The sequence below is a fragment of the Erinaceus europaeus genome, chromosome 2, assembly GCF_950295315.1.
Source record: "Erinaceus europaeus chromosome 2, mEriEur2.1, whole genome shotgun sequence".
NCBI lineage: Eukaryota > Metazoa > Chordata > Mammalia > Eulipotyphla > Erinaceidae > Erinaceus > Erinaceus europaeus.
In genome coordinates this window covers 7700936-7773024 of record NC_080163.1, presented here as the reverse complement: position 1 = coordinate 7773024, position 72089 = coordinate 7700936, and the positions used below count along the sequence as shown (strand labels likewise).

Here is a 72089-nt window from a genome sequence, read left to right as displayed (position 1 = left end):
TATTCATCCTTCTGTTTCTGACTTATTTCACTTAACATGAATTTTTCAAGGCCCATCCAAGATCAGCTGAAAACAGTGAAGTCAGCAGCTGAGTAGTATTCCATTGTGTATATATACCACAACTTGCTCAGCCACTCATCTGTTGTTGGACACCTGGGGTGCTTCCAGGTTTTGGCTATTACAAATTGTGCTGCCAAGAACATATGTGTACACACATCTTTTTGGATGGATGTGTTGGGTTCCTTAAGTTATATCCCCAGGAGAGGAATTGCAGGATCATAGGGTAGGTCCATTTCTAGCCTTCTGAGAGTTCTCCAGACTGTTCTCCACAGAGGCTGGACCAACTGACATTCCCACCAGAAGTGAAGGAGGGTTCCTTTGACCCCACACCCTCTCCAACATTTGCTGGTGTTTCCTTTTCTGATGTATGACATTCTCACAGGAGTGAAGTGGTATCTCATAGTTGTCTTTATTTGCCTTTCTCTGAGAATCAGAGACTTGGAACATTTTTTCATGTGTTTCTCAGCCTTTTGGATCTCTTCTGTGGTGAATATTCTGTCTATGTCCTCCCCCCATTTTTGGATGGGGTTATTTGTTGTCTTGTTGAGTTTGGTAAGCTCTTTATATATGTTGGTTATTAAACTCTTGTCTGATGTATGGCATGTAAAGGTCTCCCATTCTGTGAAGGGTCTCTTGGTTTGGCTAGTGGTTTCTTTTGCTGTGAAGAAGCTTTTTAATTTGATGTAGTCCCATAGGTTTATACTTGCCTTAGTCGTCTTTGTAATTGGATTCATTTCATTGAAGATGTCTTTAAAATTTATGCGGAAAAGAGTTCTGCCAATATTTTCCTCTATGTATCTGATAGTTAGTGGTCTAACATCCAAGTCCTTGATCCACTTGGAATTTATATTTATATTTGGTGAAATACAGTGGTTCAGTTTCATTCTTCTGCATGTTTCAACCCATTGTTTTCAATACCATTTGTAAAAGAGACTCTGCTTTCCCCATTTAATAGTCTGGGCACCTTTGTCAAAGATTAGATGTCCATAGGTGTGGGGGCTAAGGTTAACTTTTTTTAAAAAAAAATTATATTTATTTATTCCCTTTTATTGCCCTTGTTGTTTTATTGTTGTAGTTATTATTGTTGTTATTGATGTCGTTGTTGGATAGGACAGAGAGAAATGGAGAAAGACGGGGGAGAGAAAGATAGATACCTGTAGACCTGCTTCACTGCTTTTGAAGCAACCCACCTGTAGGTGGGGAAATAAGCTTAGATTTGAAGTGAGTGAGGGAAGTGTAATAGGACGTAGGTGAGGAGGGTATCTAAGTCTAAGTAGAAACTATTTCATTGGGCACTTTATGGTATCTTTTTAGATCTTTCTTTGGCTGTGCAAAAGAATTTCAATTTGATATAGTCTCATTGATTTGTTTTTGTTTTAGTCTTCATTGCAATTGGGTTTCTATCATCAAAAATATCCTTGAGGTTTATGTGGGAAAGTGCTCCACCAATGTTTTCCTCTAAGTATTTTGCCAAGAGCCATTTCTCTGCTTGATAGAAGATAAGCTTTGAAACAGTGGAAGCCCTCGAGACAAGTTTCTATTTCCCCGCAGGTAGGCCATTTACCAGAAAACAAGTGACATACCACATTGTTATAGTTAATAGACATAGTTTTATCAGAAAACAAGTGACACACCACATAGTTATAGTTAATAGACATAGTTTGGGCTATGTATGTTGCAAGGGACATTCCACCCTGATAATTGCTCCCCCTCCTCCTTCTCCTCCTGCACTCCCCCTTCCCCAAAGCCTTATAATGCCTGTAAACACAATAAAATTTGGCAGCTTGATCAGAATCCTGTCTTGCTGTCATTTCTCGTGTCTCCTGTTCCATTCATTCCAGGTTTGTGGGTTCCTAGCCCCTGTTCTTGCCCCTCTGGCTGGGGCATCTGGCGCCCGAACATGGGGCGAAGAAGCCTTCTGGACCTAGGAACACCGCTGATCGAGAGGGTAGGCCTATCCAAATTCATTGAGCTACCGCGGCCTAGGAAGTAATGCACCAGCTCGCATAGATCGTCACGGAGCTGCCCGGCCGTAAGTCGCATCTGGAGGATTGTCACAGCGGCGAGGTAAGCACTACCATGGGACAGGCATTTAGTAAACAAGATGTTTATAAAAGGACTCAGGGAGTCCCTCAAGACACGAGGAGTAAGGGTTAAGAAAAAGGATCTCAAGAAGTTTTTTTTTTATTTTGTGAGTGATGTTCGTCCATGTTTTCCCTTAGAGGGGACTATTGACGAAAAAAGATGGGCTAGAGAAGGAAACTGTTTAAGAGATTTTTATGAGACCTTTTGTCCAGAAAAGATTCCAGTCCAGGCTTTTTCTTATTGGAATTTAGTAAATGATATATTCAAAGTCTATAAACATTGTCCTGATGTACAGTGAGTCATGAGAAAGGGAGAAAAAATCTTACAGGGACACTCCCGGCCACCTTCTGTTTGTGAGTCTGTCTCTATTCCCATGCCTGATTCAGGAGACCCCGCCCCTGAGGCCGCCTGCTAGGTGCCCTCCTGTTAAGATATAACCCTCTTTGACAACCTTAAGACCCCCCGCCAAAGATGGGCCTGATGATAGTCTTTCTTCTGAAGAGGCCTTATCCCTTGATGAAGAGATGGCCAAATATCATAATCCTGACCAGCCACCCCTATGCTATTCCTTGTCCAGACCGCCTCCTTATGCCACCACCACTCTGTTTTGTGCTCCGGTCCTCGACTTGGCCAATATTACCGATTATACCACCAAGGCTAAAACTCAAATAGCACAAAAAACAGCTTCCCTTAGAAAATTAATAGAAGAAAAATGAGAGCATTTACAATTAGTTAAAGAACTGTGGGCTCTTGATTTGGCATTATCTTAAAATTAGCCAGCAAAAAAGATCCAGCTTTTTTCCCTCTACTCTCAGAAAGCGTTAAACCAATTCTGAGTGAGATCTTATCTGGCTAGCAAGCTATTCTTTAAAGAAAGAATGAAATCAATCAAACAAGATGTTCTCTTTAACTTAAAAGCTATTAATCAGAGAACCAGTACACACTTTTGATAGAAATTTAATGATTTGTTTCTTTAAAACACTAAAATGTACCTTAGCCCAGAAAAAGAACTTTCAAAGATTTTTCTCCGTGCTTCTCCATGTGTGGCGGTAAACTAAGCCTGCCTGTTCCGTCCATGCAGTCAATCAAGGCACAGAGCTCCCGCTCCACAGATTGACAAAGACTTCTGTCAATCATCCCCTAAGCCACAAACGCCCCTGGGGGGGGGGTGAAGAGGCTGAGTTAGAAATCCAAAAGGTGCTTTTCAAAGGGAAAATTTTTCTTTTCACCAAGAATGTCTGTTTTAAGTCTATGTGCTAACCTTGTTTTCATTAATGTGTGTTAACCCCTAAGTAACTAAAGTTTGTTTTAAGTTTTAAATAAGATTTAGTTAAGCTAAATGTGGTTTTAAAGATCCCGACTCATAGAGTTGGCACACCTTTACCAAAGTAAAATATAGGACAGTTTCATCCTTCTGATAGCTAATATCGGCATCAATTCATTAGTTAAAAGATTTTCTGAGATCTCTAGGCATGGTAAAATGCCCCTGCAGTCTCTCTCACTCTTGTGAGAATTGTAAAACTTATCAGCACCCCAATACCAACTGCCACTATTCGTAACAAACTCCATGCTTGAATTGGCTTTCTTATAACCCAGTCAGTGTAGAGCAGTGGCCTTGACAGGAAAAACGGGTTAAACATGATATTCCTGGCCTGATAAAATTTTTCTTTTGGCAGATGTGATTCAACAAAATTATTTAGTGTAAAATGGTCATCTAAAAGTAATGTTAACAGTAAAAATTTATTTTGAACATTTCAGCTATAAGGTTTATCTTAGCTTTTTACGTTACCTATCCAAATCAAAGTGAAAGATCAATTAAGTTGTGTACCCACCCTTGCTCATAGCTGCCCTAAGGCTGTGATAGCTTTGTGATAAACAAAGATCCTAACAAACAAAGTTTAACATTTTACTTAAAACTGTTTAAGACTGGCTTGGGTTAGTAAAAGATAACACAATGGTTATGTTAATTATTTACATGCCAGAGGTTTTTGCTCTAGTTTTCCTCTTTATATATTTCTGCTTTTAAAAATTATCTGGTTTGTTTTAAGATGCTGTCAGAGATTTATTCTTGGCAAATGGTGTTTTTGGTCTGATAGAAGATTTGTTTTGGCAAATCCTGATTTAACAAAATTATTATTTTGAACATTTAAGCTATGAGGTTTTATTTTAGCCTTTTAAGTTGGCATATTAGAGTTCTAAAGAGCAAAATCTATTAAGAGTTTTATATCTACGCTTACTCATGATAGCTTTGTGATGAGTAAAGATCTTAGTAAACTAAGTTATAGTAGTGTGCTTAAACAGTCTAATCAGTTTAAAATAATGCTAAAAATGGTAAACATTTTATAATGTCAACACATTAGATATTGACTTTCTATAACATATTGGTATATTTTAATAAAGAGCCTTCTAAAACCATATAAAAGAACACAAGCCAATTCTAACCATTATATCATCAATTAAATTGGTACAAGTTCTCTCCCTAAGTAAATAATTATAGGTACATCTGCACATGAAGAACTGACTGCTCGTATGGTAAGATTTGAAACTAAATATTTTTCATTTTTTATTTATGGGTGTATGATGACTCCTAAAGTCACTCATATCCTAAAATTTTTCTCATTTCTTTACAAGCCTCTTAAAATTTTAATGCTTGACCTGACATAGTGAGAACACTTTACTGCCTCCTGCATTGTTTAATTAAGATCCTGCTATGCAGACTTTTAAGATTAATCTCTATTGATAAAAGCCAATGCTCTCTGACATTGATGTAATTCACCTGCCCATGTTTAGTAAACAAAAACATTTTTTTCTCTCAATTGGTACTTTTTCTAAATTTATGTGGGCTACAGCTCAAACAAGAAAAACTAAAACCCTTAAGCTCAATTAATAAAAAAGAAGGGGAATACACCCCCCAGTATTCAGTTGGCTGAAGTGTCAATGAAGTAACTATACTAAGCCTTTTTAATATTTACAAAAATTCAAATTGTCCATTTATTATATCTCATTGACAAAGCCACCCACTTTTCCAGCCATAAAGACATATTTCTTCTTTTTCTATTTTTCAACACTGGATGTCCATGTTTGTTTTCCTTTTATTATGGTGGATGACATTATTGCTCTTGCAAAATCCACAGTCCCTGTTGGCAAGTCCTTACCACAAAGGATGCCAATGGCAGTATATACTCTAGGTAACCTCACCAGCCTATCCAAGTCTTCTCTTTCTGCTGACCTACCACTGCTGACTTCATCTTTGCATGTTTATTGACTGCTCACTTTTCTCAAAATATTCCTCATGTTCAAGGAACCTCACCTAATCTGTATGCACCTCCTCTGTGTTTTGGTACAACGCCATCCTATATTTTCATGTCAATTCTTCTCTACCTGGTCCTTGCCTCCTAGTTTTGCTTGTTCCACAGCTGACCCTCTATGAAGAAGAAAAATTTCATCAGTTGGCACTGACAACCACCAGAGGACCAGATGTGCTGTGTTTCTTCCCCTGGACATCACATCCACTGACTGCTTCCCTTAGACTTGCTGGTGGCACACTAGGACACTCTATATATTCCTCCCGTGAATTTTCTGACAAATTACAACAGGATATAGACTCCACCACAAATAGTCTTGAGTCATTACAGAGCCCCTAATGGGACCCTTGATTAGTCTTTTGTTAATGATTACCTTAGGACCCTTTATTTTCAATAAGATTACTGATTTTATAAAACAGCAAATTGACTCCTTGGCATCAAAACCCTTACAAATACATTATCATAGACTTGATTTGGCTGACAGAGGCCTGGATGAACCTGAGGGTGACAGACCTCCTTTACGGATGGCATAAAACTCAGATTTATGCATTGAGGCATCCAACCTTGGCAGGGCAAGGACACCAGTAAGGGGTGTGAGGCTAAGCACTGCAGGGGGAGGACCCTATATAGTCCGCCTCTGAGTCCCCCGTGATGCAAACCTGATTTGCATGGAGGTTGGTGTCAGCAACAAAAATTGTTTGACTTGAAGTTCTCTTCACCCTGGAAACCGTGGCTCTTCCTCCCCTCCCCAAAAGACACCAAGAGCCGTGTAAGATGTGGGAAGATTGGTTCTATATTTACCCCACGGGAGGAATCAGGTCAATACTTTCCCCCTCTGGTTAATGCCCACCAAATCTGCTGTTAAGGTCTCTACCCCTCACCCTCAATTTCCTGCCTCAGTTAAATTGTAACAAAGGGAGGAGATGCCAAGCGCCATTTCTCTGCTTGATAGAAGATAAGCTTTGAAACAATGGAAGCCCTCAAGACAAGTTTCTATTCCCCCACAGGTAGGCCATTTACCAGAAAACAAGTGACATACCACATTGTTATAGTTAATAGACATAGTTTTACCAGAAAACAAGTAACACACCACATAGTTATAGTTAATAGACATAGTTTTTGGCTATGTATGTTGCAAGGGACATTCCACCCTGATAATTGCTCCCCCTCCTCCTTCTCCTCCTGCACTTCCCCTTCCCCAAAGCCTTATAATGCCTGTAAACACAATAAAATTTGGCAGCTTGATCAGAATCCTGTCTTGCTGTCATTTCTCGTGTCTCCTGTTCCATTCATTCCAGGTTTGTGGGTTCCTAGCCCCTGTTCACGCCCTGCTGGCCGGAGCAGTATTCGATAGTTTCTGGTCTAACATCCAGGTCCTTGATTCATGTGGAGTTGACTTTTGTTTCTTGTGAGATAAAATGGTTCAGTTTCATTCTTCTGCATGTTTCAACCCAGTTTTCTCAGCACCATTTATTGAAGAGAGCTTCTTTTCTCTGTTTAGTCCTTTGGGCCCCCTTATCAAAGATTAGATGACTAGGGAGTCAGGTGGTAGCTCAGCCAGTTAAGCACAGGTGGCGCAAAGCTCAGGGACTGGTGTAAGGATCCCGGTTGAAGCCCCTGGCTCCCCACCTGCAGGGGAGTGGCTTCACAGGCAGTGGAGCAGGTCTGCAGGTGTCTGTCTTTCTCTCCTCCTCTCTGTCTTCCCCTCCTCTCTCCATTTCTGTTTCTTTTCCTCAAGATTGAAAACACCTAGAATTGCCAAAACAATCTTGAGGAAAAGAAACAGAAATGGTGGCATCACATTCCTAGATCTCAAACTATATTATAAAGCATCATAATCAATACAGCCTGGTACTGGGACAAAAATCGGTACAAAGACGAGTAGAACAGACTTAAAAACCCAGAACTAACCCCCCACACCTACAGACATCTAATTTTTAAAAAATATTTATTTATTCACTTTTGTTCCCTTATTTTATTGTTGTAATTTTTGATCTATTCTCTTTTTTAAAAAATTATTTTATTAATGAGATAGATAGGAGGAGAGAGAGAGAAAGAGCCAGACGTCACTCTGGTACATGTGCTGCTGGAGACTGAACTCAGGACCTCATGCTTGAGAGTCTAGTTCCTTAACCACTGAGCCACCTCTCAGACCACTTGTTCTATTCTCTTAAAGAAACTTGGTGGAACTTCGATGGGTACCATTTTTTGACATCATTTTCCATTTCTTTGACTAGTGACTCATAGTCTTCAGTATACAAGTCTTTCACTTCTTTGGTCAGGTTTAATCCTAGATATTTTACTGATTTTGCTGCAACAGTGAATGGGAGTGAATTCTAGATATCTTTTTCTTTGGATTTGGTGTTTGCATAAAGAAATACAACTACTTTTGTAGTCTGACAACTTGCTGTATTGCCTAATAACTTCCAGTAGCTTTCTGCTGGATTCTTTAGGTTTTTCTATGTATACTATCATATCATCTGCAAATAGTGAGAGCTTGACTTCTCTTCCAATCTGTATTCCTTTGATTTCTTTCTCTTGCCTGATTGCTATGGCAAGAACTTCCAATACTACGTTGAAGAGTCATGGTGATAGTGGAAAACCCTGTCTAGTCCCTGATCTGAGGGAGAATGCTTTCAGCTTTTGTCCATTGAGTATGATGTTTGCTGTAGGTTTGCTATAATATGGACTCCACTATCTTGAGGAATTTCCCATCTATTCTCATTTTTTGTAATGTTTTGAGCATGAAAGGATGTTGGATTTTATCAAGGGATTTCTCTGCATCTATTGAGATAGTCATGTGGTTTTTGGTTTTGTTTTTATTGATGTGGTGAATGACATTGATTGACATATATATTGAACCAACCTTGAATTCCTGGGATAAATCCCACTTGGTCATGATGAACAATCATTTTCATATACTGCTGTGTCCAGTTGCCTAGGATCTTGTTTAATATTTTGGCATCTATGTTCATCAGAGATATTGGTCTGTAGTTTTTCTTTTTTGTTGTGTCTCTATCTGCAAGGTGATGTTGGCTTCATAGAAGGTGGAAGGGAGTGTTCCTGTTTCTTCAATCTTTTGAAAGAGCTTTAGAAGTGTTGGTATTAACTGTTTCCTGAAGGTTTTGTAGAATTTGGTTGTATAGTCATCTGGTCCAGGACTTTTGTTGTTGGGAAGATTCTTGACAATTTTTTGATTTCTTTGTCTGTGATTGGTCCATTTAGATTTTGTAGTTCTCCTTGGTTCAGTTTTGGAAGGGTATATGTTTCTAGGAATTCTTCCATTTCTTCCAGATTCTTTAGCTTGGTGGCATATAGTTGTTCATAAAAGCTTCACTTTTTTTTTTTTTTTTTTTTTTTTGGATTTCTGTGGTGTCTTTTGTGATATCTCCTGCAGGCTCACTCTGGGTCCACCCATCTCCCTGGCTGTTGGGAGACGGAGGTCAAAAGAGGTCCCTGGGAGTCCCGGGGCAGCTCAGCGTATCAGGGCAACATGTGCAGAGAGATAGGACAGTCATTTCTGGGAAAAACCTTGGAGGGCAATTCATTTATTGAGAGAGAAAGCAAGTACATATACCCATTGCCTAGGTAGAAGGTCAAGGTAATCATTAGCCCAAACACAGATCAACACAATGTATAGCTGTATGTTGACCTATAAACTATTTGATCACAAATGAAGAATTACTGTACAAGGTTTAATCACAAGCTTCACAATGCATATTTCCCCTGGGTAAATTACAGGCACCTCAGGGTAAATTACAGGCATTTCAGAGGAAGGGGGAGGAGGAGGGGACAGTTGAACTAGAATGTATGTGATGGCTTTCAAGTTAGGCCAAACACAATGTACTAAGTAATTCATAGCCTTTGTTTTAAGGGGAGAGGAAAGGCATGTGCAGAAAGGTAGACCCCATTCCAGAGAAGCCATCCTTCATTAGTTCAGGAGGTCAGAGGAACCTGCTTTCCTCTCCACCTGAAGGGAAAGTTGGGGGTCAACTCTCTTGTACCTCATGGAAATAATGGCCTGGACTTCCTGGAACAGTGGGCCTCATTCTCCAACAATCTCCTCTATTGTTTACAAGTCTATTTATTTGAGTCTTCTCCCCCTGTTCCCCCCCCCCTTTTTTAAGTGAATTTGGCTAGGGGTTTGTCAATTTTGTTTAATTTTTCAAAGAAACAACATTTGGCTTCATCAATCTTTTGTATGGTTCTCTTATTTTCTTTTTCTTTTTCACCCCCAGGGTTATTGTTGGGGCTCAGTGCCAGCACTATGAATCCACTGCTCGTGGAGGCTTTTTCCCCATATTGTTGTCCTCCATGTGGTTGTTATTGTTGTTATGGATATTGTTGTTGTTGGATAGGACAGATAAAATCAAGAGAGGAGGGGAAGACAGAGAGGAGGAGTGAAAGATAGACACCTGCAGACCTGCTTCATGGCTTGTGAAGCAACCCCCCTTCAGGTGGGGTGCTGGGGGCTTGAACTGGGATCCTTCCACTGGTCTTTGTGCTTTGTGCCATGTGTGCTTAACCCACTGCACTACTGCCCAGACATCCAGTTCTCTTATTTTTGATGTTGTTTATTTCTGCTCCAATTTTAGTGATTTCAGTCCTTCTGGTTGCTTTAGAGTTCTTCTTCTTCTTCTAAGTCCTTAAGGCATGCAACGTAAGTGAGTTTATTTGAGCTTTTTCTTGTTCTCTAATGTGTGCTTGTATGGCTATCAGTTTCCCTCTCAGTACTGCTTTAGTTGTATCTGAAATATTTTGATAGCTGTGTCTTCATTTTCATTTGTTTATAGGAATGTTTGAATTTCTCGCTTGAGTAACTCTTTGACCCAGCAGTTATTAAGTAACCTGTTGTCGAGTTTCCAAATTTTGTGACTTTCAGTAACTTTCTGTTTGTTGTTGAATGTTAGCTTTACTCCACTGTAGTCTGAGAATATGCTTGGGATGATTTCAATGCTCTTAAATTTGTTGATACTGTCTTTGTGGTCTATCCTTGAAGATGTGCTGTGTGGATTTGAAAAGAATGTGTATTCCAATTTCTTGGGGTGAAGAACTCTGAAAATGTCCAGGAGTTCTAGTCTGTCCATCCCTTCGATTAATTCTCTTGTTTCTTTGTTGATTCTCTGCTTAGTTGGTCTGTCTAAGTGTGACAATGGGGTGTTGAAGTCTCCTACTTTTACTGTATTACTATTGATGTATCTTTGTAGTTCTTTCAGTTGGTGTTTGATGTATTTAGATGGGCCCTCATTGGGTGCATAGATGTTAATAATTGTTAAATCTTCTTGGTTGATTGATCCTCTGATCATTATGTAATGGCCTTGCTTATCTTTTTATTGCTTTATTTAATTTAATGTCTATGGTATCAGAGATGAATGGCTTTTCCTGCCTTTTTTGTGGTCCATTAGCCTGTATGACAGTTTTCCATCCTTTCACTTTAAGTCTGTGTTTGTCTTGTTGGGTCAGGTGTGATTTTTGTAGGCAGCATATGATTGGGTTGCATTTTCTGATCCATCCACCCACTCTGCTCCTTTTAGTGGATGAAATTAAGCCATTGACATTTATTGATATTATGGATTTAAGGTATTGAAGTGCCATTATTCAACACTTTTTAATTTGCTCTGAGATATTGCAAGTATTTTGGTGATATTCTTGTTTATAGGAGTCTTTTAGAACCTCTTTCAGGGCAGGCTTTGTGCCTCCTTTAACTGTTGCCTGTCTGAGAAGGTTTTGATCCCTCTATCTAGTCTGAATGAAAGTCAAGCAGGATATATTATCCTTGGTTGAAACCCTTTTTCATTCAGGGCTTGATAGATATCTTGCCATTCTCTTCTGGTTTTCAGAGTTTGAGTGGAGAAGTCTACTGATAATCTTATGGGTTTTCCTCTGTATGTGACTTTTTGTATTTCTCTAGCAGTCTTTAGGATCCTTTCTTTCTCCTTACTTCTTTTCATTATAACTATGATGTGTTTTCTTGTCCTTAGGTCTGTGTTAATTCAGTTTGGGACTCTCTGGACGTCTTGAATATTAATGTCCTTTCTGTTTTTTAGGGCTGAGAAGTTTTCTCCTATTATTTCCTCTAGGATGTTTATTTCCCATTCCTCTCTTTCTTCCTCTGGTAAGCCAGTTATAAAAATGTTACTTCTTTTGAGAGCATCCTATATGTCTCTATTGTTGTTTTCAGTGTCTCTCAAACTCTCTTTTATTATTTTTTTTAGCTCTTTTACCTCTTTCTTAGTTTTCTCTAGCTCATCCTCTGTTTGGCTAATTCTGTTTTTGTTTCTGTTAATGTGTTTTCCCTTCCCTCAGTTTCCTTCTTCAGTTCAGTTATAGTATTAACTTGTTCTGCTAATTGGCCTTTTAGCTCAGCTATTTCAGTTTTCAGTTCTCTTATTACCTCAGGGTAGCTAGTATTTACCTTGATGTTCTCATCTGTTGTTCCCCTACTCTGTTAGCCCTTTCCTCCATAGTTGTCTTCATTTCTGTGATTATTAGGTCTACTATTACTTACATACTTTTCTTATCTATGGTTACTTCTGACTGATTTGGAGTTTCTTTTTCTTTTTTTATTTATTTATAAAAAGGAAACATTGAGAAAACCATATAATAAGAGGGGCAAAACTCCACACAATTCTCACCATCAGATCTCCGTATTCCATCCTCTCCCCTGATAGCCTTCCCATTCTTTTTTCCTCTGGGAGCATGGACCCAGGGTCATTGTGGGATGCAGAAAGTTGAAGGTCTGGCTTCTTTAATTGCTTCCCCACTGAACATGGGCATTGACTGGTTGATCCATACTCCCAGCCTTCCTCTCTCTTTCCCTTGTAGGGTGGGACTTTGGGGAAGCGGAGCTCCAGGACATATTGGTGGCGTCATCTGTTTGGAGAAGTTTGATTGGCATCATGCTAGCATCTGGTGGTTGAAAAGAGAGTTAACATACAAAGTGAAATGAATTGTTGACTAATCATGGACCTAAAGGCTAGAATAGTGCAGATGAATGTTTGGGGGATCCTCCATTTTGTAGATAGCTAGTAGGCATATTTTAGTTATATTCCAAAGGGCCTGTGGCTACACTAGTTCCCCTCCCCCCCAGCCTGAAATCTGCTATGCAAGTGGATCCAAGTTATTGTCTGGGAAGATGATGTCATGGCTAGAAAAAAGACCAGAAAGCTGGATCAGGGAAGAGAGTAGCTCCCTAATATGGGAAAGCAGTATTAATATTGTTGACTGTAAACCCCATCGATTTGATTTGGTCTGGGGCCCATATTCAGCACAGGAGCCTATGTGACCTCTGTGTCCCTGTAGATCTGAGCTCACATTCTGTGCTTATGAGTAGCAACATTCCAAGCTGCCCCAATATAGACCCATCTTCCTCAGGTGTAGCATAGAGTATGTTGTCCATCCTCCCTTCAGAGGATGGAACATTCTCTCTACCATTGTTGATCGAAGTTGAGGGCAAGGTGCTATGGGTGGCCCACAAAGGGGTCTATTTTGTTGTTCCTGATAGCTTTAGAGTTTCTTTTTGGCATGATTCATTGTGGTAGCAGTTTATTTGCTCTTGATTTAACCTTTTTTTGTTGTTGTTGTTGTTTGAATTTTTCTGTTCTGTTGTTCCTCAGTTGTTGTGATTTGAGTATAAGCCACACTAAGCTAAAGTCTTTTCACAAATGCAGCCACAAACCTCAGAAAGTACAATAGCAACTGTAGCAAAGATTGATGCAGTTCAACCAATACCAGTTAGCCACACAACACTTCCAGTCCAAGAACAAAAACAAAGAAAACCAAAAGAAAAAGAGAAAGGAAAAAAGACAAAGAAAGAATAAATAATTATCCAAATCTACTGTCCCCTATAAATTCTAGAGATAGCAAAAGGAGAAAGGAAAGCAGAAAAGAGACACGCATACAGAAAGAGAGAGACCCCTCCAAGTCAGACTTCTTCCACAAGACAATTCACAAGTGAGTGTCAGTAATTTCAGAAAGCAAAAGAAGAAAAGAGGAAGAGCAGTTAAATAAAAGAGGTTTTTTTTTTTTTTTTTAATTAGCTAGGATGAGAGAAAAAAGAGTGTAAAGGGAAGAGAAAGAGAAGCAAGTTCCTCCAACAATGGATAGCACACTTAGTCACCTATCAATGGAAAAAGTAACAACAGTTAATTTTCATTAACCTGAAGAGGAGGGAAAGGGACACGTGTATATAATAATAATGACAATACTACTACTACTAATAATAATAAAATAGTGCAAAAAATCCTAACAGCCATTCTGCAACTTGGACAGCTCCAGGTTGGCTGCACACAGCCTAGTCCCCTTCCTAAACCAAGTAAAGAGAAGCAATTATAAGAAGTATCAAAAAAAAACAAAAGCAACAACAACAACAAAAAACTCCAGAAAGGGTGGGAGTATAGCATAATGGTTATGCAAAGAGACTTTCATGCCTGAGGCTCTCAAGTTCCAGGTTCAATCCCCCACACGGCCATAAGCCAGAGCTGAGCAGTGCTCTGGTTAAAAAACAAAACAAAACAAAACAAAACCTCCAAAGGTAAATAGCTAAGGCCCTGATTGGTCAGGTATCCTGTCACTCAGCTAGAGCTCCACCCCCTTGAAAAAGAAAAGAAAGGCTTGGAGTGACACCCCTGCTGAGCCAGGAATCTTGGTAAAGAAAATAGCTCTACAAGAAGCCTGCTAGGAACACCTGGCCAGCTGGTGGGGGCTTGTTTTGTGGTGGGGGGAGGGTAAATTCAGAAATAGTCAAGTCGATGATTCTCCTTTCCTTTGTCCTTTATGGCTTCTGTTTGCCAGCTCAAGGGTGGGTTATGGGACCCCTCTTTGTTGTCACCCTGACCAGCCCTTGCTCTCCCCCTCCACTGATGGCCCAGAAGTCCTTCCCTCTCCCAAGAATCTCAGGTTGAAAGCTGCTTCTTTTTGGAGCTCACACCAGGTATTGTCTCCAAGTCACCATCTTGGATCAGCACCCCCTCCCCCAAGATTGTTTTCCTTTTTCTTTCTTTTTAAATTTTTATTTATTGGGCCTAGGCAGTGACATACTGGGTTAAGCACACACAGTGCAAGTGCAAAAACCAGCACAAGGGTCCTGGTTCGAGCCCCCCGGCTCTCCACTTTTTTGGGGGGAGTTGATTCACAAATTGTGAAGCAGGTCTGCAGGTATCTATCTCTCTCCCTCTGCCTTCCCCTCCTCTCTCAATTTCTCTCTGTCATATCCAACAATAGTAGCAGCAGCGACATTAACAGCAATAACAGCCACAACAACAATGGAAAACATTATTCATTTATTATTGGATAAGTACCTTGAGAAACTAAGAGAAGAGGGGGAGACAGAGAAGGAAAGAGGTGGTTTGGGAGGTGGTACAGTGGACAGTGTTGCAGAAATGATCCCGAAGCACAGGACTTGAGCCAGTCCTTGGTGAGAGAGAGGAGTTTAATATACAGGTGTTTAGGAGCCTCCAGATCTCTCCAGGAAGTTCTCCCGCACCTCCAAAAAGCACACAGTTTTACTGAGGTCGCCCTCCCCAAAGGGGTGGAGGGAGCAGGTTAGTTTCACTATTACAAAGTAGGCAGAAACAGACAAAGGCAATCTTTCACGTAATTGCTATACATTTTCCTTATCTGGCCTAGGTAAAGAAAGGGGGAGAGCTAGTGCCTGGTATGTATCAGCCTTGAGACAGCTAAATTTACTCCCTAGTCATCAGTTTACCTGTGCACTGTTGTCTCGGCCCATTAACTTAGGAATGTGGAGGGGAGAAACTACAGCCACTGGTTTAATTGCCTGAAGAACAAACACAAAGGAAATGCAGTCTTAGGCTTTGTGTCTCCATATGGGAGAGGAAAGGCATTTCTCCACCAGGCACATAGATTTCCACAGAGGGTAAATCAGAAGAGTATACACTCTGTTCATCTATTTCCCATAATAATAAGGTATTGGACTCTCAAGTGTGAGGTCCCTAGTTCAATCCTTAGCAGCACATGTACCAGAATAATGTCTGGTTCTTTCTCTCTGTTGTATCATTTCTCATGAATAAATAAATAAAGTCTTAAAAGAAAGAAAGAGCAAGAAAGAAAGATCAAGGGGCTGGGTGGTGTACCTCGTTGAGCGCACATTATACAGTGCACAAGGATCCAGGTTCAAGCCCCCATCCCCACCTGCAGGGGGAAAGCTTTGCCAGTGGTAAAGCAGTATTGCAGGTGTCTCTCTATCTCTCTTCCTCTCTTTTATCCCCTCCCTTCTTGATTTTTGGCTGTCTCAAATCAATAAATAAATAGATAATTTTAAAAAAATTTTAAAAAAGAAAGAAAGAGGCAGAGACAGAGAAACATCTGCAGTCCTGCATCACCACTCAGGAAGCTTCCTCCCTGCAGGTGGGGACCAGAGGCTTGAAGCCAAGTCCACATCCATGGTAACTGGTACTTAACCAGGTGTGCCACCACCCAGCTCCCTTTCCTTTGTTTTTGAAAGTGTTGTGTCTTCAAAGTCCCAGGCTCAATCCCTCATGCCACCATAAGCCAAAACTGAGCAGTGTTCTGTTAAAATAAAATTAATATATATATAAATATAGTTTATTGTTTTGCTTTTTATCAGAGAACTGCTCAGCTCCGGTTTATAGTGGTGCTGGGGATTGAGTTTGGGACTTGGGAGCCTCAGGCAAGAGTCTTTTTGCATAGCCATTATGTTGTCTCCCCCACCCAACTCCTTCCTTTTGAAACAATTTTACTGGGTCTAGGGAAATGGTTGTGGGGGAAAGCATGGGACTTGGAAACTTGAGGTCCTGAGAGTTCAGTTCTCCCCACCAAATAAATCAGAGTGGTGCTTCAATCTCTTCGATTATCTGCCTCTTTGCATTCATAAGTATTTAAAATATGGGTGGGGGTAGATAGCATAATGGTTATGCAAAGAGACTCTCATGCCTGAGGCTCTATAGTCCCAGATTCAATCCTCCACACTACCATAAACCAGAGCTGAGCAGTGCTCTGGTAAAGATAAATAAATAAATAGATAAATTAAAAAAAAAATTAAAAATATTTAAAAACTTTTTGCATATATTGTCAAGGGAGGTAACATCATGGTTCTGCAAAAGACTTTCATGCCTGAGGCTTTAAATCTCAGATTCAACCTCCACATCATCATCAGCGAGAGCAGAGCAGGGCTCTGGTAAATAATAATAATGGTGATAATAATAATAGTAATAATAATATAGTACTGCTTAGCTCTGATTTATGATGATGCAGGGGACTGAACCTGCAACTTCAAGCACGAAAGTCTTTTGCCTGATTGTGCTATAAATTTTATTTATTTCTGGTTTTCTTTCTGGATACTCGACTGTCCATCTGAAGTATTATACCTTCCTAGATAGTCTAATTCTCACAGACTGCACTCCAAGATATTTTTTAATATATACATTTTATTTATTTAAATTTATTTCTTTATTGGGGAATTAATGTTTTACATTCAACAGTAATATATATATTGCCAGTGCACTGTTCAGCTCTGGTTTATGGTGGTGCCGGGAACAGAACCTGGGACTTTGGAGCCTCAGGCATGAAAGTCTGTTTGCATAACCATTATGCTATTTACCCTCTACCCAAGATATATTTTTTTAGATATTTATTTATGTATTTTAATGAGAGAGAGACCAGAGCTCTGTTCAGCTGTGGCCGATGATGGTGCTGGGGATTGAGCCTAGGATCTCAAATCCTCAGGCAGGAGTCTTTTGCAAAACCGTGATGCTGTCTCCCCAGCCCCCAAGACCTTCCTAGGAGTCTTTGGGGCAGGGGTAGATAGCATAATGGTTATGCAAACAGACACTCATGCCTGAGGCTCCAAAGTCCCAGGTTCAATCCCCTGCATTTTACCTGAGCAGTGCTCTGGTAAAAAAATAAATAAATAAATAAAAAGGAGTCTTTGGGTGGTCCAGGAGGTGGTACAGTGGATAAAACATTGGACTTTCAAGCACAAGGAGTCTTTGGTTGCTGTAAGGGGTGCCAGTTTGGTGGACCACAGTGCGACACATGTACCCCCAATCTCAGCGGCCCTAAGCAGGGATTTGGTTGCACATTACAATGCTGAGGCAGGAACCCCAGCCTGCACCCACATGGCTGTGAGGGGGAGCCCTGTGGGATCAGGATGGGGGTGGGGGACTCCAGTACCTGGGCTCAGGCCCTGCAACGGACTGGAGAGTTGGGGCTCAGGCATGAGAGGGTCTCTCCCAGGGCCTCTCCACCTTTACCCTCACAGAGTCCCCAAAGGGCAGTCTGTTCTGCCTCATGGTACACTCCAGGAGGAGCCTCTGAGCTGGTCTCAGGGCCCTGCAGCTTCAGCCTCAGTCTCTCCTGGGATGAAGAGGGAGACCCACCTGCCCCTGGGTGGGGGTGCTGTGGGAGACTGGCACACATGGGGGTGTGGGAAGGATGCCTTGGTTTTGAAAGTGTTTTGTCTTCAAAGTCCCAGGCTCTTTGCATTCATAAGTATTTAAAATCTGGGTGGGGGTAGATAGCATAATGGTTATGCACTGCTCAGCTCTGGTTTATGGTTCTTCTTCTTCTAGCGTTTGCCCTTCTTCCTTAGCCAGTCAACAGCTTCAGGTTGAGCCTGATGTAAAGTTTCGAGACCTCCTTTGAATCTGGAGAGGGGGCAGTCGTTGACTATGTGGGTCATAGTCTGTCTGGAGCCGCAGGGTCGTCTCTGGCTCCCTAGCGATGGAACATAGCGGCGCACCAGCCATGGCCTATTCATAGCGATTGAGGAGGGCCCAATCATAACGTGCTAGGTCAAAGCCAAAGCCGGGTTGACGCTTGCAGGGGTCTGTGATGAGGTGTTTGTTCTTTACCTCAGCTGACTGCCAACTCTGTTTCCAAGAGTCTGGAACAGAGAAGTTCAGTGTAGGCGTAGGAGACCAGATTGGATGACGAGAAGTCAAGCGTTAAGACAGGGTGGGCGAAGATATGGTAGTATGGAGGATTGAATCTGGGACTATAGAGCCTCAGGCATGAGAGTCTCTTTGCATAACCATTATGCTATCCCATCCTTAATGGGATAAATAAATAAGTAAATAGTTTGTTGCCATGGGGAGTTTAAGCACTTCAGGTCAACTTTTTTCGGATACTGGGAGACACAGAAAGGGACTGGTGAAATAGCTCATTTAGACAGTGTTGCTTTGCCACATGCAAGACCCAGGCTTAAGCCTGGCCCCCAGAACATATAAGGAAGCTTTGGTGCTGTGGTCTCTTTCATAGTCTCCCTTACTCTCTACCTACACACACACACACACACACACACACACACACACACACACACTAAATAAATAAATAAACACAGGCTGGGGGTATATGGATTCACCTGCCAAAATCCATGTTTAGTTTAGAAGCAATTACAGAAGCCAGACCTTCCATATTGTGACCCCATAAAGAATTTTGGTCCATACTTCCAGAAGGGGAGAAATGTTAGGGGAAGATGACCAGAGGGCTCTGAACTCCAATTCCAACAGGACCCAGAGAGAGAAGAGGAAAAAAGGAAGGATATACCAGGTGTAGGTGTGACTTAGAAAGGAAGGGAAGGCAGGAACATGAAAAAAAGGGGGCATACATAAATATAGATAGGTAGTTATAGAAATAATAGTCAACCATACCTGTGATCTTGGGAGAACCACTGCAGTTTCCAGTGGAGGGGATGGGGACACAGAATTCTAGTGCTGGGAATACTGTGGAATTATAGTCTTGTTATCTTATAATTATGTAAATCAGTATTAAACCATTAATAAAACTAAAAATAAATAAATATTGTAAAAGAGAGAGAAGATGAATCAAAAAGACTGAAATATATGGATCTGAATTCCCATACGACTGGCCAGTAAGACAGCAAAGCATCACTTGGATGGTGCATTGGCCCCAACACATTGAAGGAAACCATGGTGTCTTTCCTTTGGTCTCTTTCTTTCAGTCCTTCCTTCCTTCCTTCTTTCCTTTCTTCTAGCTTGCAGTGGTGATGGGAATTGAACCTGGGTCCTCAGAACCTCAGCATGCAGAACAATTATGCTGCCTTCTCAGCTCTGTTTTGGCCTCTCTCTCTCTTTTTAGTTTTAATATTTTATTTATTCATTAATGAGAAAGAAAGGAAGAGAGAGAAAGAACCAGACACCACTCTTGTGGTGCATTGAACTCAGGACCTCATGCTTGAGAGCCCAATACTTTATTCTCTGCGCCACCTCCTGGACCACTCTTTTGGTCTCTCTTGGAGCTCAGACATTTTTAATTAATTAATTAATTTAAAAAGGAGACATTAACAAAACTATAGGATAGGAGGGGTACAATTCCGACCACCAGATCTCTATATCTCATCTCCTCCCCTGGTAGCTTCCCCATTCTCTATCCCTCTGGGAGTATGGACCCAAGGTCATTGTGGGTTGCAGAAGGTGGAAGGTCTGGCTTCTGTAATTGCTTCTCCGCTGAACATGGGTGTCGACTGGTTGATCCATACTCCCAGCCTGCCTCTCTCTTTCCCTAGTAGAGTGGGGCTTTGGGGAAGCAGAGCTCCAGGACACATTGGTGAGGTTGTCTGTCCAGGCAAGTCTGGTCGGCATCATGCTGGCATCTGGAACCTGGTGGCTGAAAAGAGAGTTAACATACAAAGCCAAACAAATTGTTGAACCATTATGGACCTGAAGGCTGGGTTAGTGCAGATGAAGTGTTAGGGGGGTACTCACTGCAGACTATTGTGTACTTCTGCTTTCAGGTATATATTTTGCCCTAGTTTATGGATACCTGTGAACATATGCTCTATCTCAGGGGACCTGGTCTATATCTAGGTTTTGGGACTTTGTTGGGGAGTGGACCACCTGGAATGGAATTAGAGAATTCCATGAAAGGAAAGGTCTCACTTGAGTAATGAAGCTAAAGGGTTGTCATTCCACACCTGAAGTCTCTGGACAAAGTCTGAAGTGAAGCATGCTGGGGTGGCACTCGTTGCTTTGATTAAGTTGAGATCGTCAGATGCAATATTATTAGATATGAATTGAGGGAAACATGCAGGAAAGTGGGCCCCACTCTAAGGTTCCAGGACTGGGGGAAATATAGGCTCTATAGTGAAAATGTGAGGTTCCTGCTGTCTTAGGGTTCAAGAAGACAATGGATAGTTATTGTTATCATCATATTATTTGGTAATTGGGTTAACTTTGAAAAGTCCCTTTGTCAGGATTTGCTGTATAATACCCAGCATCTTGTATATAGCTGTGCCACCAGTTGCTTCTGTTCTACCTGGTCTAGGCTTTTGAGAGAGTCAACATATCAAAGACTCAGCCTATGTATTAAAAAGACTCAGTCTGTGTTTTAAAAGGTTAGAGACATACAATCAATTTTTCCCCTCTCATATTAACTAGTGATGTATATGACTGTAATTTTATAGGAGTGTACATAAACACCATTCCCACCACCAAAAGACTATTCCAACCCCCCCCCCCCCCCGCCTTCCCCGGGAAGCTGAATGTCCACCTTGCTCCTCACCACAAGGGTTTTTACTTTGGTGTCCTACTCTCAATTTAGTCAGATCCTGGCTTCTGTTTCTCTTTCTGTTCTTCTTTCTCAACTTCTATGGATCATCCCATACTCATCTTTATCTTTCTGACTTAACTCGCTTAACATAATTCCTTCTAGCTCAGTCCAAGATGGGTCAAAGAAGGTGGGTTCATTGTTCTTAATAGCTGCATAGTACAGACATTTTTTAAAATATTTATTTTTATTTATTTCCCCTTTTGTTGTAGTTATTATTATTGTTGTTATTGATGCCGTCATTGTTAGATAGGACAGAGCGATATGGAGAGAGGAGGGGAAGACAGAGAGGGGAAGAGAAAGACAGACACCTGCAGACTGTGAATCAATTCCCCTGCAAGTGGGGAGCTAGGGGGCCCCGATCCTTATGCCAGTTTGTTTGCTTTGTGCCACCTGTGGTTAACCCGCTACTGCCTGACTCTTTTTTTTTTTTTGGTGTTTGGGATTGAATCCAGGTCTTCGGAGCCTCAGGGCATGAGAATCTCTGCATGGTCATTATGCTATCTATCTTCCTTGCCCTTTTTTTTTTTTGAAAAAAAAAGAATTTATTTATTTATTCATGTGAAAGCTAGGCAGAGAGAGAGAGAGAGAGAGAGAGAGAGAGAGAAGCAGACATCACTCTGGTACATGTGATGCCAGGGATTGAACTCAGGACCTCATGGCTGAGAGTCCAGTGCTTTATCCACTGTACCACCTCCCGGACCACTGGCTTTTTTTTTTTTTTTTTTTTTAAACCAGAGCACTGTTCAGCTCTGGTTTATGCAAGGGATTGAACCTGAGACTTTGAAGCTGCAGGTATGAGAATCTGTTTGTATAACCATTATACTATCTATCCTCTGCCCTATCCTCTTCCTCTTTGGTCTCTGTCTATCTGAAGTCATCTCAGAAAGGTGAAGACCCCAGAGATGACAAAATAAATAAATAAATAAATAAATAAACAAATAAATAGACAATAAATAAATAAAATAAGTCAATTCCTTGACATCTTATAACACTTCAGACTCAGGATCAATAATCCACTTGGGGATGGGGGAGAGAGAACAGTGGTTATGCAGAGACTCTCATGCCTAAGGCTCCAAAGTCCCAGATCCAGTCCTCAGCACCAACATAAATCAGAGTCAGCAGGGTTCTGGTAAAAAAAAAAAAAAAAAAAAAAAAAAATCCACTGAGCCAGGCAGCAGCACTGATTCATTGTAGGTGACAGAAATGGTTTCCTCTGGGCGGGAATGGGAGGGTTTAGGAGGTGGGTCCTGGAGGTGGGTCTGGCTGGAGGAGACAGGAAGTGAGGCATGGGTCTTTATAAGCGCTGCTGTACCTAGGTGAGAGGAGCTGGAGACAGGCCACATGACCAGGTAGAGACTTGTGGAGACCAGGCGGCAGGGCCCTGGGAGACAAGGTGAGCCGGGTGTCCTGGGGGGCCAGGCGGGCTGCTGGCTTCTGGGAACTCTCTTGGGCTCAGGCTGCAGCGATGGGGTTCTTGCACCCTGACACCTATCCCTCTTCCAGCTCAGCTAAATGAGAATATTGGGGGTGGGAGGGGAGTGGTGGAATGTGTCTGCTGAGCCAGGGTTCTGAGTGAAAACCATGGGCATTTGCATTCCTCTTTTCCTTCCTCTCCCCTCCCCCCTCTCTCTTCTCCCTCTCCCTCTCTCCTCTCCCTCTTCTCTCCCTCTCTCCTCTCCCTCTTCTCTCCCTCTCTCCTCTCCCTCTCTCCTCTCCCTCTTCTCTCCCTCTCTCCTCTCCCTCTCCCTCTCCTTCTCTTCTCTCTCTCTTCTCCCTCTCCTCTCCCTTTCCTCTCCTCTCCTCCTCTCTTCTTTCCTTTATTTCTCCCAGACCACTGCTTAGCTCTGGCTTATGGTGGCGCTTTCATTGAACCTGGGACCTTGGGTGCCTCGGGCTAGAAGGATTTACATAACCATTAAGCCGCCCTTGTATTTTGTAAGGGAGGCAATCCTTAGCCCTGGGCTCTGGAGGTGCTGGGAGCAAGTCACCCTGAACTGAATCCACTTGTGAGCCTGCTTCCGGGGTGGTCTGAACAGAGGTGATGGGGAATTGCCCTTGCACAAACCGGATTCCTAGGCTCCCGCAAGGGGAAACCAGAGGTCAGGCAGCCCTTTCCCCTCCCCCCTCCTGTCTCCACCCCCTCCCCACCCCTCTGCCTGCTGTTCCACATCTCTCCCAGCTCTAGAGCCGGGGTGGGGGCCTACCAAAGCTAGGAAGCCCTTCCCAGCTTTTGTCTTGGAACAAAGCAGCTTTAAGAGCACGGTTGGACTGCAGCCTTTGGCAGCTACTGTAGAGTTTCTTCTTTCTTTCTTTTTTTTCTTCTAAGATTGTAATTATTAATGTGAAAGATAGATGAGAGAAAGAGAGAGAGAAAGAGACTGACAGACACCACTCTGGTACATGTGCTGCCTGGGATTGAATCCAGGACCCAATGCCTTATCCACTATGCCATCTCCCTGAACTTTTTTTTTTTTTTTTGCCTTCAGCGTTATCTCAAGGTGCCTGCACCATGAATCCACTGCTCCTGGAGGGTTTTTTTTTTTTTTTTTTTTCCCACTTTTGTTGCCCTTGTTTACTGTTGTTATTGCTGTCATCCTTTTTTTTTTTTTTTCCTCCAGGGTTATTGCTGGGGTTCCATGCTTGCACCATGAATCCACTGCTCCTGGAGGCCATTTTTATTTTTACCCTTTTGTTGCCCTTGTAGCCTTGTTGTGGTTATTATTGTTGTTGATGTCCTTTGTTGTTGGATAGGACAGAGAGAAATGGAGAGAGGAGGGCAAGGCAGAGGGGGAGAGAAAGACACCTGCAGACCTGCTTCACAGCCTGTGAAGCGACCCCCTTGCAGGTAGGGAGCTGGGGGCTTGAACTGGCATCCTTACGCTGGTCCTTGCGCTTTGTGCCACCTGCACTTAACCCGAAACAGCTGCGCTACTGCCCGGCTCCCTATTGCTGTCATTCTTGTTGAATAGGACACAGAGAAATCAAGATAGTAGAGGAAGACAGAGAGGGGGAGAGAGAGACTCCTGCAGACCTGCTTCACCGCCTGTGAAGCCGCCCCCTCAGCAGGCGGGGAGTCAGGGACTCCAATCAGGATCCTTACAAACTTTTCTTTTCTTTTTTATTATATTTATTTATTGGATAGAGACAGCCAGATATCAAGAGGGAAGGGGATGATAGAGAGGGAGAGAGACACCTGCAGCCCTGCTTCACCATTCATAAAGCTTTCCCCCTACAGGTAGGGACCGGGGGCTCCAACCTGTGTCTTTGTGCATTGTAATACATGCGCTTAACCAGGTGTGCCACCTGGCCCCTGAACTTTTCTTTTTAAGATGTATTTATTTCTGAAAGAGACAGAATGCAGTGGAGAGAGAGGGAGGATCATACATAGCTCTTCTCTGCTCAGCTCTGGCTTAAGATGCAGGGGACTGATCCTGGGACTTCTGGCATAAAGGCTGATTCTGTAATAGGTTGAGCTACTTTTTCGTGCTTTTGAAAACTTCTTCTTTTTCTCCTCCTCCTCTTCTTTCACCTCTTCCTTCTTCCTCCTCCTCCTCCTATTTTTTTTTAAATATATATTTTTTGATTTTTCTCCAGAGTATTGCTCAGCTCTGGTTTATGCTGGTGCTGGGGCATTGAACCTGGGACTTTGGAGCCTTAGGCATGAGAGTCTTTCTTTAGTTTTTTTTTTTTTTTTTAATTTCTTTATTGGGGAATTAATGTTTTACTTTCAACAGTAAATACAATAGTTTGTACATGCATAACATTGCCCAGTTTTCCATATAACAGTACAACCCCCACTAGGTCTTCTGTCATCCTTCTTGGACCTGTATTCTCTCTACCCACCCACCCCAGAGTCTTTACTTTGGTGCAATATGCCAATTCCAGTTCAGGTTCTACTTGTGCTTTCCTTTCTGATCTTGTTCTTCTTTCTTTAAAAAAATTTTTTTTATATTATCTTTAATTATTGGATAGAGATAGCTAGAAATCAACAGGGGAGGGGAAGATAGAGAGGGAGATAGAGAGAGAGACACCTGCAGCCCTGCTTCACCACTCATGAAGCTTTCCCCCTGCAGGTGGGGACCAGGGGCAAACCTGGATCCTTTCGCACTGTGACATGTGCACTCAACCAGGTGCGCCACCACCTGGTCCCTCTGATCTTGTTTTTCAACTTCTGCCTGAGAGTGAGATCATCCCATATTCATCCTTCCGTTTCTGACTTATTTCACTTAACATGAATTTTTCAAGGCCCATCCAAGATCAGCTGAAAACAGTGAAGTCACTTTTTTATAGCTGAGTTCATTGTATAACTTGCTCAGCCACTCATCTGTTGTTGGACACCTGGGTTGCTTCCAGGTTTTGGCTATTACATATTGTGCTGCCAAGAACATATGTGTACACACATCTTTTTGGATGGATGTGTTGGGTTCCTTAGAATATATCCCCAGGAGAGGAATTGCAGGATCATAGGGTAGGTCCATTTCTAGCCTTCTGAGAGTTCTCCAGACTGTTCTCCACAGAGGTTGGACCCATTGACATTCCCACCAGCAGTGCAGGAGGGTTCCTTTGACCCCACACCCTCTCCAGCATTTGCTGCTGTTCCCTTTTCTGATTTATGACATTCTCACAGGAGTGAAGTGGTATCTATCTCACTGTTGTCTTGATTTGCATTTCTCTGACAATCAGAGACTTGGAGCATTTTTTCATGTGTTTCTCGGCCTTTTGGATCTCTTCTGTGGTGAGTATTCTGTCCATGTCCTCCCCCCCATTTTTGGATGGGGTTATTTGTTGTCTTGTTGAGATTTGCAAGTTCTTTATATATTCTGGTTATTAGCCTCTTATCTGATATATGGCATGTAAAGGTCTTCTCTCTGTGAAGGGTCTCTTGGTTTGGGTAATAGTTTATTTAGCTGTGCAGAAGCTTTTTAATTTGATGTCGTCCCATAGGTTTATGCTTGTCTTAGTCTTCTTTGTAATTGGATTCGTTTCATTGAAGATGTCTTTAAAATTAATGTGGAAAAGAGTCCTGCCAATATTTACTTCTAAGTATCTGATAGTTTGTGGTTTAACCTCCACGTCCTTGATCCAATTGGAATTTACCTTTGTATTTGGTGAAATATAGTGGTTCAGTTTCATTCTTCTGCCTGTTTCAACCCATTTTTTTTCCAACACCATTTGTTGAAGAGACTCCGCTTTCCCATTTAATAGTCTGGGCACCTTTGTCAAAGATTAGATGTCCATAGGTGTGGGGGCAGCATGAAAGTCTTTCTTTTTGCCCCTTCCCCCTTTTTCTATGTTTTTAAAATATTTATTTTGCTAGAACAGAGAGAAATTGAAAGAGTGGGGGGGTGTGTTTGCTGCCCTGCTTTATCACTTGTGAAGCTTCCCCTTGCAGGTGGGGGCCAGGGGCTTGAACCTGGGTCCTTGTACATGGTAACATGTGCTCTCAACCAGAGGTGTGCACCATCTGGCCCTCAACTTCTTCCTTTTCTTTTACTTTTTTTTTCCCCTTTGCCACCAGAGTTATTGCTGGGGCTTGGTACAATGAACCCACTGTTCCAAGTGGCTATATTTTTTCCTCTTAAAATTGTATTTATTTACTATTATTTTATTTGTGATTATAGTGGGTTGCAAGATTTTAGGATTATAGGGATTAATTTCACATCACACCCACCATCAAAATTGTGTTGTCTCCTCCCCATCTCACAAAGATAACAATCATAGTTCTCACAAAACTTAGAAACAGTTTGCTTGCTTTTTTTTAAAACCCTTAACCCAAATTCATGTGTAACAGTTCTCTAGATTTCAAATATGAGTGAAATCATATGATAGTTGTTTTTTCATTTCTTTCATTTTTATTGATAGGACCATGTGGCTTTTGGTCTTGCTTTTAATGATGTAGTGTATCATGTTTATTGATTTATGCATATTAAGCCAAACTTGCATCCTTAGGATAAACCCTATTTGGTCATGATGAACAATCTTTTTAATATACTGCTGTATCTGGTTGGCTAGAATTTTGTTAAATTTTGAAAGTTCATAGGTATCTAGGAAATTGTCCATTTCCTCCAGGTTCTCTAGCTTGGTGGTATATAGTTGTTCATAGAAGCCTCACATGATATATTGAATTTCTGCAGTGTCTGTTGTGATAGCTCCTCTTTCATTTACAGTATGATTTATTTAGGTCTTCTCCTTTTTTTATTTTGTGAGTCTGGCTAAAATTTTGTTGATTTTGTTCAGTCTTTTGAGAAGCAACATTTACTTTTGTTGATCTTTTGTATGGTTTTCTTTCTTTCTTTTAAAATTATTTATTTATTATTGAGAAAGATAGGGGAAGAGAGAGAAAGAAACAGACATCACTTGGGTACATGTGTTGCCAGGAACTGAACTTGGGACCTCATGCTTGAGAACCCAGTGCTTTATCCACTGCACCACCTCCCGGACCACTCTTTTTCTTTTTTTTAAAATATTTTATATTATTTTTGAGAGAGATTCAGAAAGAGAAAGACAGAGAGAAACACCAGAGCAGTGCTCAGCTCTGGTTTACGGTGATATAGGGGTTTTAGGAGCCTCAAGCATGAGAGTCTGTTTGCATAACATTATGCTATCTACCCGGCCCTGGTTTTCTTATTCTCAATGCTATTTATTTCTGTCCTATCTTTAGTTATTTCTGTACTTCTGTTTGCTTTAGGATTCCTTTGTTCTTCTAGGTCTTTAAGGTGTGCAATCAGGTTGTTTATTTGTGTCTTTTCTTGTCTCCTAACGTGTGCTTGTATGACTATGAACTTACCTCTCAGCACTGCCTTAGCTGTGTCCCAAATATTTTGATAGCTTGTGTCTTCATTTTCATTGAACTCTCAAAACGTTTTGATTTCTTCCTCTATTTCCTCTTTGACCCAGTAGTTGTTAAAGAGTATACTGTTGAGAGCTTCCACATTTTGAATTATTACTAATCTTTTGTTGATTGTTAAGTGTTATTTTAATTCCACTGTGGTCTGAGAAGATGCTTGGGATGATTTCAATGCTCTTGAATTTGCTGATGCTGTCTTTGTGGCCTAACATATGGTCTGTCCTTGAAAATGACCCATGTGGACTTGAGTAGAGTGTGTATTCCAATTTCTTGGGGTGAATGACTCTGAAAATGTCCAATAGTTTTAGCTTACCTATGTCTTCATTTAGCTTCCTCATTTCTTTATTGATTTTCTGCCTGGGTGATCTGTCAAGTTGAGAGAGTGGGGTGTTGAAGTCCCCTACTATGACTGTGTGGCTGTGAATATATTGCTGTATCTCTTTCAGTAGATACTTGATATGTTTAGATGGCTTCTCATTGGGTGCACTGATGTTAATAATTGCTAAGTGCTTTTGATTGATTCTTTGAGCATTAAGTAATGTCCATTCATATATATATATATATATAATTTTTTTAAAAGATTTTATTTTTTTATTAATGAGAAAGATAGGAGGAGAGAGAAAGAACCAGACATCACTCTGGTACATGTGTTGCCGGAGATTGAACTCAGGACCTCATGCTTGAGAGTCCAAAGCTTTATCACTGCACCACCTCTTGGATCACCATTCTTATATTTTTAAATTTTATTTATTTTAAAATCTATTATGTCAGATATGAGAATAGCTGTTCCTGCCCTTTTTTGTGGGCCATTGGCTTGTATGACAGTTTTTCATCCTTTCACTTCGAGTCTGTGTTTGTCTTGTTGAGTTAGGTGGGTTTCTTGTAGACAGCATATGATTGGGTTGTATTTTCTGATCCATCTTCCTACTCTGTACATTTTATTTTTTAAATATTTATTCCCTTTGGTTGCCCTTGTTTTATTGTAGTTATTATTGCTGTCATTGTTGTTGGATAGGACAAAGAGAAATGGAGAGGGGAGGGGAACACAGAAAGAGGGAGAGAAAGACACATGCAGACCTGCTTCACCGATTGTGAAGCAACTCCCCTGCAGGTGGAGAGCCAGGGGCTGGAACTGGGATCCTTATACTGGTCTTTGTGCCACATGCACTTAACCTGCTGTGCTACCTCCTGCCTCCCTACTCTGTGCCTTTTAATAGGTGGATTCAGGTCATCGATACTTATTTTTATTTATTCCCTTTTGTTGCTCTTATTGTTTCTTTTTTATTGTTGTAGTTACTATTGTTGTAGTTGTTAAATAGGACAGAGAGAAATGGAGAGAGGAGGGGAAGACAGAGGGGGAGAGAAAGATAGATACCTGCAGACCTGCTTCACCACTTATGAAGTGACTCTCCTGCCCTTGGGGAGCTGGGGGCTCAAACCAGGATCCTTATGCCGATCCTTGTGTTTTGTGCCACGTGCACTTAACCCACTAGATGACAATCTAGCAGGATACAGTAGTCTTGGTTGAAAGCCTTTCTCATTGAGCACTTGATAGATATCTTACCATTCTTTTCTGCTCATTCTGTTTTCAGCCTCATTTATTCTATTCTCTCTCCCCTTTACTATTTTCTGTAGTTGATCTTTTTTGTTACCCTGTTCTGATACTGTTTTAGCTTGTTCAGCTAGTTGTGTTCTTAGCTCAACTATTTCAGCTTTCAGCTCTCTAATGGTCTTAAGATAATTAGTGTTTTCTTCCATATTCTCATTTGTTGTTTCTACATTTCTGATGATAATTCTTTCACACTCTTTACTAACTCCTGTGACTATTTCCTTAACTAATGTTTGGATGTTGACCTCATTATTTTGTGCTTCAACCTTTGGTGGGCTTTTAGCTAGACTCTTGTCCTGGTTCATTCCTCCAATATTTCTTCTTGTTGGTTTAACCATTCTATATAATATGTTATGAGGTCCCTCTCTCAGTACTTTTCAAATTACTGATCACTCTTGTCTGGATTGAATTGTGTCTAAGTAAGACACTTAAAGAGTTCACAGTTGTGAAAATTAACAGTTTTTTCCAATATTATTTCAAACCCTGAGTTGGACCACAGTGATTGTTAAAGCCTCTTTTGTTCTTTTTCTTCCCTATAGGCTATGGGAGCCTGAGGGCTTTTAAACTATAAGTAGGCTTCTTGCTTAATCACTCACTCCTCACCAAGAGATAAAGCAGGGTGGGGGAGAGATTGCATAGTGGTTATACAAAGAGACTCTCACACCCCAAGGATCCAAAGCTCCAGGTTCAATTCAGTTTCCCTGCCAAGCCTGGTCGCACTGCTGGGCTCTTTGAGTTTCTAAACAAGTCCTATTTATAGTCTGTAGGTTCTGAGGCAATGAGAACAATGTGGAATGTCTCCCACTATACAGCCCCACTGCTAGGCCACTAAGGTAGTAGCTCTTCTCCTGAGTTTCCTGGTCAGTTCTCTACCCCCAGTGTCAGCACAGGGTCTCTGCCTTGCTGCTTTAGCCTCTGAGGGCAGTAGCAATGGAGACTCACAGTAGCACCTGGTGAGTCTTAAGGCAGTCCTTTTCTCCTTTCCTCCCTTCAGCAGTCTTTTTGTTGGTAAAGCAGACTGGAGGTGGTGTCTCAACTGGTAAACTGTTACCAGCCACTCAGTCTCTCCTTAGGCTCCTCTCTGTCCATGAGCCACATGTGTTTGCACTTACTGGTGATTTGGTGGGTTCCTGAAGTTGTTCTCGTCCTTCCTTGTTGCAGTTCCAAGTGATCTCTTTTGGTTTTCCTAGTTGACCTTGGGAAGGAGATTCCCCCCCCCCTTTTTTTTTTAACAGTCTTTTGTTAAAACTCAGACCTAGAAGTGGTGTGTTACAGCTGGCAAACTCCTGGACTGGCACAAGCCTTTCTTGGGTAAGGACTTTTTGCCCCAAGAATCTCTCCCTCAGCCCTTTTCTGGCCTGGAGCCACATGTGTTTGTACTCAGCTATGGTTTGGTGGGGTTTTGAAGAGCTCTTAGTCATATTTTATTGGATTTTCATGGTATTTTCACTGCTTTTCCTAGCTGATGGGGAGAGTAAGTTATAGGTGCTGCTATTCCATAGCTGTGCCTTATAAAGTTTATTCGTGCTTTAATGGAGTAGTCTCTAAATTACTAGATTTGTGTTTGGAGATTTAGCGTGGATTGTTTGTAGAATAAATTCTCTGAACTGTGACATTTTTTTTTCTTGAAATCTAGATTCTCCTTCATAGCTGCCATTTGGATTCACCTGGATTCACCCATTTGATCATCTCATGGAGCATCATCCAGAGCTCAGGGGCCAGGGTGCCACAGGGCACGAGGTTCAGGGGTTCACCGCCCCCCCAAGTTTCCTGAGAGTAGAGCCCCTCTCCAGCCTGTGCAGGGCCTGGAATGTCTGCTTCCGCAACTTCAGTGCAGAGGGCCTGAACCCCCTGCAGCACCTGAGCACCCTCCAGGGGCTGTGCCGGAACTGGCTGCGCCCTGACCTGCGCTCCAAGGAGCAGATCCTGGACCAGCTGGTGCTGGAGCAGTTCCTCATTTCCAGCACCCCCGAGTTGCAGGCCCTGGTGCTGGAGCGTGGGGTGCAGACATGTGCTGAGCTGGAGCACCTGCTGAGGAACCTGGAAGCACCCCAAGACCAAGACCACAGTGCACCCCAGAAATGGGTGAGTGAGGAGAAGGAGGTGGTGCTGAGGGGGTGGGGTGTTGGGAGGGATCCAGGTCAGTGCAGAATGTCTCAATTCAGGAGAGACTTGGCGTGGGGGTGGGGAGCTGGGAGGCTCAAGAAGCTTCTAAAATATGTAGAACACAGATGCCAATGCAGCATCTTCACGGGGGCTGAGCCAGGGTGAACGTCAGATGGGGGGATGCTGGCTTTGGTAGGTGTGTCCAGATCTGAGTGGGCAACTCCTCAGAATGAGGCTGTGGTGGCCACCTCAGAGCAGGGGGCTGCAGACAGGAAGAATCTGAGCTGGTCTTGATGCTTGACTTCCCAATTCCTATTATTATTATTGTTATTTTACCAAAGCACTTAGCTCTGGCTGGGGATTGAACCTGGGACCTCCAGGCCACAGGCAAGAGAATCTTTTGCAGAGCCACTATGTCTCCCCAGCCCCTGAGTTCTGTTTCACTCCTGATCCTCCCTGTAATTGAGTGGTGCTCTGGGTTTTCTTTTTCTTTTTTTTTTAATATTTATTTTATTTATTTATTCCCTTTTGTTGCCCTTGTTGTTTTATTGTTGTAGTTATTATTATTGTTGTCGTCGTTGTTGGATAGGACAGAGAGAAATGGAGAGAGGAGGGGAAGACAGAGAGGAGGAGAGAAAGATAGACACCTGCAGACCTGCTTCACCACCTGTAAAGCGACTCCTCTGCTAATGGGGAGCCGGGGTTCGAACCAGGATCCTTATGCTGGTCCTTGTGCTTTGCGCCACCTGCGCTTAACCCACTGCGCTACAGCCCGACTCCTCTGGGTTTTCTTTTTAAAGGAAGACTTTCACTTATAAAATAACATTTTAGTACTTATCATTTATTGGGTAGAGACATAGAAATTGAGAGGGATAAGGAAGATAGAATGAATGGGAAAGAGACAGAGAGACACCTGTAGCACTGCTTAACTACTCGCAAATCTTCCCCCCTACAGGTGGGGACAAGGGGCTTGAACCTGAGTCCTTGTGCACTGTAATGTGTGTGCTTAACTAGATGTGCCACTACTGCCCCCCACCCCCAATATAAAATCTTAAAGAGGTGGCTGGGCAGTGGCACACCTGGTTGAGCACACACAGTACTAAACGCAAGGCTCTGGGTTTGAGCCCCCGCTCCCCACCTGCAAGGAGGGAGGCACTGCATGACTTGATGTAGGTCTACAGATTCCTTTCTCTCTCCCTCTCTGTCTTCCCTTCCCCTCTCAATTTCTCTCTGTCCTACCACATAATATAGGGGGAGAAATGGGAAAAAAAAAAAAAAAGGCTGCTAGGTTCCTGGTGCAGGCACTGGGCTGATAGCTCTCATAACTGAATGATAACTCTAGAGACACAGAAGAAAAGCTTAGGGGGTCCCCTGTGCAGTTAGCTGAGTATGGCTATCTGTCCCCCTTCCCCCCCGCCCCCACACACACAGGGCATAGGGCAACTTGAGGACTGGGAGCTAAACTCGGCACACAGTGACTTGAGAGGATGTTAGTCACTTGCAGGAGTTTCTGTTGAGGCCCCTCTCCCCCCACCCCAGGATAGTCCCTATACAAGAACAGAACTTGCTTCTGCAAAAGTCAGATGTAATGGTAGCCCAAGCAGAGGTGTGTGGTATGGGCAGACCTCAACAGGACATCCCCCAGGTCTGTCCAGAGAAAGGGCAGGAGGGTCCCCCAAAGAAGTGAGGTCCTTTCTGGGGAGCTCCTGGAGCTGTGGGGACAGTTCTGATCAGATACCACTCAGCCTCTGTCTTCCTTTATCCAGCATTGGGTGAGGAGGCCTCAGACATTTGCCTCCTGTTAATGGGCTGAAAGTATAATGCTTCCTTCATGAGGGAGCTGGGCGGTGGCACACTCAGTTAAATGCACATTTCACCACCATGTGCGCAGACCCAGGTTTGAGCCCTGGCTCCCCACCTGTAGGGGTGATGCTTCACAGTGGTGAAGCAGGTCTGCAGGTGTCTTTCTCTCTGTCTCATCTCCCCTCCCCTCTCTGTTCTGTCAAATTAAAAAGAAAGAGAGAACAAAAAATGACTGCTGGGAGTCATGGATTTGTAGTGCCAGCACCAAGAGAGAGGTATATGTACATACACACACACACACACACACACACACACATCTTCATGACCGAACAAGTCATTCCATGGAATCCTTTTTTTTTTTTTTTTTTTTTGTAATTAAGGGGCATCTCTGAGGCTCTCAGTAGTGCAGGACCACCACTTGTATAAGGGACTGCAGTTGGGGAACCTGACTCCAAAGCCATCTGGGACACCTGCCATCTGCTGCCATGTCTGCAAATTCATCTGCACTAAACGTGGTGTAGCCTGGGTAGGGAGTAGATAGCATAATGGTTATGCAAAAAGGCTCTCATGCCTGAGGCTCCAAAATCCCAGGTTCAATCCCCCCACACCACCACAAGCTTGATATGAACAGTGCTCTGGTTAAAAACAAAACAACAAAACAAAAATTTGGTGAAGTCCCAAATGGTGCCTGGAGATGTAAATATTCTGGCATCTGGGGAACTTCAGCTTGGCCCTGTGCAGGGCCTCAATCACATGCTTCTTGTTCTACAGCGTGGTGCAAAAGGACATGAAGCCCTGGGGGCTTCCCAAAGGCACATGCATCCCTGCCTGGAGCCCAAGATTAGGGACACAGGGAGTCAGGCCTGAAATACTGAGCAGGAGGGGTGTCTCCAGGGTCCTGTAGGGCTGCATGTACAGGCAGGAGGCTGCAGGCACTACCTAGGAAGCGCCATGATCCATGGAATCCTAACAGACCAAGGACAAATTGCCTTTGAGAAATGTTAGTTAGCTGGTGAGACTGAAGGGCACATTCCCCAAAGGAGATATTTTCTTTCTTCCTTCCTTCCTTCCTTCCTTCCTTCCTTCCTTCCTTCCTTCCTTCCTTCCTTCCTTCCTTTCTTTCTGCCTTTCTTTTTTTTTTAAACTTAATTTTATTTATTTATTAATGAGAAAGATAGGAGAGAGAGAAAGAACCAGGCATCACTCTGGTATATGTGCTGCCAGGGATTGAACTCAGGACCTCATGCTTGAGAGTCCAATGCTTTATCCACTGCGCCACCTCCCGGACCACTCTTTCTTTTTTTTTAATTATAATTTTTATTTATAAAAAGGAAACACAGACAAAAAACAAAGGATAAGAGGGGTACAATTCCCACCACCAGAACTCCATATCCCATCCCCTCCCCTGATAGCTTTCCTATTTTTTTTTTAATATTTTATTTATTTACTAATGAGAAAAGAGGAGAGAGAGAAAGAGCCAGACATCTTTCTGGTACATGTGCTGCCAGGGATCAAACTCAGGACCTCATGCTTGAGAGTCCAATGCTTTATCCACTGAGCCACCTCCTGGACCACACCTATTTTTTTTTTAATTAATTTAATTTATTTTAAAAAGGAGATATTAACAAAACCATAGGACAAGAGGGGTACAACTCCACACAATTCCCACCACCAGAACTCTGTATCCCATCCCCTCCCCTGATAGCTTTCCTATTCTTTATCCCTCTGGAAGTATGGACCCAAAGTCATTGTGGGTTGCAGAAGGTAGAAGGTCTGGCTTCTAGGGGGGAGACAGCATAATGGTTATGCAAACAGACTCTCATGCCTGAGGCTCCTAAGTCCCAGGTTCAATCTCCCCTACCACCATAAGCCTGAGCTGAGCAGTGCTCTGGTGTTTCTCTCTCTCTCTCTCTCTCTCTGCATCTCTCTCAAAAATAAAATTAATACAAAAAAATTAAAAAAAAAAAAAGAAATTTCACTCTAGGTGGGTGAAATTAAAAAAAAAAAAGGTCTGGCTTCTGTAATTGTGTTCCCACTGAACAAGGCCATTGACTGGTCGATCCATACTCCCAGCCTGCCTCTCTCTTTCCTAGGTAAGGTGGGGTTCTGGGGGAAGTGGAGCTCCAGAACACATTGGTGAGGTCGTCTGTCCAGGAATCAACAAAGAAAAAAGAGAATTAAGTGAAGAGATGGACAGACTAGACATCCTGGACATTTTCAGAGTTTTTCACCCCAAAAAACTCAAATACACAATCTTTTCAAATCCACACAGCACATCTTCATGTTAGGGCACATGTTAGGGCACAAAGACAGTATTAACAAATTCGAGAGCAGTGAAATCATCCCAAGTATCTTCTCAGACCACAGTGGAGTAAAGCTAACATTCAACAACAAAAAGAAAATTATTAAAAGCCACAGAATTTGGAAACTCAACAACATACTGCTTAAGAACCGCTGGGTCAGAGAGACACTCAAGCAAGAAATTCAAATGTTCCTGGAAACAAATGAAAACAAAGACACAAGTTATCAAAATATTTGCGACACAGCTAAAGCAGTACTGAGAGGGAAGCTCATAGCCATATAAATAACACATTAAAGAATGAGAAAAAGCTCAAATAAATGACCTTACTGCACACCTTAAGGACTTAGAGGAAGAGGAACAAAGGAACCCTAAAGCAACCAGAAGGACAGAAATCACTAAAATTAGAGCAGAAATAAACAACATTGAAAATAAGAGAACCATACAAAAGATCAATGAAGCCAAATGCTGGTTCTCTGAAAAATTAAACAAGATTGACAAACCCCTAGCCAGACTCACTAAAAAAAAAAAAAAAAGGGGAGAAGACTCAAATTAATAGAATACTAAATGATAGAGGAGATATCACAACTGACACCTCAGAAATCCAGAAAATTATGCAAAACTTCTATGAAGAACTATACGCTACCAAGCTTTGCTGTTCTTTATCCCTCTGGGAGTATGGATCCAGGGTCATTATGGGATACAGAAGGTGGAAGGTCTGGCTTCTGTAATTGCTTCTCAGCTGAACATGGGCATTGACAAGTGGATCCATACTCCCAACCTGTTTCTCTCTTTCCCTAGTAGGGTGGGGTTCTGGGGAATCGGGGCTCCAGGACACATTGGTGAGGTCATCTGCCCAGGGAAGTCCGGCTGGCATCATGGTAGTATCTGGAACCTGGTGGCTGAAGAAGAGTTAACATATAAAGCCAAGCACATTGTTGACTAATCATGAACCTAAAGGCTGGAATAGTGCAGATGAATATTTGTGGGGTCTTTGTTTTGTAGATAGTTAGTAGGCCTTTTTTAGGTATATTCCAAAGGGCCCATGACTATAGTAGTGTTTTGGTTTTTTTTCTTTCCCCTGAGCCTGAAATCTGATATGCAGGATTATTGTCTGGGGAAATGATGTCATGGCTGGAAAAGGAACAGAAAGTTGGAGCAGGGAAGAGAGTAGCTTCCCAATATGCAAAAGGTGTATAAATATTGTTGACTGTAAACCCCATCAACTTGATCTATTCTGGGGCCCATATTCAGCACAGGAGCCTATGTGAGCTCTGCATCCCTGTAGATCTGAGCTCATATTCTGTGGTCATGAATAGGAATGTTCCATGCTGCCCCAATTTCAGGACTCAACTTCCTCAGGTGGAAGATGGAGTATGTTGTCCAGCCTCCCATTGGAGGATGGAACATTGTTTACCATTGTTAATCCATGTTGAGGGCAAGGTTATATGGGGGCCCACACTGGGGTCTCTTGTGTTGTTCCTGATAGAGTTGACGAGTAACAATGGAGAGAGGGATTTATTCTAGGTCTAGGCCCATCATTTCCGTCTGGGAATCTCAGGACTCCCCGACTAGGGCCCCAGCTAATGGGGTGGCCTCATAGTGACTAAAGAGTCATCATTAAAGTATGCCAGTCTCTTGTCCTTATTCAGCTTTTGTAGTCCTTACTTTGATATGGTTAGCTTTGGAGTGACTGAGGGAAGTATAATAGAAAGTAGGTGAGGAGGGTATCTAAGTCTGAGTAGACACTATTTCATTATGAGCTTTATGGTGTCTTTTTAGGTCTTTCTACTTGCTTGCTGCACTATGCTGACTCACTGCAGACTTGTGCATTTTTGCTTTCCGATATATGTTTTGCCCTGATTTAAAATACATGTGAACATATGCTCTATCTCATGAGACCTGGTCTATACCTAGGTTTTGGGACTTTGTTAGGAAAGTAAACCACCTGAAATGGAATTAGGGAATCCTGTGAGAAAGGAAAGGCCTCACCGGAGTAATGAGGCTGAAGGGTTGACATTCCACACCTGATGTTTCTGGACACAGTCTGAAGTGAAGCTTTCTGAGGTGGTACTCATTGTGTTGATTAGGTTGAGATCAGCAGATGCAATATCACTTGGTATAAATTGAGAGAAGCATGCCGGAAAGTGAGCCCCACTCTAGAGGTTCCAGGACTGGGGGAAATATAGGCTTTATAGAGGAATTGGGAGGTTCTTGCTGTCTTAGGGTCGATCCCACTCATGAACAGAAGTTGAAAAAGAACAGAAAGGCAAACTCAAAGCAGGATCTGACTGACTTTTGAGTAGGGTACCAAAGTCAAAATCTCTGGGTTGAGGGTGAAGGGTGGGGAGGATGGTGTTTATGTACACTCCTATTAACTTGTAGTCATATAAATCACACTATTTCATTACTATAAGACAGGAAAAATTGATTGAATATCTGAAACTTTTTAATGCACAGACCATAGGCTGAGCCTTTGAAATGTTGACGACTCTCTTAAAAGCTTAGGCCAGGGAGAACAGATGTAACCCGTGGCATTACTTTTTAAGACACAGCTATATACAAATAATGTCAAAGGACATAAATTACGGTAATGTTGTATATGATACAGTAAATCCTAACAAATGGATTTTCAAAGTTAACCCAATTGCCAAATAATTTGATTACAGCAATAACTTTCTATTGCCTTCTTAATATTTCTTTCTCCCATTTCTTTTCCCTTTTCTTTCTTTATTGGACAGGACAGAGAGCAATTGAGAGGGGAGGGGGATAGAGAGGAGGAGAAACAGAAAGATGGTTGCACACCTGATTCTCTTTTCCTTACCCTGCGGGTGGGAAATGGGGCTCAAAGCCGGGTCCTTGCCCTTGGTAACACACGTGCAGCAGGTACACCCAACCCCTACCCTTATGGGAGATATTTTGACCCAATAGAATGTTAAATATCTAGAAGCATTCCTGCAGGTCCTTCTTCTCTTTTTTCCTTTTTTTAAATTTTATTTATAAAATGGAAATACTGACAAGACTATAAGATAAGAGGGGTGTACATTTCCACACAACTGCTACTACCAGAACTCCATATCCAATCCCCTCCCTTGAAAGCTTTCCTATTCTTTATCCCTCTGGGAGTATGGACCCAGGATCATTATGAGGTGCAGAAGGTGGGAGGTCTAACTGCAATTGCTTCCCCACTGAACATGGGCATTGGCAGGTCGAGCCATACTCTCAGCCTGTCTCTCTCTTTCCCTATTGGGGTAGGGTTCTGGGGAGGTGGGCCTCCAGATCACATTGGTAGGATTGTCTTCCCAGGGAAGTCAGGCTAACATCATGGTAGCATCTGGAACCTGGTGGCTGAAAAAGAGTTATGTTTTAAAGCAGAACAAATTGTTGACTAATCATGAGCCTAAAGGCATGAATATTACAGGTGAAGATTTGGGTTCTCTGTTTTGGAAAAAGCTAGTAGGTCTATTTTAGCTATATTCAAAGGGGCCCATGACTTTACTAGTTTTTTCTTGAGCCTGACATCTAATATGCAGGTGGACCCAGGTTATTGTCTGGGGAGATGATGTCATAGTTGGAAAAAGGACTAGAAAGTTGGATCAGGGAAGGGAGTAGCTCCCAAATATGGGGAAAGTATATAAACATTGTTAACTGTAAACCTCATTGATTTGATCAGTGGCCCATAGTCGCACAGGAGCCTGTTTAACCTCTGCATCCCTGTAGGTCTGCATTCTGTGGTCATGGCTAGGAACATTTCAGTCTGCTCTAATTTGAAGACCCATCTTACCTGGGTAGTAGGTAGAGTCGAGTATGTTGCCCAACCTCTCTTCAGAGAATGGAACCTTCCCTACCCTTGTTGATACACATTGAGGGCCAAGTCCTATAGGAGTCCATTGTGTTGTTCCTGATGGAGATGACCAGTGACAGTGGCCAGAGGCATCTCTTAGAGGTCTAGGCCCATCATGTCTGTGTGGGAATCCCAAGACTCCCTGACTAGGGCCCCAGGTGATGGATGGGGTGGCCTGGTAGTGACTAATGAGTCATCAGTAAAGTATACCAGTCTCTTGCCCTTTTTCAGTTTTTGTAGTCTTTACTTTGTCTGACAAGGTGAGCTTTGGAGAGATTGAGAGATGTGTAATAGGAGGTAGGTGAGGAGGGCATCTAGGTCTTTTTTACTTTTTAAAAATATATGCTTATTTTACTGTGACACATACATGTCAAAGGACAGCTTAGCTTTGACACATGGTGGTGGTAGAGATTGAACCCAGGGCTTTAGGGCCTCAGATGTGAAAGTCTGATATTCAATCACTATGCTATCTCCCCCAACCCCTTTTTCTTCAGGAAAAATATAGGGTTAAAATAGATGGCATACAACACCTGCGGCTTCTCAAGGCTGGTCTCCCCCCTTTTTTTAGATCTTTATTTGATAGAGACAGCTATAAACCGAGAATGGGGAGACATAGATAGACCTGCAGCCCATCTTCACCACTCTTGAAGCTTCCCCCCCTGCAGGGGGGGACTTTGGGCTTGAACCCGTGTCCTTGTGCCTTATAACACGTGCGCTCAACCAGATGCACCACCACCCGGCCCCCTCAAGGCTGATCTTGTTTTCACTTGTTCTTAGACCATCTTGGACAATTCAGAAGCAACCTTTCTTATGCAAAACAGGAATAAGGAGATGACACCAGTGGGGGCCAGTGGCCTGGACAGTCCATTTGAATTGGCCATGAATGTCCAGGCACCCCTGAGCCATGAGCCTCAGGAGAGTAGACCTCAAGCCCTCCCGGAGCATAAGAAACTCATGGAAGATAAGGCTCAGGTAAGAGTGCGCAGCCCTGAGTCTAATGGTGGGGGAGGGGGGCAGGGAAGGCTTCAGAGGATGTGGGAGCTTTCTGGAGAGCACGTGGAGCTGAGGCAGAGTATAGGACTGACCTGGGGAGGCTGGGAAGCCTAGTAGGATAGTTCTGAGGCTCTCAAAGACTGTGACCAGCACCTCTACCATCCTTGTCTTGTGGGGGGAGGAACAGCTGAATGGAATAGCTGGAGCATTCCCATAGGATGACACAATGAAAGTGTCCACAGTGGCACCCCAAAACTGGCCCACTGACCAACCCCCTTCCCAAATGAAGTGAGGGACCCCAGCTGGAGGTATTTGTCCCCCCAAGACACTTCAAATGTCTGCAGGCATCTGAGGCTCCCAGTGGGTGGGAAGGTGCTGTACAAAGGAACTAGGGACAGGGGTCTCTCCCACCCCTGAGACAGACCCCCTTCCCCCAGCTGGCTGCTGGGCTGAGCCAAGGGCTGAGAGGCACAGGGAAGCAGCCCCAGGACAGACTCACCGCTTGTGGAGAGTGGGGTGTTCAGGGATGGTGGGCTCATCAGAACTATGAGGCTGGAGGCTGGTGCTTCAGGTCAGACAGAGAAAGGGAGAGAACATTGTCTGCTTCCTGAATCTACTCACCATGCCTGCTGCTTCCCCTACAGGAACAAGATGTTATCCTGATAGGGGTTACTTCAGAAAACAAGGATGGGAGAGCCCCCCAGAAGCTGGAGCCTGAGTTGAATGGTGATAGACAAGAGCCAGCAGGGGAGGCATCTCTGAAGTCTCAGCCCCCCCAGAGCGGTGAGTGTCCTGGGCAGTGAGGGTGCTGTGTGGCTTTTCCTGCAGAGGCTGGTGTCTGGAGGTGTCCTCCTCTCCTGGTGCCCCTGTTCCCCCCCTGACTCTGGTTCTGCAGAGTTCCTGCATCACTGTTCCTCTTCTGCTCTTACTCTCTTCTCCTCTTACTCTCTTCTCCTTTCTCCTCCTTCTCCTCCTCCTCTTTCTCCTAGTCCATCTCTTCTTCCCCTCCTCTCCCTTTTCTTTCTCTTCTCCTCCTTCTACACTATCCTCTCCTCCTCCTCCTCTTTCACCTTTCTTACTCCTCTTCTTCCTCCTTCTGCACCTCCTTCTCTTCTTTCTTTCCACCAGCTCTCCCCTCTCTTCTTCCTCTTCCCTCCCCTCCTCCAAGGGAGCTGGGGATTCCTCAGCCTCAGTGAGCAGGCTGCTTGGGGCCTGTGTGATGTCTCTCTGTCCTGGGCATTGGTGTAGACGCCCAGCTCTGGGACCTGAAGCCTCGGGCCCCAGTATTGATCCCTGGCATGGGGGGGAGGACAGCTCTGTTTTTCCCCTCTGTCTCTCTTGAGTTTGCCATCTGTCCTCACTGATGCCAGAGTGGTGCTCTTGGCCACTCTCTGCATCTTGAAGGATCAGTTGTGAAAGAAAGAAGGTGCAGAGTCCATCCAATGGTGTACTTGGTTGACAGTACCTGTTACAATGCAAAAGGACCTGCGTTTGAGCCCCTGGATATCCACCTGTAGGGGGAAATTCTTGCAAGTGGTGCAGCAGGGCTGCAGGTGTCTCTCTGTCTCTCTCCCTCCCTATCACCCCCTTCCCTCTCAGTTTCTGGCTGTCTCTATGAAATTAATAAATAAAGATAAAAAATACAAAGTTGTCTTTAAGAAGAGAGAAAGTGCAGAGCTGTCTTGCAGGAAACAGCCTGACTGTGTGTGTCCCAGTTTGGAGCCTTGGCATCACATGGAGGTGTGGTGGTGTCTTCCTGTTCTGCCTTTTTCCCCCCCCCCTCTTTTTAAAATATTTATTTATTTCCTTTTTGTTGCCCTTGTTGTTTTCATGTTTGTTGTAGCTATTGTTGTTATTGATGTCATTGTTGTTGGGTAAGACAGAGAGAGATGGTGAGTGGAGGGGAAGACAGAAAGGAGGAGAGAAAGATACCTCAGACCTGCTTCATCACCTGTGAAGGGACTCCCCTGCAGGGGGGGAGCTGGGGTCTCAAACTGGGATCCTTATGCAGGTCCTTGTGGTTTGCGCCATGTGGGCTTAACCCGCTGCACTACCGCCCAACCCCCTCTTTTTTTTTTTTTTTTTTTACCAGAGCACTGTTCAACTCTGGCTTATGGTGGTGTGGAGGATTGAACCTGGGACTTGATGGAGCCTCAGGCATGAAAGTTTGTTTGCATAGCCATTATTCTATCTACCCCCATCCTGTTCTGCCTTTCTTTATCAGAACAACAACAATAATAATAATAAACCCATGGTCTGGAGGAGGGGTGAAATTGCGCTCTCATGCATGCTTGGCTTTACAAAAAAAGAAAGGAAGGTGAATTCAATATAAATGTATTTCCCTCTCTGCCTTCCTTCCTCCCTCCCTTCCTTCCTTCCTTCCTTCCTTCCTTCCTTCCTTCCTTCCCTCCGTACATCCCTGCTCTGTTCTGGGGACTGAACCTGGGACCTTCAGAGCTTCAAGCTTGAGCCTGTTTGCAGAACCATTATGCTGTCTCCACTGCCTGTGCATGATGTTTCTGCCCCTTCTCTCTGCAGATGCTGTGAAGACAGTGGTCAGGAGTCTCACCCGAGGAGGAGCTGGCAGGAGGCAGAGAACCCACACACCCGCCCCCCAGGACGAAAAGAAAGCCTTCTCTGGTCCGAACAGGGCTGAGGGGCCGCCCCAGGGGCAGCTGCAGCGCTCCCAGCGCAGGCAGGGAAGAACTTCTGCCCGGGGCAGCTCGGCAGATGTGGGTACGGGAGGAACCGCAGGGTCCCCCCGGCCACCTAGTTGTAAGCGCCCCCTCGAAACGGTGGTAGAACCCAGCAGTCACTCCCACCGACAGGAGTCTGACAGCCAGTTGCGGTTCTCCTGCCAGCACTGCGCCAAACAATTCTTCAACAAGTCCCGCTTGGAGCTGCACCTGCGCTCGCACGAGGGGGAGCGACCCCCGGACCCGCAGTGTCCCCCAAGCTCCGACAAGGAGGTGACCACGGAAACGTCCCAACCCTCCAGCGTTCCCAAGAGCGCCCCTGCCCAGGCCCCACGCACCTCCTCGCAGGATTGGCCCTTCCAGTGCCCCACCTGCAACAGGGCCTTCAAGTACATGGGGAGCCTGACCCTGCATCTGCGCACCTACCACGGGTCTGAGAAGAAGGTTCCAGATGCTGGCACAGGCACAGAACCTCCCCGGGACTCCTGAGCCCACAGAGGCTGAGTGTGGGTCAGGCCCTGGAAGCAGGTGGCTCCTTCAAGGTGTCTTCAGATGACCTAGCAGGGCTGGGGACGCAGCATGCTAGTTCTGCAGAGACTCTACAAAGCTGCCAGGTTCATCCTCTGCACCTCCAGAAGCCAGACATGAGCAGCGTTCTAGAAATACCTACAGAGAAGCAAATATGCGATCTATCCTAACCATTCAACCTCCCCACCACCACTAATCATTTATTACTGAGGGCAAGGGGGACTCAGGACCTCTAGCTGCCTCAAGTGTTAATTTGTGTATGTGTGGAATGTTTTTTTTTTTTTTTTTAAGTTTTTCTTTTTTAACATCTTATTTATTATTGAGACGGGTGACAACTGCATCACTGAGGATTGAATTTGCGACTTTTAAGTTTGAGAGTCCAAAGCTTTTATCTACTGAGTCAGCTTCCGGGCAGCTGTGTGTATAGTTTCTATTTGATTCTTGGATAAAGTGAAAACAAAGAAAAAGCAAGAGAGTAGGGCACCAAAGTGAAAACCCTGTGGTGAGGGGGAGGGTGGACATTCAGCGTCCTGGGCTGGGTGGGATGGGACGTAGTCTTTTGGTGGTGGGAATGGTGTTTATGGACACTCCTATTAAAGTGTAGTCATATAAACCACTATTTAATTAATATGAGAGGGGAAAAATTGACCATATGTCTCAAACTTTTTAAAACACAGACTTGAGTCTTTTTAATACATAGGCTGAGTCTTTGATAATTTGACTCTCAAGTCTAGACCAGGTAGAACAGAAGCAACCGGTGGCACAGCTATATACAAGATGCTGGGTATTATACAGCAAACCCTAACAAAGGGACTTTTCAAAGTTAACCCAATTACCAAATAATGTGATGATAACAATAACTATCCATTGTCTTCTTGAACCCTAAGACAGCAGGAACCTCACATTTCCACTACAGAGCCTATATTTCCCCCAGTCCTGGAACCTTAGAGTGGGGTCCACTTTCTTGCATGCTTCTCTCAATTCATATCAAATAATACTTCATCTGCTGATCTCAACCTAATCAATGCAACGAGTGCCACCCCAGCATGCTTCACTTCAGACTGTGTCCAGAGACTTCAGGTGTGGAATGACAACCCTTCAGCTTCATCACTCGGGTGAGACCTTTCCTTTCATAGGATTCTCTAATTCTATTCCAGGTGGTCCACTCCCCAACAAAGTCCCTAAACCTAGATATAGATCAGGTGTGTTCATATGTGTGCATAAACTAGGGAAAAATATATACCTGAAAGCAAAAGTACGCAAGAGTCTGCAGTGAGTACCCCCCAACACTTCATCTGCACTATTCCAGCCTTTAGGTCCATGATTGTTCAACAATTTGTTTTGCTTTGTATGTTAACTCTTTTTTCAGCCACCAGGCTCCAGATGCCAGTATGATGCTGACCAGACTTGCCTGGACAGACAACCTCACCAATGTGTCCTGGAGCTCTGCTTCCCCAGAGCCCCACTCTACTAGGGAAAGAGAGGCAGGCTGGGAGTATGGATCGACCAGTCAACGCCCATGTTCAGCGGAGAAGCAATTACAGAAGCCAGACCTTCCACCTTCTGCATCCCACAGTGACCCTGGGTCCATACTCCCAGAGGGATAGAGAATGGGAACCCTATCAGGGGAGGGGATGCGATGGGATAAGGAGATTGGGTGGTGAGAATTGTGTGGAGTTGTACCCCTCCTATCCTTCAGTTTTTTTAATGTCTCCTTAAATAAAAAAACTAAACAAAGAAAAAGCAAGAGTTAAAAATTCAAAGTTTTTGGTGAGAGCAGAATAGATGGTAAAGCAAAAAGACTTTCAATCATTTATTTTCAACCCTCAAGTTTACCATAGCCAGAACTTTTTAAATAATAATAAACTAAAACTATGTTAAAGATTTAAAAACCATAAACAGAAAGTTTTTATTCCAGATTAAATGTAGCAGGTTGCCATATGCTGTGTGAAATTTAAAATTTACAGGGCCTGTGTGGTGGTGCTCAGGTTATAGTACAGAAGGAGCCAGATTCAAGCCCCCAGTTCCCCCCTGCAGGGGGAAAGCTTCACAAGTAATGAAACAGGGCTGTAAGTATCTCTCTCCCTCTCTCTCACCCCCTTCACCCTTTGAATAAATTTAATCTTATAGTAAAATTAACAGATTTCTTCTCCCCTTCATTTTACTAGTCTATAAAATGCACCCAGTATATAAACCAGAACTGAGTGGTCTCTCACTGTGACAAAGGACATTTTGATCCTGTTGTTTGTAATTCCTATTATTCATTTGCCATGTTAATAGAATAAACTATATAGTTACTGAAAAAATTAATTTTTTATTTTTATAATTCTTATCTATAAAAAATAAACACTGACAAAAACCACAGGATAAGAGGGGTACAACTTCACACACAATTCCCACCACTGGAACTCTGTGTCTCATCCCCTTCCCTGATAGCTTTCCTATTCTTTTTTATTTATTTTCCCTTTTGCTGCCCTTTTTTTTTTAATTGTTGTAGTCATTGTTATTGATGTCACCGTTGTTGGACAGGACAGAAAGAAATGGAGAGAGGAGGGGAAGACAGAGGGGGAGAGAAAGACACCTGCAGACCTGCTTCACCATCTGTGAAGAAACTCCTCTGCATGTGGGGAGCCGGGGGCTTGAACCTAGATCCTTATACCAATCCTTGCGCTTTGCACCATGTGCTTATAACCTGCTGTGCCTGACAGCTGAGATTTCCTGTTCTTTATCCCTTTGGGAGCATGGACCGAGAATCATTATGGGGTTCAGAAGGTGGAAGGTCTGGCTTCTGTAATTGCTTCCCCACTGAACATGGAGGTTGGCAGGTCGATCCATACTCCCAGCCACTCTCTTTCCCTAGTGGGGCAGGGCTCTGGGGAAGTGAGGCTCTAGGACATATTGGCGGGGTCTTCTGTCCAGGGAAGACTGGTTGGCATCACATTAGCATCTAGAACCTGGTGGCTGAGAGAAGAGTTAACATATAGAGTCAAACAAATTGTTGACTAATCATGAACCTAAAGTCCTGAATAGTGCAGATGAAGATTTGGGAGGTCTCCAGTTTATAGATGGTAGGCCTATTTTAGGTAAATATTCCAAAGGGCCAATGACTATACTACTTTTTTTTTCCTTGAGCCTGAAATCTTATATGCAGGTGGATCCAAGTTATTGTCTGGGGAGATGATGTCATGGCTGGAAAAGGAACAGAAAGTTGGAGCAGGAGAGAGTAGCTCCCAAATATTGGAAAGGTGTATAAATATTGTTGACTATAAACCCCATCAATTTGATCTGATCTGGGGCCCATATTCAGCACAGGAGCCTATGTGACCTCTGCATCCCTGTAGATCTTAGCTCACATTCTGTGGATTCTGTGGTCATGAGTAGGAACAGTCCAAGCTGCCCAATTTCAGGGCCCATCTTCTTGAGTGGAAGATGGAGTATGTTGTCCAGCCTCCTTTCAGAGGATAAAATATTATCATTTAAAAAAATTATTTTTATATTTTCCCTTTTGTTGCCCTTATTTTTTTTTATTGTTGTAGTTATTACTGTTGTTATTGATGTCATCTTTGTTGGATAGGACAGAGAAATGGAGAGAGGAGGGGAAGACAGAAGGGGAGAGAAAGATAGACACCTACAGACCTGCTTCACCGCCTGTGAAGGGTGGGGAGCTGGGGGCTTGAACCAGGATCCTTACGCCAGTCCTTGTGCTTTGTGTCACGTACGCTTAACCCGCTGCACTACTGCCTGACTCCCTCTCTATATCTGATCCATGTTGAGGGCGAGCTCCTGTCGGGGCCCACAGAGGGGTCTATCGTGTTGTTTCTGATAGGGATGACCAGTAACAATGGAGAGAAGGATTTATTTGAGTTCTAGGCCCAACATGTCTGTTTGGGATCTCAGTACTCCCCGACTAGGGCTCCAGCTGATGGGGTGGCATGAAAATGACTCGAGTCATATATATATATATATATATATATTCCCTTTTTTTGCTTTTGTTTTATTGTAGTTATTATTGTCACTGATTGATATCATTGGTAGGACAGAGAGAAATGGAGAGAGGAGGAGAAGACAGAGGGGGAGAGAAAGACAGACACCTGCAGACCTGCTTCACCACTGAAGCATCTCCCCTGCAGGTGGGGAGCCAGGGGCTCAAACCGGGATCCTTACGCCGGTCCTTGCATTTTGCGCCATGTGTGCTTAAACCACTACGCTACAGCCCAGCTCACAAGAGTCATTGTTAAAGTATGCCAGTCTCTTGCCCTTATTCAGCTTTTGTAGTCCTTACTTTGATACGGTTGGCTTTGGAGTAACTGAGGGAAGTATAATAGAAAGTAGGTGAGGAGGGTATCTAAGTCTAAGTAGACACTATTTCATTATGAGCTTTATGGTGTCTTTTTAGGTCTTTCTACTTGCTTGCTGCATATACTGACTCACTGCAGACTATTGTGCATTTTTGCTTTCAGGTATATGTTTTGCCCTAATTTAAAATACATGTGAACATATGTCCTATCTCAAGGGACCTGGTCTATATCTAGATTTTGGGACTTTGTTGGGAAGTGAACCACCTGAAATGGAATTAGAGAATCCTTTGAAAGGAAAAGTCTCACCGGAGTAATGAGGCTAAAGGGTTGACATTCCATACTTGATGTTTCTGTACACAGTCTGAAGTGAAGCTTTCTGAGGTGGTACTCATTGTGTTGTCATTGTGTTGATTTGGCTGAAATCAGCAGATGCAATATCATTTGGTATGAATTGAGAGAGGCATGCCAGAAAGTGAGCCCCACTCTAGAGGTTCCAGGTCTGGGGGAAATATAGGCTCTATAGAGGAAATGTGAGGTTCCTGCTGTCTTAGGGTTTAAGAAGGCAATAGATAGTTATTGCTATAACCAAATTATTTGACAATTGGGTTAACTTTGGAAAATCCCTTTGATAGGATTGGCTATATCATACGCAACATCACAATCATTTATGTCCATTGACATTATTGGTATATAGCTATATGTTATAGAGTAATGCCACTGGTTGCATCTGTTCTCCCTGGTCTAAGCTTTTAAGAGTCAACACTTCAAAGCTGGAGGGGCTGTGGGGACAAAGGAACCCTTCTTCACTGCTAGCGGGAATGTAAATTGGTCCAACCTCTGTGGAGAAGAGTCTAGAGAACTCTCACATGGACCAGTAATTCCTCCTAGGGATATACCCCAAGGACTCCATAACACCCAACAAGAAAGATGTGTGTACACCTATGTTCATAGCAGCACAATTCATAATAGCCAAAATCTGGAAGCAACCCAGGTGCCCAACAACAGATGAATGACTGAGAAATCTGTGGTATATCTACAGAATGGAATACTATGCAGTATGAATAACAATGAACCCACCTTCTCTGGCCCATCTTGGATGGAGCTAGAAAGAATTATGTTTAGTGAGCTAAGTCAAAGACAGATGAGTATGGGATGATCCTACTCATAAACATAAGTTGAGAAACAAGAACAGAAAGGGAAGCTCAAAGTAGGGTCTGACTTGAGTTTGCAATAGGGCAACAGAATAAAGATCTTTGGGTGGAGGCTAAATGTACATGGTCAGCTTCACTGGGGGTGTGGGGTATGGAAGGATGGGATGGGCACAGTCTTTTGGTGGTGGGAATGGTGTTTATGTACACTCCTATTAATTTGTAGTCATATAAATCATTTTGTTTAATATGAGGGTGGAAATTGAGTGTCTCAAATTTTTTACTGCACACACTGAAAAGCGATTTAACAGAATTTGGCACCCATCCATGATTAAAAACAAATGTAATTGGACAAAAGGTGGAGATCCACATGACCCAAAGAAGAAATGACACAGGAAGAAATGCCCCACTTCACATATCATTAGAAATGCATCCTGCTGGCATCCAGAACCTGATGGCTGAAAAGAGAGTTAACATACAAAGCCAAACAAATTGTTCAACAATCATGGACCTAAAGTCTGGAATAGTGCAGATGAAGTGTTGGGGGGTACTCACTGCAGACTCTTGTGTACTTCTGCTTTCAGGTATATATTTTTCCCTGGTTTATGGATACATGTGAACATGTGCTCTATCTCAGGGGACCTGGTCTATATCTAGCTTTTGGGACTTTGTGAGGAAGTGAGCCACTTGGAATGGAATTAGAGAGTCCTGTGTAAGGAAAGGTCTCACCAGAATGATGAAGCTGAAGGGTTGTCATTCCACACGTGAAGTCTCTGGACACAGTCTTATGTGAAGCATGCTGGCGTGGCATTCGTTGTCTTGATTAGGTTGCATGGATAGACCAGTCAATGCCCATGTTCAGTGGGGAAGCAATTACAAAAGCCGGACCTTCCACCTTCTGCAACCCATAATGACCCTGGGTCCATGCTCCCAGAGGGATAGAGAATGATGAAGCTATCAGGGAAAGGGGTGGGATAGGGAGATTGGGTGGTGGGGATTGTGTGGAGTTGTAAGCCTACTATCCTACGGTTTTGTTAATGTCTCCTTTCTTAAATAAAAAAGAAATGCAAAACTGGGAGTGGGGCAGTAGCACAGTGGGTTAAGTGGATGTGGCGTAAAGTGCTAGGAAAGGCATAAGAATCCCAGTTCGAGCCCCCAGCTTCCACCTGCAGGGGAGTCATTTCACAGGCAGTGAAACAGGTCTGCAGGTGTCTTTCGCTTCACCTCTCTTCCTCTCCTCTCTCCATTTCTCTCTGTCCTATCCAATAATGATGACATCAAGAACAACAATAATAACTACAACAATAAAACAAGGGCAATGAAAAGAAAAGTAAATATTCAATAAATTTTTTAAAATGCAAAACTATGCTGAGATAACCGTCTCACTAGAATGGTTGACAAACTCGGAAATGACAGGCGTTGGATAAAAAGACACTCAGCTTCACTGCTGGTAGGAATGCAAACTGGTAAAACCCCTTTGGAAGGCTGGATGGAGGGTCCTTAAATCTTGTGACTCCGCAATACTACTCTTAGGCGTTGATCCAGTGGGACGTATGTACCCCTGTGTTCATAGCTACATCATTCACAATAGCCAAATAGTGGAAGCAGCCTAAGTGCCCATCATCAATAGATGGCTAAAGAAGTTATGGACAATATATTCCATGGAATAGTACTCTGCCATCAAAAAGATATTAGCTGAAAAAACAAGTACAAAAGAAAACACTAAACAGAACTTAGAATGGAGTTGATGTATTGCACTGCAGTAACAGACTGGGGTGGGTGTGGGAGGAGAGTTCAGGTCGAGGAACATGATGGCAGAGGACCTAATGGCGGTTGTATTATGTGGAAAGTTGGGAAATGTTATGCATGGATAAACTAGTGTCTTTACTCTTTAAAGTCCACAAGGTCCAAGTTTCAAGCTCTCAGTCACCACCTGTAAGGGGAAGGCTTCACAAGTGGTGAAACAGGGCTGCAGGTGTCTTTGTGTCTCTCCCTGTTTCCCTCTCACTTCTCAATTTCTGTCTCTCTCCAATAGTAAATTAAAATTAAAAAGACACCTAGTCTTTTTTTAAAAGATTTAAATTTACATATCTATTCCCTTTTGCCGCCCTTGTTTTTTATTGTAGTTATTATTGATGTTGTCGGATAGGACAGAGAAATGGAGAGAAGAAGGGAAGATAGGAAGAAAGACAGAAAGAAGTAGACCTGCTTCAATGCCTGCGAAGTGACTCCCCACCAGGTTGGGAGCTGGGAGCTCCAACCGGGATCCTTGTGCAAACATGTGCTTAACCCGCTGCACTACCGCCCGACTTCCAAAGACACCTAGTCTTTTAAATGTTCCGATAAACAAATGTAAGGTACAGTTGGATGGTCTTCTCAGCCCCAATTTCAAAATTCTACTTTTTTTTTTTTTTTTTACCATAGCACTGCTCAGCTCTGGTTTATGGTTGGTGCCTGGGGATTGAATCTGGGAACTTGAGCCTCAGGCATAACCATTATGCTATCTACCACACCCTTTTCCTTTTGTTTTAAACGCTGTGACCACCCACATTCATGGAACAGGAGGAAGCTTCATGAATAGTGAAGCAGTGTTGCAGGTATCTCTCCCTTTCTCTCTAATGTTTTATTATTATTGGCTAGAGACTGGGGAAGGGTAGAGAGACATCTGCAACACTGCTTCACTACTTGCAAAAGTTCCTCCCCGCAGATGCAGATAGGGGGTTTTAACCCGGGTCCTTGTGCTTTGCTTTAAACCAGATACCCACCAGATACTCCTCATTCTCTAGCTCCCCTTCTCTCAGTTTTTCCTGAAAGGAGACTATCAAATAAATAAACAATATAATTTTTTTAAAAAAAGGTAAACCTAGTGGGTGGGGGGTGGGGTTTCCAGGACACATGGTATAGTCTTCTGCCCAGGGAAGTCAGGTTGGCATCATGGTAGCATCTGAAACCTGGTGTCTGAAAACAGTGAACATATTTAACATAGTTAACAAGCACACTATTGACTAGTCATGAACCTAAAGTCTGGAATAGTGCAGATGAAGAGTTGGGGGGGGGGGTCTCCATTTTGTAGATAGCTAGTAGGCCTATTTTAGTTATATTCCAAATGGCCCACGACTGTAATAGTTTTTTCCTGAACCTGAAATCTGATGTGCAATTGGACCAAGTTGTTGTCTGGGGAGATGATGTCATGGCTGGAAAAGGTGCTAGAAATCTGGATCAGGGGAGAGAGTAGCTCCCAAATATGGGACAAGTGTATACATATTGTTGACTATAAACCCCATCAATTTTTTCTGGGGCCCATATTCAGCACAGGAGTCTATGTAACCTCTGTATCCCTGTAGGTCTGAGCTCAGATTCTGTGGTCATGGCTAGGAACATTCCAGGCGCTCTAATTTCAGGACCCATCTTCCTCAGGTAGTAAGTAGAGTATGTTATCCAACCTCCCTTTGGAGAATGGAACATTCCCTACCATTGTTTATCCTCATTAATGGCCAGCCTACCATTGATCTTCATTAATGGCCAGCTCTTATAAGGGTCCACAAAGTCGTCCATTGTGTTTTTCCTGATGGAGATGGCCAGTGACAGTGGTAAGAGGGATCTGTCAGAGGTCTAGGCCCATCATGTCTGTGTAGGAATACAGGACTCCTGTACTAGGGCCCCAGGTGATAGGGTGGCCTGATAGTGACTAAAGAGTCATTAAAATATGCCTCTGGGGAAGCAGGGCTCCAGGACACATTGGTGGTTTTGTCTGTCCAGGGAAGTCTGGTTGGTATCATGCTAGCATCTGGAACCTGGTGGCTGAAAAGAGTTAACATATAAAGCAAAACAAATTGTTGACTAATCATAAACCTAAAGGCTGGAATAGTGCAGATGAAGAGTTGGAGGGTCTCTTTTGTAGGTAGCTAGTAGGCCTCTTTTAGTTCTATTCCAAAGGGCCTGTGACTATACTAGTTATTATTATTATTTTCACCCTGATCCTGAAATCTGATATGCAGGTAGATCCAAGTTATTGTCTGGAGAGATGATGTCACGGCTAGAAAAAGGACCAGAAAGCTGAATCAGGGAAGAAAGTAGCTCTCAAATATTGGAAAGATATATAAATATTGTTGACTGTAACCCCTATCAGTTTGATCTGATCTGGGACCCATATTTAGCTTAGAAGCCTATGTGACCTCTGCATCCCTATAGATCTGAGCTCACATTCTGCACTCATGAGTAGGAATGTTCCAAGCTGCCTCAATTTCAGCGCTCATCTTCCTCAGGTGGAGCATAGAGTACGTTGTCCAGCCTCCCTTTGGAGGACGGAACATTCTCTTCCATTGTTGATCCATGTGGAGGCAAGGTCCTATGGGGGACCACAAAGGGGTCTATTGTGTTGTTCCTGATAGAGATGACTGGTAACATTGGGGAGAGGGATCTACTCAAGGTCTAGGCTCAAATATATATATATGTATGTATGTCAGTCTCTTGCCCTTATTCAGCTTTGTAGTCCTTATTTTGTCTGATAAGATTAGCTTTGCTAAGGCAAGTATAAACCTATGGGACTACATCAAATTAAAAAGCTTCTTCACAGCAAAAGAAACCACTACCCAAACCAAGAGACCCCTCACAGAATGGGAGAAGATCTTTACATGCCATACATCAGATAAGAGTTTAATAACCAATATATATAAAGAGCTTGCCAAACTCAACAACAAGACAACAAATAACCCCATCCAAAAATGGGGGGAGGACTTGGACAGAATATTCACCACAGAAGAGATCCAAAAGGCCAAGAAACACATGAAAAAATGCTCCAAGTCTCTGATTGTCAGAGAAATGCAAATCAAGACAACAATGAGATATCACTTCACTCCTGTGAGAATGTCATACATCAGAAAAGGTAACAGCAGCAAATACTGGAGAGGGTGTGGGGTCAAAGGAACCTTCCTGCACTGCTGGTGGGAATGTCAATGGGTCCAACCTCTGTGGAGAACTCTCAGAAGGCTAGAAATGGACCTACCCTATGACCCTGCAATTCCCCTCCTGGGGATATATCCTAAGGAACCCAACACATCCATCCAAAAAGATCTGTGTACACATATGTTCTTGGCAGCACAATTTTTAATAGCCAAAACTTGGAAGCAACCCAGGTGTCCAACAACAGATGAGTGGCTGAGCAAGTTGTGGTCTATATACATAATGGAATACTACTCAGCTGTAAAAAATGGTGACTTCACCGTTTTCAGCCGATCTTGGATGGACCTTGAAAAAACCATGTTGAGTGAAATAAGTCAGAAACTGAAGGATGAATATGGGATGATCTCACTCTCAGGCCGAAGTTGAAAAACAAGATTAGAAAAGAAAACACAAGTCGAACCTGAAATGGAATTGGAGTATTACACCAAAGTAAAAGACTCTGGGGTGGATGGGTGGGTGGGGAGAATACACATCCATGGAAGATGGTGAATGACGTAGTAGGGGTTGTATTATTAAATGGGAATCTGGGGAATGTTATGCATGTACAAACTATTGTATTTACTGTTGAATGTAAAACATTAATTCCCCAATAAAGAAATAAATTATTAAAAATAATAATAATAAAAATAAAAGACAGTGAAAAAAAAAGATTAGCTTTGCTGTGATTGAGAGACGTATAATGGGAGGTGGGGAAGTATCTAGGTCTAAGTAGAAACTATTTCATTAGGTACTTCATGGTGTCTTTTTAGGTCTTTCTACTTGCTTACTTCATTTATTGGCTCACTGCAAACTATGTGTACTTTTGCTTTAAGGTATATATTTCCCCATAACTTATAGATACATGTACATATGCCCTATCATGGGCCCTGGTCTATGTCTAGGTTTTGAGGTTTTGTTAGGAAGTAAACCACCTGAAATGGAATTAAGGAGTCCTATGAGAAAGGGAAAGTCTCGCCTGAGTAATGATGCTGAAGGGTTGACATTCCATGCCTGACGTCTCTGGACACAGTCCAAAGTGCAGCATGCCGAGGCGGTACGCATTGCATTGATTAGGTTGGGATCAGCAGATGCAGTATCAATTGGTATGAATTGAGAGAAGCATGCTGAACAGTGAGCCCCACCCTAGAGGTTCCAGGACTGGGGGAAATATGGGCTTTATAGAAGAAGTGGGAGGTTCCTGCTGTCTTAGAGTTTATGAAGGCAATAGAGTTATTGCTACAACCAAATTATTAGGCAACTGTGTTAACTTTGAAAATCCTATTGTTAGGATTTGTTGTATCATATAAGACCTTGCCATAATTTATATCCGTTGACATTATTTATATATAGCTATATCTTAACGCCACCAGGGTGCTTCTATTCTCCCTGGTCTAAGCTTTTAGGAGATTTACTATTTCAAAGAACAAGTCATTTTTAGAAATGTATTAACAATTTGAGCCCACTGTTAAAATTCAATCTGATTATCAATTTGTAGTTTTAAGTGCTTAGATTAAGGGGACACATACTCAGAGCTGTGGTCTATGCATCAAAAAGTTCGAGATATTCAATCCATCCCCACACCTCATATTATTGGATAGAGACAGGAACTGAAGAAGTAGAGAGAAACCTACAGGTGGGGACTGAAGGCTTGAACCCAGGTCCTTGTGCATGATGGTGTGTGCACTCGACCAAGTGGACTATTTGCAAACCATTGCTCACTTTTGACCCCTAAAGCTATTACATTTTTAAAAAGACACACAGCTTTATTTTTGTGATAGGTGGAGAAAGAGAACAGAGAGCAGCTCAGCACTGGCACTTGGTGGTGAACCCTGGTGCCCTCTGGGGAGGTGCTGTGACACCGGGGAAGCAGTAGTGCTGCTGATTGTCTCCCTCCTCCATCACTGCAGCTGAATGAAAATGTGGGCTAGAAAGCTTGCACGCATGAGACCCCAGCCCCACTAAATACACACACACACACACACACACACACACACACACACACACACACACACGGATATATGAAGCCTGGAGGCAGCACTGGGTGAAGTGCTGAATCTCAAGAATGAAGCACCTCTCCTGTCCCAGACTGATGCTCTGATTCCCTCTCGCTCAGTAATAAACAACTAAATCTAAATCTTGAGCAAATAAATACAGTTTATGCCCAGGCAGTTCTCATATACCTTTGTCCCTTTGTCCAGCCGCTGTCCCCACACCTCCCCTCTCCTAGCCCATCTGTGGGTGTCTCCCCCTTCTGGACTCTGGCTTTGGGCAGGGGGTCACCCCCTCAGTGTGTCACCACTAAGCCATACCCTGGTTCCCCAATAAGAAGCTTTCCAGCAGGTAGGCCCCTGTCCCAGCTTGTTTTTGGAGCCCCTGGAGCATGCCAGTACCCGGGGAGACTCCCAGCCACTCCCTTGGGCTGGAGTCAGGAGATTCTTGCAGATGAAGCCTCTTCTCCTGCTGCCTGGAACTGCCACTGGGGTAGGTGGCAGCATGGAGGAGACATGGCAGTCCAGGGGGAGGCCCAGCCCCCAGGAGGGCACCTCTGAGGAGTCACCACCCAGCATCCTGAGCCAAGGCTGCACACCCACCCTGAGGGCCCAGGCTCCCTTCATCAGCCTTCTGCTCCTCTGAGCAGTGCCCTTCAGACATAGCAACCACAATGGCAGCCTCTGGAATGCACACAGGCTCAGCACCAGACCGTCAGGGGAGGCTCCAGGCCCCTCTTCTCCCACCCTGCCGACCCTGAAGACATCTGTGGCAAGAAGGCCAAGGCGGGCGCAGCGGTGGGGCCAGAGCCCTCACCTGGCCAGGCTTCCTCCAGGCTTCCTGGTGGCTCCAGAGCATTCTAGGCTGCTCTCACTTCAGGACATGTCTTCTTCATGTGGGGGAGTTTGTTGACCCAGCCTCCCTCCGGAGAGTGGGGCAATTTCTACCACTGTTATTCTACATTGAGAGCAAGGTTCTATAGAGGCCCACAAGAGGCTTTATGATGTGGTTCCTGATGGAGGTGACCAGTGATGGTGGAGAGGGTAATCTGTGAGAGCTCTAAGCCCATCATATCTATGTGGGAATTCCAGGATTCCCTGACTTGGGCCCCAGGTGATGGGGTGGCCTGGTAGTGACCATAATTAGAGGGTGCCAGTCTCTGGTCTCTTGTGCCCATCTGTGACCTCCCACCGTCTCCAGGGCTCCACCTGCCCTGCAGGGTGTCCCCCACTCCACTGCTGTCTCAGGGATGATTGGCACAGTTGGGAAGGAAGGCGTCTTTGTCTCCCTGCCTTTGCTGCCTCCTCACACACAGCTAGGCTCCCCCCTGGGACCAGACCCCAGCACAGCCAGGCTGTGCGTGGCCTTGCGTGTGACCAAGCCACCATGGGCAGGTGATGCATCTTTAGCAGCTGTGAAGTGATCCCTCTGCAGGTGGGGGACTGGAGGCTCAAACCATGATCCTTGTGTGGGTCCTTGTGCTTCAATACTATGTGTGTTTAACCCAGTGACATCTGATGTGCAGGTGGACCCAAGTTATTGTGTGGGGAAATGATGTCACGGCTAGAAAAAGGGCTGGAAAGCAGGATCAGGGAAGAGAGTAGCTCCCAAATATGGGAAAAGTGTATAAATATTGTGGTCTGTAAACCCTAATGATTAGATCTGGGGCCCATATTCAGCTTAGAAGCCTATGTGACCTCTGTATCCCTGTAGATCTGAGCTCACATTCTGTGCTCATGAGTAGGAATGTTCCAAGCTGCCACAATTTCAGGGCCCATCTTCCTCAGGTGGAGCACAGAGTACACTGTCCAGCCTCCCTTTGGAGGATGGAACATCCTCTACCATTGAAGATCCATGTTGAGGGCAAGGTCCTATGGGGGCCCCCAAAGGGGTCCATTATGTTGTTTCTGATACAGATGACCAGTGACAACTGAGAGAGGGATCTATTCAAGTTCTAGGCTCATTGTGTCTGTTTGGGAATCTCAGGACTCCCCGACTAGGGCCCCAGCTGATGGAGTAGCCTGATAGTGACTAAAGAGTCATTGTTAAAGTATGCCAGTCTCTTGCCCTTATTCAGTGTTTGTAGTCCTGATTTAACTTTATTTAATATTTATTTTTTATTGAAATAAGAGAGAGGTACAGAGAAAAAGATGCAGAGATAGATACCAGAACACTGCTCAATTCTGGCTGATGGTGGTGCTGGAGATTGAACCTGGGACCTCAGAGTTTCAGGCATGAAAGTCTTTCACATAACCATTATGCTATCTCTCCAACCCTGTAGTCCTTATTTTGATAATGTTATCTTTGGAGTGACTGAGGGAAGTGTAATAGGAGGTAGATGAGGAGGGCATGTAGGTCTAAGTAGAAACTATTTCATTAGGAACTTTATGGTGTCTTTTTAGGTCTTTATACTTGCTTTTTTGTAATTTATTGACTCACTGCAAATTATTGTGCACTTTTGCTTTAAGGTATATATTTTACCCTAGTTTATGGATACATGTGTACATCTGCCCTATCTCATGGCACTTATGCTGCTATTAAGAACAATGAGCCCACCTTCTCTGACCCATCTTGGATGGAGCTAGAAGGAATTATGTTAAGTGAGCTAAGTCAGAAAGATAAAGACAAGTATGGAATGATCCCACTCATGAACAGAAGTTGAGAAAGAAGAACAGAAAGTCAACCTCAAAGCAGGATCTGACTGAGTTTGGAGTAGGGAACCAAAGTAAAAAATCTCTGGGTGGAGTGTGAGGGTAGATGTTCAGCTTCACTGGGGAGTGGGGGTGGAGGACAGGACAGGACACAGTCTTTTGGTGATGGGAATGGTTTTATGTACACTCCTATTAACTTACAGTCTTATAAATCACTATTTCATTAATATGAGGGGAAAACTGATTGAATATCTCAAACTTTTTAATGCATACACCATAGGCTGAGTCATTGAAATGCTGGCTCTTCTAAAAGCTTAGACCAGGAGAATAGAAGCAACTGGTGGCGTTACTTAATAAGATATGTATATGTATATGTATATGTATATGTATATGTATATGTATATGTATATGTATATGTATATGTATGTAACATCAAAGGACATAAATTATGGTGAGGTCATGTATGGTATAGCAAATCCTAACCATGGGATTTTCAAAGTTAACCCAATTACCAAATAATTTAATTATAGCAATAACTATCAATTGCCTTCTTAAACTCTAAGACAGCAGGAACCTCCCACTTCCTCTATAAAGCCCATATTTCCTCCAGTCCTGGAACCTCTAGGGTGGGGCTCACTGTCCAGCATGCTTCTCTCAATTCATACCAATTGATACTGCATCTGCTGATCCCAACCTAATCAATGCAATGCATACCACCTCAGCATGCTTCACTTCAGATGGTATCCAGAGACACAGTGAAGTCATTCAGGCATGGAATGTCAACCCTTCAGCATCATTACTTGGGTGAGACCTTTTCTTTCTCATAGGACTCCTTAATTCCATTTTGGGTGGTTCACTTTCAAACAAAGCCTCAAAAACCAGGTATAATTTTATTTATATTAAGGTCTATCATGTCAGATATGAGAACAGATGTTAGTGCCCTTTTTTGTGGTCTGTTGGTTTGTATGGTAGTTTTCCATCCTTTCACTTTGAGTCTGTGTTTGTCTTATTGAGTTAGGTGGGTTTCTTGTAGACAGAATATTGTTGGGTTGTGTTTTCTGATCCATCTTCCTACTCTGTGCCTTTTAATGGGTGAATTGAAGATATTTTTAACACCATTATTGTAGATATCTAGAGTGTTCTGATATATGGCATATTTATGGTGGTCTGAATGTTTATAGGAGAACTTTCAGAACCTCTTTCAGGGAAGGCTTGGTGATAGTTGGTTCTTTTAACTGTTGCTTGTCTGGGAAGGTTTTTATGCCTCCATCTAGTCTGAATGACAGTCTAGCAGGATACAGTAGTCTTGGTTGAAAGCCTTTCTCATTGAGCACTCGATAGATATCTTGCCATTCTCTTCTGGCCTGTAGTGTTTGTGTAGAACACAAAAGCCTGAGGGCTTTTAAACTATAAGTAGGATTCTTAGCTTAATCACTGACTCCTGACCAAGAGATAAAGCAGGGTGGGGCAGAGATAACCCAGTCATTGTGCAAAGAGACTCTCACAGCCCCACCACTTGGCCACCGAGGTATAGATCTTCTCCTGAGTTTCCTCATTAGTTCTCTGTCCCCTGTTGTCAGCATAAGGCCTTCCTGCTGCTGCTCCAGATTCTGAGGGCAGTAGCAATGGAGACTCACGGTTGCATTTGGTGAGTCTCAGGGGAGTCCTCTCCTCCCTTCAGCCGTCCTCTTGTTGGTGAAACAGACTGGAAGTTGTGTCTCAGCTGGTAAACTGTCAGACTGTTACCAGACACTTAATCTCTCCTTAGGCTCCTCTCTGTCCACAAGCCACACATGTTTGCACTTACTGGTGATATACTGGGTTCCTGAAGTCGTTCTAGTTCTGTCTTGTGGTCCCAGGTGGTCTGTCTCCTTTGGTATTCCTAGTTGATCTGGAAGAGGAGAGGAGAGAAATACAGCTGCTGTTGCTCCATAGCCCCACTTCCAGAAGTATCTTGACTTCCAATATTTAAAAACTTTTTATATTACAGAATTACATGTCAACAGGGGTTTGAATCCACACCATTCCCATCACTAGAGTTCTGAATCTTCACTGTCCCCACTGCAATCCACCACAATCCCCTAAAGTTGTAGACATGGGCCAACCATCTTCTCTACAACTATCTGTCCACATTTACACATAGTTTCCCCTTTTTCTGATTCAATCCTCTCTTCCCCTTTAATGCATTTATAACATCATAGCTACCTCCATATGTCCCTCACTTTTCCCTTCTCTCTCTCTAGGTGATGATGGAGCTGGAGTGCAGAGCCTTCTTTATCCTATCACTTCTTCCCGGATGGGAGTATGGATCAAGGTCATTTATGGGGGGTTGCTCTTGTTTTAAAAGTAGAAACAATTATGAAGTAGATGAGGTGAGCCAAGGCTTGGCCTCAGGGCAACCGAGGCAGGTTTAAATAAACAGTGCAAAGGCAGGGTTTAGAACTAAATGGGGTAGTTACCATTTCTGAGACTCCCTTGAGTTTACTTTAAGAAAAAAGATGTGTTCCAGGGAGGGGGGCGGGGCAAAAGAAAAAGAAAAAGAAAAAAGATGTGTGTGTGTGGGGGGAGCTGATGGTGGTGCACCTGGTTGAGTGCATGTATTACAATGCGCAGGGACCTGGGAACCCAGGGAACTGGGTTCGAATGCCCAGTTGCCACCTGCAGGGGGATAGCTTTATGAGTGGTGAAGCAGGGCTGTGGGTATCTATCTGCCTCTCTTCCTCTCTATCAGCCCCTACCTCTTTATTTCTGGGTGTCTTTATCCAATAAAGACAATAAAATTTAAAAATAAAAGAAAAAAGGTGTGGGGTAAGGAGGGTGTCTGATGGGGGTGTGCTATCACCCACACAAGGATCCCAGTTTGAGCCCCAGGCTCCCCACTTGCGGGCAGGTTGCTTTCCAAGCAGTGAAGGAGCTCTGCAGGTGTCACTCAGTCTCTCTCCCTGTCTATCTCTCCATCCCCTCTCAGTTCATCTTCCTATCTATTAAAAATGGAAAATAGCCACCAGAAGCAGTGAATTCATAGTACAGGCACCAACCCTCAATGATCACTCTGGAGACACAGAAAATACATACTAGGAAATTTTAATGTTAAAAAGTAAGTTGGGGGGCTGGGGAGACAACATGATGGTTCTGCAAATGAGTTTCATGTTTGAGTCTCTGAGGTTCCAGATCTAGTCCCCAGCACTACCATCAGCCAAAGCTGAGCAGTGCTCTACTCTCTCTCTCCCCATCTCTCTCTTTCTGTCTCTCTGTATTTTTCTTTGTTTTGCTCTCACTAAAACATTGTAAGAGGGAAAAACCTCTTTAAAAATAAGTTGAGGAGGGATGTATTTGTGTTTACTAGGTTACAAATAACTCATGCTATTTAAATTTTAAATTGATTGTGTTTTGTTATTTTTATCCTCATGTTTCTTATTCTGTTTTCAGACTATGTGGTATCTTTGCATATTTCTGGACAAAAGAAGACATTCAAGTCCTGTTTGTTAACACAAGGTGATACTATAACTCCCCAGTACTTTAATCTCTCTCTCTCTCTGTGTTTGCAAGTACCTGCCAGGGCTTCATGTCATTCCACTCTTTTTTGTGAACTCTTTTTTTATTTTGTTTTGTATTTATAATTTTAAAATATTTATTTTTTTGATGGAGGACAAGGGGGAGGAGGTGAGGGAGAACCAGAGCATCACTCTGGCATATGCACAGCTGGGGATCTGTCAGTGCCTCATGCTTGAGACTCCTAAGTTTTAGCCTCTGTGCTGCCTCTCCAGTTCCACTTTTTTTCCCCTGTATATTTAAGATAAAGAGAGAAACAGAAGTCACATGGGAAACTGACTTGCTACACATGATTCTGTGTTCCCTTAATTTTAACATATTAGACTGGTGTATAACACCATCTCTCTCTCTCTCTCAGATTCTGCAACAAAGCATTCCTTTCCTTTAATATTTAACTCAGAGTACATAAACACACATCAAAGCAGTTACATTGTGGACTACTGACAGCAATGGTTGAAGATGTCCTCACTCCTTGAATTTGTTTTCTCCTGAAACTTCCCAGTCAAAGTCACAGAGTGAAGTGTCATTGATGGAACTGGTATATCACAAGGGCATGTGCATGGCGACCCCTCTGTGTCCCCACCTGGCACCCACCTGGGTGCTGTTCCATGGGCATGGTCCCCCCAGGAGGGGTGCTGCTTTATCCGGGCTACCTTACCTTTTTATTTATTTTTCTTACTTATGTGTTTATTTATTTATGCCACCAGGGTTGTTGTTAGGGATTAGTGACTGACTGCATGATGACTGTCACCCCCTCCGACCTCTCTTTCTTTCTCTCTTTTTAATCGAGGGGTACAGAGAGAGCTGCAACACTGACCCACTGTTCCTGAATCTTGCCATTGCGGGTGGAGACCTGGGGCTTGAAACTGGATCCAAGCACTTGGTACCTTATGCACTCTTCTGGGTGCATCTCCACCTGTCCCCTCTTCCCACCTTCACAACATCAGGGCGCCCCTTTGTCTGCATGGCCCCCCCATTTGCTCAGGCCATGTCAATGCAGAACATCTCCTAAGTCACTTTACTGTGGATGTGCTGATTGGCAAAACCATGGCCGCCTCAGGTATGGTTAATCTCCCAGATGGGGGGAGCTCCACATCCTCCAGGTGCTGGGGGTCATCTAGGAACCCGGATCAGCCCACTAGTCAGGCCTTGTGGGTGGAGTTAGCCTTGGAGGCGGGGCCAGACACTGGTGGGTGGAGCTAGCCTTAGGGGTGGGGCCAGCACTGAGGCAGGGTGGAATCCTGGTGGGTGGTACTGGCATTTAGGGTGGGGGCAGACCCTGGTGGGTGGGGCTGCGACTCTGCGTGGAGGCAAACACTGGTGTCAGGGCCTGATGTGCATGGACCTGAGGATGGCCCAGTGCAGATGCAGGCGAGGGCAGCACTGCAGCCCTGTCTCACTGCCCATGGCAGGGCCTCTTTGTGGATACAATGAAGTACAGTCTGCACTGGGGGGTCAGCCTTGTCCAGTGAAGGGTCACCCCGGCCCCATGGCACACCTGGAAGCATGGTGAGTCCTCATGCTGGTGCTGGCTTTCATGTTTTCATAATTAAATGCCAGTATATGTAGTATTTTTTGTCTTTGTCATGTTTGTGGGGCCACGTGTCCTCCAGGCAGCGGGGCTGAGGAGGAGCGAGGACGTGGCATCCCCCGGGGGCACTGTGTGCTCCTGTATTCCTTTTCTCACTGGGTCTGCCTTCTTTTCTTTTTTTTTTTAATTTTTTTTTACATTTATTTATTTATTTTCCCTTTTGTTGCCCTTGTTGTTTATCGTTGTTGTTGTTATTGCTGTCATCGTTGTTGGATAGGACAGAGAGAAATGGAGAGAGGAGGGGAAGACAGAGAGGGGGAGAGAAAGACACCTGCGGACCTGCTTCACCACCTGTGAAGCGACTCCCCTGCAGGTGGGGAGCCGGGGGCTCGAACCGGGATCCTTATGCCGATCTTTGTGCTTTGCGCCACCCGCGCTTAACCCACTGAGCTACGCCGGACTCCCGTCTGCCTTCTTTTCAAGGTTTACTTGCCTCATAGTGGAGGGAGCTTCCTGAGAGAAAGGTGGAGAAGCAGGAGCAGCACTCCAGCACACGCACTGGACCCCGGGGGCCCCCCAGCTGCGAGCCCCTCCACCGCCCACCAGTGTCCATCCCTTCAGCACTGGCCGTGCCTGCAGTTTGTGGGGGGCAGGGAGCCCCAGCCCACTTACCCAAGAGCCCAGGGCCCAGATGGTTGGAGATTTGGGGCCTCTGGGCTGCTTGCTTAAACTAAAAACATCCTCGGGCTTAGCAGAGTGACTGACAACTGGGTTGAGGTAGTGCGGTGGTTAGAGCCACAGTTTTGGGGGACATGAACTTGCAGTGGGGGTTGCCAGTGAGCCAGACAGAGAGGGAGAAGAAGCACAGGGTGCCCCTAGATGTGTCCCCCCAAAAAAAACCCTACTCTACTCCACAGGAGCTCTGGTGCCTGCCTCTGCTGCTGGCTTCTTTGAGGGGTTAGTTGGAAATCTAGGCAGGAGGGGCCAAGTGGTGGTGCACCTGGTAGAGTGCACACATTGCCATTTGCATGGACACAGGTTCAAACCACTCCCCACCTGCAAGGTTTACAAGGCAGGGAGCAGGGCTGTGGGTACTACCTCTTGATAGGACAGAGAGTGGGGGTGAGCTGGGGAGAGGGGCCTGTACTGCTCCACTACTTGTGAAGCTTCTCCTCCTGCAGGTGGGGCCAGGGGCCTTGAACTCGGGTCCTTGTGCATGGTAGCTGAACTGGGTGCACCACCACCCAGTCATTCAGCCTGCCATCTCAGACAAGCCAGCACTGAGGGCTGCTCTCCACCCCCCCATTCTTGAATGGCTTCCAGATGGACTGTCCTGGGCACGGGTGGGCGAGGGCAGCTCTGGCATGGGAGGCCTTGGGTGCACAGGTCCTGTGCTCTTCCACTGAGCAAGTTCCTGACCTGAGAGTACCCTGCAGCAGGGAGATGGGGCCACAGGCAGAGCCTGGGACTCAGGTGTGTGAGGCCCAGAATTTGACCCCAGCCACTGCCAAAAAACAAACAAACAAACAAAGAATGATCCTTTTGGACACACTTTTCCTCTTGTCCAGAGCCCCCTTCAGCTCTGGCTTGTGACAGTGGGGCCTGTGGAGTCTTCCCTGTTTGAGTGTCCTCTGCGAGCTTTCCAATCCAAGATAGCAAAGTGGGCTCTGGAGCAGGGTGAAGGCCTGGCAGACAGCATAACGGGACTTGCAAGCAGGTTGCCATCCTCTAGAGTCAACAGATGGCAGCGTGTTTCCACAGCCCAGTGCTGGCTGCAGGCTGATTACCCAGATTGTGGGGAGCCACATGTGCCCTCAAGGTTGCTATTGGCATGGCCACAGAGTCTCTGTTCACAGAAGGCCTTGCTTAGAAGATAAGTCCCTGCTTCTCTACTCCTTAGAGTCCCTGTTCACAGACAGCCTTGCTCAAGAGATAAATTTCTGTCTCCCAACTCCACTTCCACCATGAGTCACCCAGGACCTTCCAGATAATGCCGATCACCATGGCAACACACCACTTCAATCAGTGGTCCCCGACTGCTAACTCCCCCCTTGCCCTGGCCTTAAAAGCAGCACCTTTGGTGCTAATAGACAGACTTGATCAGAATCCTGACTTGTCTCATTTCTCTCACGTGTCTTGTCCCCTTCCCTCTCCCTTCTTTCCTTGTCTTCACACCCTCTCCTAGGTTAACCCACGTTGAAGGTCCCACGGGACGGGACACCAGATGAAACCGTCCATTTGTCTCCCTAAGCCCCCCCACAGCCCCTAGCCTGCAAACACCTAAAAGGGTCGGGGGGTGGTTCCCCTTCTGTTTCCACTTTGGTCAATTCCAGTCCTGTCCCCTCTCCAAGCAGGGAATGCTGTGGTGGAGGTCACCTACAGGAAGCTGAGAGTTGTGTGGGCATGGGGGGCAGTGAGCCCAGAGCTCATCCAGGGCCCCCAGGAAGCGTGGGTTCAATCCTTGGTTGTCACAGAGTGGAGCAATTGTCAGAGGCAGCTTACAGGGGGAGGGAAGGTGAACAGCCTTGGGAGGCTCATGTGTTTGGATACAACATTAAAAAAAATATATATATATATATATATATAATTATGGTGATGTTATCCTTGCACTGCTCAGTGCTAGGACACAGAACATGGGCCCTCTGTGCCCCTGTAAAGTTATTCAGAACTGCATTGTGAATTTCTTTTTGAGTAAGGGTAAAAGTGAGAATATCTATGACTTAGCACCACTGTGATCCAGGCCCCACCTGTAAGCTACCTTCACCTGTGGAAATCTGAAACAGTCTCTGCTGTGCTCCAGCCAAGAGGTCCAGGCTGCTTGACTATCTCCCTGTTCCATCCTCAGCCCTCTTCTGTACAGATTCCTGCACAATCTCTACCTCTCTTTTTACTTAAGAGTTTTTTATTGATCCAGAAGCAGAAAGTGGGAGAGAGAGAGAGAGAGAGAGGTGTTATATGATGGGTATTTTTTTTTTGTAGGACAGTTTTTCAGAGTGGTAAGGTGTCTAATAATGGCTATGCTAGATGTCTCTCATGCTTGAGGTCCCAGGTCTATCCCCATTACCACTATAATTCAGAGCTGTGCAGTGCTATAGCTAAAAAATATCTTTTTCAGACATCAACATCTTGCATATGTATCTAGCCCATTGAATGGTAATATACTATTCCATCATAAGAATAAATCCCTCTTCCCAATGTTACCAGTCATTTCTATCAGGAACAACACAACAGACCCCTTTGTGGACACTCATAGTACCTGGCCCTTAATTTGGATCAACAATGGTAGAGAATGTTCCATCCTCTGAAAGGAGGATGGATAACATACTCTATACTCCACCTGAGGAAGATGGGTCCTGAAATTGGGGCAGTTTGGAATATTCCTAATCATGACCACAGAATGTGAGCTCAGATCTACAGGGATGCAGAGGTCACATAGGCTCTTAAGCTGAATATGGGCCCCAGATCAGATCAAATCAATGGGGTTTACAGTCAACAATATTTATACACCTTTCCCATATTTGGGAGCTACTCTCTTCTCTGATCCAGCTTCCTAGCCCTTTTCCCAGCCATGATATCATCTCCCCAGACAATAACTTGGATCCACCTGCATATCAGATTTCAGGCTCAGGGAAAAAAAGACTAGTGTAGTCACAGGCCCTTTAGAATATAACTAAAATATGCCTACTAGCTATCTACAAAACAGAGACCCCCCCAACTCTTCATCTGCACTATTCCAGCCTTTAGGTTCATGATTAGTCAACAACTTGTTTGGTTTTATATGCTAACTCTCTTTTCAGCCACCAGGTTCCAGATGCTAGCATGATGTCAGCCAGACTTCCCTGGGCAGACAACCCCACCAATGTGTCCTGGAGCTCCAATTCCCCAGAATCCCACACTTCTAGAGATAGAGAGAGGCAGGCTGGGAGTATGGATTGACCTGTCAACATCCATGTTCAGCGGGGAAGCAATTACAGAAGCCAGACCTTTTACCATCTGTACCCCATAATGACCCTGGGTCTATACTCCCAAAGGGTTAAAGAATATGAAAGCTATTGGAGGAAGGGATGGGATATGGAGTTCTGGTGGTGAGAATTGTGTAGAGTTGTACCCCTCTTATCCTATGATTTTGTCAATGTTTCCTTTTTATAAATGAAAAAGTAAATTTTTAAAAAAGAATACAATTATTTCTATATTGCTTTCTAAAATTTTGATAGTAACTAACTGAAAAAAATGCTCATCAAGAAAAAAATTGTCAGGTGGGGGTAGATAGCATAATGTGTATGCAAAGAGATTTCCATGCCTAAGGCTCTGAAGTCCCAGGTTCAATTCTCCGCACCACCATAAACCAGAGCTGAGCAGTGCTCTAGTAAAAAAAGACAGACAGTGAAGGCAGGCTTGGGCATTTATAAAAGATGGTGCTCTGGGCGTGGCTTCTCTCACTGTCCAGCTGGGAGCATCAGCAACATGAGTTGATGGCTCTCACACTCTCTCTCTAGCTCCATGTCCATGTGAACTCCAACATTTGTGTTCTCAGTTTTCCTGAATAAAGCTTAGAATTTTAATAAAAAGAAAAAATTATCAGAAATAGTAATATTCTAAATCAAAAGCTATATGCAACTACTAAAGGATGGAGAAAAAAATCTGAGAAGAAGATCAATCAGGAGGGAATCTACATGGCCACGCACAATGCCCAGCTTCCAGTTTTGGCAACATATGGGGGATGCTGTGGTCCTAGAGGAATCCTTGGTGCAGAGACATCTACCTCTCTTTGTCTTTCCAACTGAAAGGAATAAAAATGACCACACACACACAATGACTAGAACACTGGGCTGAAATCCAGGACATGTCAAGTTTGATGCACTGTGTCACATGTGATAGAAAGATGCTCTGGTTCTATCTATATCACTCTCTTTCATCTGTCTATCCATCATCTATCTATCTCTCAACTTTCTCCACTAGCCCACAAACTTCTCTCATTTGTATACAGATATTTTATTGTGGCCAAATGCAGACAGCAGCCCATACACGAGGCCCCAGTTCTTCCACATGCACACAGGATACCATGCACAAAATTTTGGTCTCATGCCTCAGGTTAGAAGATGGCTCACAGTGTAAAGCACACATCAGACAATGTGTGAGGTCACAGCATAGAGCCACACCACGACATAGGGCAGCTGCTGTATGGAGACGCTTCAGGATTTCTGGAGCAGGTCATGTTGTCTGTCACTTTCTTACTGCCCTCTTTCCCACCCTACTATCAGATACCTCTATGGAGTAAAGAGGACCCAGAAGAGGCATCTGGAATCATGCAGGCCCATGGCCACAGTGGTAGCTAATTTACATGAGGCAATTAAACAAGCAAGTAAACGTGTGAGTGTTAGACCTGGAAACAGGATGCCCCTGGTTTAATCTCTGGCATTGCATCTGCAAGGCATATGCCCTAGAGATGCTCTGGCTCTGTCTCTCCCGCACTTCACTCACCCTAGTAAATAAACTACTAGTAAATAAAATCTTAATTAAAAAAGGAAAGACAGTGGTCTGGGAGGTGGCACAGTGGATAAAGCATCGGACTCTCAAGCATGAGGTCCTGAGTTCAATCCCTGGCAGCACATGGACCAGAGTGATATCTGGCTCTTTTTTCTTCTCCTATGTTTCTCATAAATAAATAAATAAGTAAATAAATAAATAAATGAAATCATTAAAAAAGGAAAGATAATTCCATGCTCTTCTGCTGGTGCTTTCTTTTTTCTTTCTATTTATTAGAGCACTTCTCAGCTCTAGCTTATGGTGGTGCTGGGATTTGAACCCAGGACTTTGCCAGTTCAGGCATGAGAGGATCCTTGCATAAACTTAAAATTATCTACTTCCACCCTTCTCCACTTTTCCCCTCTTTTCTCCTCCTCCTCCTCCTCCCTCTTCTTTTTTAAACCATAGCACTGTTCAGCTCTGACTTATAGTAGTGCCGGGGCTTGAACCTGGGACTTTGGAGCCTCAAGTAGGAGAGCCAGTTTGCACAACCATTATACTGTCTATCCCTCACCCTTCAAGTGATATTTCTTATAGTGATATTCTGTCTTTCTCTCTCTTGTTATCTCTCCAGTTTATTTTGAGCAGAGCTGGCTCAGCTCTGGCTTATACTAGCACTGATGGCTGGTGCTGGGACCTGATTGCTGGTGAGGTGCTGGCCTCAGAGCCTCAGTTCAGTTTTACCTCTTCCCCACCCCAGAGTGCCACTGGCACTTCGTAGGTAATATGATAAGTCCGTAATATTTACTGAATCTGTGAAATTCACACATTCAAATGCACTGTGAAGGAATTCTGCACACACACACACACACACACACACACACACACACACACACACACACCCATTGTCCAAAAATGCTTATAAACAACCGCCTGAACTGTGCTGTTTTTCTGCCTTCTTAGCAACACAAGCAGAATGCATGCAGGTCAGGAATTCCAGTCTTTTAGTTCCAAACATAGAAAGACCAGGAATGGAAGCACTGCCAGTCAAGGAGTCTCTTCCCAGCATTCTGCTGTCATTCACTAGAAGGGGGTTGGATCCCCCAGGGCCTCTCTGAAACTCCTGCCAGCCCTCAAAATGCCCAGGCACTGCAGACACTGGGCTCTCATTGGTGGGCTGTTTTCTGAGGCCCGCCCTCTGGCCAGTGCCTGTGCTCCCATAGGCCAGGCTTTTTGGGCACACCCGGAAACCCTGCCAGCAATTTCATTGGCCAGTGTCCTTAGAGTACCGCCCACCAGCCTCAATTTTGTTCTTGGGCTGCCCTCTCTTGGACACACGGCAGAATGCAGCTGAGGACATGATTCAGAAGTTCCCAAGGAAGTCTTCCCAGACCAAAAGAGAAACCCCATCCACTTGGAAAACCAAGTGGGAGAATACCACACTAGAGAGGAAATAACAAACCTTTTGGGAATCCTGTGTACAATTCAAACCTTGACATCCACAGGGGACAAAGCCTGAGCTCTCCTCTTTTCACAAAATGCTTACACACAACTACAGGGTTTGCTGCCTCCTTGTGGCCACACAGAAGAATGCAGCTGAGCCCCATTCAGCAACCCCCAGGGATACATTGGATCGACCTTCTCGTGGTGCATCCCGTGAGTACCCATTTATTGAGGAAACTGACGATCCTTCCTAGCCGACTGAATCCACATGGATCCCAGTCACTTTCAAAGCCAGCAACAAGCAGACATCAGGCTCAACCTGATGCTGTTGACTGGCTACGGAAGAAGGGCAAACGCTAGAAGAAGAAGTGGTCTTCCCAGAAAACTACTGAAAGCATAGGGATGGAAAAAGTCAAGTTGGGAAACGCCTTGGGGCAAGACCAACAGCTTCCTAAAGCCAATGTGCCCTTCATACATGCAAAATCACTTGTGCAAAGTTAACTTGCTTTTTTTTTTAAAAAAAAAATTTCCGTGGCCCCCAGCCCCCGTGAACTTGCTTTTGTGTGAAAATTACCTCTTTGTTAGCATGTGGTGTGTGCATGGGTGTAATATAATATTTTTTGTTTATTATTGGATAGATATAGCAATGAATTGAAAGGGGAGGGAGACACAGAGGGAGAGAGACACATGACCTGGTGCTTGAACCTGCTACCTTGTGCACTGAAATGTCTGCATTTAACCAGGGGCGCCACAGCCTGGCTACTCATGGGTGTAACCCACTGCAAAAAAATTCAGCCTGAAATAATGAAACACCAGTGATGACCAATAAACTCACACACATACACGCACACACGCACACACACATAGATTCTGTTTCCAGAAAGGAAAATACACAGCATAACTTGGACTGGAGTTGGTGTACTACACCTAAGTAAAAGTTAAAAAACTCTGGGGTAGAAGAGGGAGTGTTCAGGTCCTGGAACATGAAGGCAGAAGAGGACTTTGGTAGGTTAGATTGTTACATAGAAAATGGAGAGGAGCTGGCTGGTGGTGCATCTGGTTAAATGACCATGTTATAATGTGCAAGGACCCCATTTTGAGACTCTAGTCATTAATCTCCCAATAAAGAAAACAAATCAGTTAGATTAAAAATTTTAAACATAATTAGAGATAATTCTTTTTTTTAATTAGAGATAATTCTTTAGGATGTTGACTGGATTTCCAATCCATTTTTCATTTTATGTCAATATCATGAATAATCTAAGACAATGTTTAGTTTCCTGACAGGAAAAGCTGTGTACACCAAAAGACACTGTCAGTTGTCCTGACCGCCTGGCCATCCCCAC

At 43.9% G+C, this 72089-nt stretch overlaps 1 protein-coding gene across 1 annotated transcript; it reads left to right on the top strand.

The window, feature by feature from the left end:
• Positions 1-22263: 22263 nt before the first annotated feature.
• Positions 22264-46009, top strand: LOC103123645 (zinc finger and SCAN domain-containing protein 5B). Its single transcript, XM_016193037.2, has 5 exons — positions 22264-22392; positions 31092-31540; positions 40285-40479; positions 41145-41283; positions 43039-46009. The coding sequence occupies exons 2-5, from the start codon at positions 31148-31150 to the stop codon at positions 43683-43685; spliced, it is 1374 nt and encodes a 457-aa protein (XP_016048523.2). The 5' UTR covers positions 22264-22392; positions 31092-31147; the 3' UTR covers positions 43686-46009.
• The last annotated feature ends 26080 nt before the right edge of the window (positions 46010-72089 follow it).

Coding starts and splice junctions, on each gene's coding strand:
- LOC103123645 (XM_016193037.2), top strand. CDS start 31,148: ATGGAGCATCATCCAGAGCTCAGGGGCCAGGGTGCCACAGGGCACGAG. Junction 40,480..41,144: donor TCATGGAAGATAAGGCTCAG/GTAAGAGTGCGC, acceptor CTTCCCCTACAG/GAACAAGATGTTATCCTGAT. Junction 41,284..43,038: donor GTCTCAGCCCCCCCAGAGCG/GTGAGTGTCCTG, acceptor TTCTCTCTGCAG/ATGCTGTGAAGACAGTGGTC.